The following is a 72,089-nucleotide window of genomic DNA, read 5'->3' on the forward strand; positions in this document are numbered from 1 at the left end:
TAAAGGCAAAAGCAAAAATAGGGTGCATATTTTTGGGAATCATGTGTGGGGTTTAAGCAACATGGTTATATTGGGAGGATTAATATCCGACTTACCCCCCAAAAAAAATGACAGAAAACACGCGCACACAAGACTCTCTAGACATGGTCAAGGTGAAACACATATACAAAGTGTGTGCTTAAGAAAGTGAGTGAAAGTGGCATGCTTTGACACTTGTGTATGACCATGAGACTATGTTCTTAGACTCAATTTAAGGACTAAATAAAGCTTTAATTATTAATAAACTGATTAATTAGACTCGGCGTGAGGACTCAGGCAAAAAACTGAACCGTCGACGAAGCAAAGGAACTGTCGCAAAATGCCAACGGCCATCGCGGCACGATAATGTTATCGCGTCGCAATGGATACTTTTGTGCCGCGCCACAGGTCCAACCTTTGCATCATTACTGATACGTCGTTCAGGGCGTGTTTCCAGCGTTCTACCTTAAAAGGATAAGCCTAAAGCCGTACTAAGTCAGATTTAGTCAATTATTATACTTTAATTAATCATATTAATTAATTAATTAATTAAGCAAAGTCCTATATATCCATTAAATTAGTTTATTAAAAATTATACACAAGTCAAACAAACGGTTAGTGTAAACACATATATGTTATGCACAAGCAAGAATGCATAACTAGTCAAGTAAGCACAATATGATGCAATGAGTTTGCAACCTAACCATGGCTCTAATTCTCTAAAGTTCAAGAATAAAGGTTAGTCAAAGAGGGTCCATGGTTATAAGTCCACATGCATCGCGCGGAACCCTTACCTTTGGAAGGGTTAGCGCGTATGGATGGGACCCCGCAAGTTAAACTTGCTTCCATGATTTAGTGAATTCACAAACTCGGATGTACCCGTTGTTGCAATGAGCGTTTGATTGGGTAGATGGAGCGTGAATTCCCAGAGGATTATGGCCATATGTAGAACACATATAGGTTTAGAAAAGTGATAAAAACTCAACTGAGCAAACAGTACTAGAATCGGTCAAAGCAAGAACGCAGATTTCTAGCTCGGTATTGGAAGAACTCGGCGCGAGACAACAGGGACCATCGCGAGACGATAGCCCTATCGCGCCGCGATATTGCTATCGCACCGTGACAGAGCCATCGCACTGCGATGGGCACTGTTTTCTCAGCGCCAGTTCCTACATGCCTCAGCAGCCCCCTGTGTTCTTAGAAGTTTCCAGTTTTCGCAGTGTTTTTTCGATTCTAGTTGTGAAAGATATTTTCCAAATTTTCTACGTGTAAAAATCCTATGTTTTTGACGCATTACGGATGGTCTATCCAAGGCGGACCTTTTTATGCAAATGCCAATAATGTCAACCAAAATTACGCACACGAATACTTAGAACTTTTTGAGTCTCATCCACTCATTCTAAATTATTGCCAAAATAAATTTTAGGAATTAAAATAAAAATCCTCCCTAGTGGAGTCGCCAAAAAACTGTAGGGATATTTCAAGCATCCCGCACTTGAGCCCCACTATGATCATGCACTTAAGCATGGTGGCGTCCAAAGGGAAAGAAGCTAGAGCAAAAGAGTCGCCAACAAGTTTTAGGAACTTGTAAACCGTTCACAGGGTGAAGATTACACCCCTTCACGATCCATGAGATCGCTAACTCCATTGTGGTCTGGAACCATGACTGGATATTCGGGGATGAAGGTACAAATCCACCTAAAAGAGATTGAACCTGCCCTAAAAATAGGCCTCTACTTTATTCTTCTTGTATTCATGTGCGCTTTCTGACTAACATACAATCAATATATTAATCCTAAACCTGTTTAATCTATGTTGTTAAATATTAATGCACAAACAAATCTATTATTGGCGATCACTTGAATTAAAACCATATTAGCCTAAATAAAATTATTAATTATCTTATTAAGCGTGATTTCAAGTAAAAATTCCCTTTAAACCTGCAAGAGAGGGCGTGATCAAGCAATAACAATAATAACAAGCAACATAATAATAATAATAATCATCATAATAACAATCTCAATAAAGCATAATATTATTAGCAAGATCCTAGGCATGATACTAACAAGATTAATAACAAATCCTAGCATGTCACTAAACATTAAAAATCAAAGCTTTAACCCTAACATGATACTAACATGATAGAAGAAATAGGAAAAAACCTAAGCATGATACTAGAAACTAAAATAATTACATCCTAACATGATACTAGGAATTAAAATAAGATCTAAGCATGCTTTCTAAAGATAAATAGCAATAAAACAATTTACTTTGTTGCCTCGTATCTCTTTCTATCAAAACAATACACACGTTAGTAACTTCAATAAAAATATTAAATCAAACAATTAATTTAAATTATTGAAATAGGGATTTGGGACCAAACCCTGAATAATTTCAACCTTTCACGTCTAGGACAAAGGCAACTTCGAGCTTGGTTATGTGTATCTAAGACTCTTGAATGCGGTATTGTGTTTGTAAAAAGGCTAGGCTAGAAAGCATTGAGGGAGAAAGAATAAGCTATAGCTTAAGAGAGAGAAGAGAAAGATGATTGTTGGTGATTGTTGATGATTTAAAAAATGGGGAATATCGACCTTATTTATAGAGAAAATAGTCCCGAAACGATCTGAAAAGATTGAATTCGATTCGGAGTAAAACTACTTCCATCGTGGCGTGACAGTGTCCATCGCGGCGCGATGGAGCTGTCATGTGGCAATGGTGCTGAAAAGATAAAAACGTTGTACGGAGTCCTTTTCCTAATATAATTAAGTAATTAGACTCCGTATTTATCATAATTAAAATCAAATTTAATCTTTTAAAACACTTATTTTATTCCAAATAAAATTCTTTATTTTCTGAAAAATTTAATTATTAATTCTAATTCCACTAGAATTTAAAAGAACCTTCTAGACTATTCTAGTAGATTAAAGTTAATCCTAATGATATAAGGAATAATAATTAATGGGCTCTCCACTTGATCATTGGGCCGTATGTAAAATTTATTTCGGGCCCAATTTAGTATTTTGGCCATAACTTCCTCATTATTCATCGGAATTGAGCTTATAATATATCGTTGGAAAGCTCTTTTCAAGCCCCATCCAACTACACCATTATTGGACCCTTATCATGGACCAAATTAAATTGGAATGGACATTTTCCATCAATAGAGTACGAAAAGAAATATTTTCGAAAACATAAAGAAATATTTTTATTAAAACGACCGCATCACAAGACTTTTCACATTTCACCTTGTTCGATAATCAATGACGTGAAAGACATTCATCATTGGGTTTGGTTTTTGGGGAGACACAATCAGGTGTCTACAAAAGGATAATTTTAAAAAATTAAAAACCTTTTCCCACTTCCCTGTTCTCTTCCCTTGCCGAACCACCAAACACACAACCCCTGCTCCACCAGCCACCAATTTGCTTCAACAGCCACAACAACACCAATCAACTCACGCATAGCCGCATCCCTACAATCACCTAACACCGCAACCCTAAATCTTCAGCAACCTCCACATTGCCACCACTCGCCACCACAACACAAACCACTGCTCACGTCAACCACCTGACTAGCCCACAACAACAATATCTTCACAACGACCAACCACACCAATCACTCCTCATCACAAAACCACCATTGTTGCCCAAGTGCCCAATAATAGGCAAAAAACAGAGTGATTAGATTAAGTAAGATCAAACGGTAGTGGTTTGATGATGTCGATTTTTTATGATGATGAACGATGTTGATTCAATGATGAAGATTGATTATGGATAATGGTGTTTTAAGTAGGGGATCAAAGCCCAAGTTGGAGCAGCCAATTCAAATTGAAGAAGAAATAGGGGTGGTTTCAAGTTGGATGGGGTGGTCGAGGTTTCAAGTTTGCTAGGGTGGTGGGTTTATCAAGAAATGAATTTAGAGCAAAAAAATGGGAGTTGGGTTACTGTATCTAGCATGAACAGACCATAGATCCCTAATTTGTGATAAAAAAATGGTGGGTATTGCTTAATTTGTGCTGAATTTTGGGTAGAACCCCTTATTCCCTTATTCCCGACATGCTATGGTGCCCCGTGGTGGGTAGGAGCGGGTCGAGTGCGTATCCCTATGGTCTCCAGGGTATGATACCCTATCATATAGTTTGGCCATGGGAACTCTCCATTTAGAAAGAAGGATGGAGGAATAGGATAACCTAAGCCCATAATTTTAACTGTTGGTCAAATATTGAATGAAGGCGAATTCCTCGCCAAAAACTGGGGGGGGGGGGGGGGGGATCCTAGGCGGGGGATCCCCACATCATGATGGACTAATTGTTGGAAAGTCGCCCGACAAACAAATAGGTGGTCTTTACGGAAATGTTAAACAAAAGTTTTTCCCTTGCATCTTGGTCACTTTTTCTTTTTTGTTATTTCGTAATACTTTATTTTCTATTCGTTTAGGTACTTTTCACTCTTTTGAGGATGTCACAAGTCCTTCTTTCCAATCCGCTAGCAGTCCATGTCTAACAGTCTTCGAAGACCTATCAGGGCCAATTCCCTTTCTTTGAGATTAAGACTCGGGTGAGAGGGAAGGAATTAGGTTGCAGGGGAGCCCCATTCGTGGTCGTCTTTGTAGGAGAAGCCCTTGATAAATTTTCCGATTACCTTACCTGCTGCTCGAGGACAATTCCTTTATAAGGGTCAATCTTCTTCTATGACGATGTAGAAATTTGACCAATAATATATTATAATTATCAATAAGTATAAAGTATAACAATTGAATATTAATAATATATTCATTAAACAATTCTAACCATATTGTATACACAAGACTATATTGTTTCATATATATGATCACTATAACAAGTGTTCCTAATCAAGTGGAACTTTTTATCAATTACGAGTACTAAATTACATGCACATTCCAACAATACCATACACACAAGACTATAATGTTTATGTTATTTTCAATAAGTGTTAAGTAATTAACCTAAATCAATTAGGTTATTTTGAGTATTTGTTAATTTTGGGTCAGTTATTTCGGGTATAGTTTGGGTCGCTTTGGATTTCGGGTCTGTTTGGGTCAATCAATTCGGGTCAAGATCGAGTCAGGTCATTTCGGGTATCTGGTCAATTTTGGGTCAGGTCACCTTGGGTTTTGGGTCACTTCGAGTATCTGGTCAATTTTGGGTTGGGTCACTTCGAGTACCTGGTCAATTTTAGGTTGGGTCACTTCGGGTATCTGGTCGATTTCGGGTCAGGTCAATTTGGGTATCGAGTTAACTTCGGGTCGGGTCAATTCGGGTATCAGGTCAACTACACTTCGGGTCGGGTATTGGTCGGATTTGGTCAGTTTCAGGTCAAATTCAGGTCACGGGTCAAGTCAGGATTTTCGAGTCTAGGTGGGGGTGGGGGTTAGGTGGTGATGTGGTTAAGGTGGTTAAGGTGGATAGCCATGGTAGAGTATGCTAAGGTGGGAGACAAGAGATTAGAAAAATATATATATATAAAACCTAACTGTAGTTGTTAAACAGCTATATGTTAAGGCTCATTTTGAGCAGATGGGAGTCAAAGGTGGAATTGTTTCCAGATTTCAAAAAGGTAAGATTATTTTGAGCAGAAAAATAAAAGGTGGAATTATTAGTTTTCATTTTTTTTTAAAAGATGCAACCTATTGTACCTAACTAGGTGCAATCGGTGTTAATCATACTTTTTATACATTTATTTTCCAAATTATTTATTATATTTTTGTGTTTAAATCTATTATTGGGATGTGTGAATCATGATTTGGGAAGAAAATTATTGGGATTTTTAGTTGAAAATGTGAAGTATAAGTTTATATGGATCTTTAAATTATTTGTAGATTAGAGTTGTCATTGTTATTATTATTTTTATTGGGGTGCTGTTGAAGATATTATTTGTCCATTTATGATGGAAGAAGGAGATGAAGATGAGTTTAAAATTTTTGCTCCTTATGTGCAAAAGAGCAACAAATTCACCAATTCCTTACATTTTTTGTATGCTTATCTTACATAATACTGTAACTCATTGTCTCATATGCCCACTGTAAAAAGGAGGAAAAAAAAACAAATTGCAAACTTTAATTAAGTCTTTAAAAAGAGATGAATTCTCCCTTATAGGTCAATACTAATTCAATGGAGGTATGTACGTAGTAAAATTAAAGAAAGGGAGGGTATGCCAATTAACTACTCAATTTGTTTTATAAAACCATATTTGCAACAATTTGATTGACACACTTGTAAACGAATTTGAATATATATATATATATATGCGGAGGTTCAAGTGAGAACCTCTCTTAAAATAAGAACTCAATTTAAAGTAGGAACTTTTAATACTATCCATTAGATTAAAATGTACGGCCCAGATTAAAGGGTTTTCCCCATATAAAAATTTAAAAAAAATCAGCCCCTTCCCCTTCTTCTTTTTCTCTCCTCTTGAGTTCTTCTTCCTGTTCTTTTCTTTTCCTTCTTCTTCTTTCTCTCTCCTCTTGAGCTCTTCTTCCTATTCTTTTCCTTTCCCTCTTAAATTGATGTTATGCGTAATTGTTCTTTTATATCATGTTCAAAAACTTTGTTATTGGTTCAATTTTTCTTTAATATACATGATTATAGATCTTCTACTCCATTTTTCTCATAATATTTTTCTGACCAAACAGCTCGACAACCTTAATTTCGCCCAAAATGTAATCTAATTATAGCGAAATCGAGTTATCTGTATGAATGAAGAGCAGCAAACTTTCAGGTATTTTTAAAGTTTTGATTATCTCAATTAGAATATTATAGTTTTGGATCTTTCAATTTCAATCTTATAATTTGGGGGTTGAATGTATGATATCATCATATCATTTTGTACAACATTGTTTTTACGACAACAATTTAGATGATTTCGTGCACTTTTTGTCATTATTAAAGGAGATTAGTAGAATGAATTCTGAGCTTTTTTGCACTTATTTCACAAACGTCAATTTACCACAAATGAAAATAGCTTACAAATTCAATTTGATTGTATAATATGTATTTCAATCTCTTTAATTTATAGGCTATTAGCTCAAATGGTAGAGCAATGTGTTATTGTACACAAGGTGTGGGTTTAACTCCCACATAGCCTAATATTTGTGGTTATTATTATTGTATCTTGGTTATTTGTTGATGGGTAAAGATAAAATCAGTTTAAAAGAGGTTCAAGTATTACTCAAATGATGTGTAAAAGCATACATTGTCTTCTATGGATTGGTTGTACCTTTGCAACTCAATAGCACTTTCGTATCTCATCCAAAACTCTACTAAACTCAAATGCGGATTTGAGAAATTGCTAAAGAAACTATTTTCGCTTTTGGACCTAGATGTTTTCCTCAAAACAGCTCCTAGAAACAAATCTCTAAAGTACCCTGGAATCCACATATCACGAATGTCATATAATTGTGATAGCCAACTATTATTTTGGAGTTTATATTTTTCAATAATTAATTTCCAAACCTCCTCAAATTCAATTAAAGTCTATGAACTATACACACATGACTTGAATTGAGTATTAAAATCATCATCACTATCTAATGAACATCCCACCTTTTCAGAAAGTTTTCTCATTATATGCCAAATGCAAAATCTATGAATGGATGAGTTAAATACCTGTCCAATTGCAGCCTTCATAGCAGGATCCAGATCAATGATGATAGAAACAGGCTTATGACCTCCCATAGCATCCAAAAACTTTTCAAACAACCATACGAATGACTCGGTTTTTTCATCCGCAAGAAATGCAGCACTGAATGACACACAAAGTCTATGGTTATCCAACTAAGTGAAAGGAGCAAAAATCATCTTGTATCGGTTAGTATCATATGTAGTTCAAATGTCACTACATCTCCATACAAAGCATAATTTTTCCTGTCAATGCCATCGGCCTAGAACACTCTTTTTAAATGCAAATCATCATCAACCTCATATGCAAAATAGAATGATGGATTAATTTTTTTCTTCCTGTTGAAATTTTGAATGAACATGTCTGAGTCTGCATCATTAATACAAACTTTCAGATCTCTTTGAAAATTTTTCAAATCTTGCTTACTACATCCTACATTCCTAAAACTACCTACTTGCCCCTTCATTAGACGATGTGCATTACTAGCTCCAATATTAGCTCGAGTATATGACTTAAACAAGCATCTATGCACACTTGTAACTTCTCTATTTGACTTCAACATTTAACGCTTTCTAAGAGTGGCAAGGACATGGGTGTGACCTTCATAAAATTTATAAATCTCATAGTTTCCTCTAATATTTTTTCTAAATCCCACCCAGGCCTTAGACCCTTCCATGGTCACTTTCTCTTTCTCAATTTTTTCTTCCCGTTCATTGATGGTACTTTGAAACCCACTTTATAGCAAACAAGCTTCTTATATTTGTTCTCACCATTTTCTCCCTTTTTATTAGATGACTTACGGACGCTAAATCCAACATGATGAGCATAGTTTTTATAGAATTTCTCACCTTCCTCTAAACTTTCAAACTCCATGCCTATTCTTGGTTTCATTTCATCCTCACAAATAGGCACCCATTCCTTGACAATTTCCATATGATTTTCTCCTCTGTTAGGTGTGGAATGCTCAATTTCTGTACGCCTACTCCCAGATTCTTCACCATTGGAATAGGAATGGTACATATTAAAATCTGAAAAATGACATGTGCAACATAAGTTCAACTTAAACAATCAAATTAAATAAAAAGACATAATAAAACATTAAAATAAATTAACAATGAGAACTTGTTAATTTATAAAATGACCACTTTACAATTAAAAAATTGTTACAATAGTAGGCAGACCCTACAATTCATGTTTAATTATCTAGTTTCGTCAGTAATAAATTAGTGCCCATCATGTTCTATAACTTGTATTTACCCAAATTCCAAATTCAAACCTGATAGCAAGATATTCAATGGAGTATGGTTGAATTGTTCATCATACGCAGAACATTAATCAACAACGGGAAAAAGAAAAGAACAGGAAGAAGAACTCAAGAGGAGAGAGAAAGAAGAAGGGGAAGGGGCTGATTTTTTTTTTTTAAGTTTTTATATGGGGTAAACCCTTTAATTTGGGCCATACATTTTAATCCAATGGATAGTATTAAAAGTTCCTACTTTAAATTGAGTTCTTATTTTAAGAGAAGTTCTCACTTGAATATATATATATATATATATATATATATATATATATATATATATATATATATATATATATATATATATATATATATATATATATATATATATATATATATACTTCCTTCGTTCTTTTTTTATTGCACCATAAGGGATTTCACGCTTGTCAATGCATTACTTTAGCTATCAATATCTTCAATTATACTTTTGTAAAAATTATAAAAATTTGATATTTGAAAAGTAGAGTTCGATACGAATCTAACTAGATCTCACATGACTATATTTTTCCTAATGTATAGATCACAAATGATGGTCAAAGAAGATTAAGTGAATAGTGTAAAAGTCCTAATGGTGCAATAAAATAAAAACGGAGGAAGTATATGATTTAGGGTCAAATGAGAAATTCCTTAAAATGAGAAGGATGAGAACGATTTATGCGCATAATTTATGTAATGAATATGCATATATTTTGAACTGAATCTGCAAATTTTTTTAGACTCAAATTCGATGTGCATAAATTTAAAACAAAATGTGCATAATTTTAATTCTTAATGTGCATATTGTATACTGTTCTTACTTCCCTGTCTCCCTCCTCCCCTGTGCATATTGTTTACTGTTCTTACTTCCCTGTCTCACTCCTCCCCTATTTACTTTAAGAGTCTGCATGTTGAGGTTACAAACATGTGGAGGCTGCACATTGTTTGTTTGTTCCACTCACTTCATTGTCTCCCTCACTTCAATGTAAGACGGAATACACAACAGTAATCGACGTCGTCGAGGGAGATAGCCAAGTTGATCAATGAGGGATCGAAAATGTTGGAATGAATTGTGGAACAGCGTAGCGAAAAGCGGTGAGCTTTAGAATTAAAATTGATGATCCATAAATAATGAAGATGATCAAATTTTCTGTTGGAGGAATGAAGTTTACATGGAAGAGATGTAATTACGGTTTACGAAGTAGCAATAGTGTCTCGACTTTTCTTTTTGGCGGTGTTCTAGTTTTTAAGACATTATATTTGGTCCGTTGGATTAAATGGTTTGCACGAGATTCCTTCTTTAACATCATTTTTATTGGATCACAACCCTATATATATATATATATATATATATATATATATATATATATATATATATATATATATATATATATATATATGCAATCAAGCAATAGTAAAAACTACTATATAATTGATTGAGACAAATATAACCCTATATTGATTAATGTACTCCCTATAAATTGTTGTATTATCTCATCCGTTTCATATTATTTGCAACAATTTGATATAAAATGTGAGTGAAAAGTGTCTAACCATTGCAAATAATATGAAACAAATATAGTAAATATTCTAAAACGGAGGATGTATGATACTTCTATTAATCATATTCGTAGCAGAGTATAATGTAATTCTTCGACTCTTAGGGCATGTTCTCTTCATTTCAGTTCAGTGTAGCTCCAATCAGTTCAATTCAATTCAATTCAGTTTCAATCAGTTTAGTTCAGCTCAGTTCAGTAAATCAGAACAGGCTCTTAGTTTATTTATTATGTTTTCTATATTGAAAATGAATATGAAAATGATAGAGACAATACCTAATTTTAAGTAGCAAATGTTACAATCATGAAAGTTGCAATAAGTTAATATAAATTAAATCTTTGACATTTCTTAATTTGCCAATTTATTGGCTGGTTAGTGGGGTTCAAGCTACAGCTCACCAACTCATCAGACGTTGTAGTTCATGACATGACACAATTTCACTATGATGATTATGTGCCAATAACGGGACTTAAAATAAACGATGATGAAATTTTACTTGTATTTTATGTAACTTTCATTTTCAGTTCAAAGATTCAAAATTGTTGCGGTAACTGGTAAAGTACAGCTGTGATTAAAAGGTGCAACTAGAATTTGTAGTCAACAACACAATCAATCTTGTTTAATTAGGTCTTTGAAGACAAGGCAGATGAAACATCTTTTCTTATATTATAATGCAATTTTTAGCTACTTGTCTCACAAATCCACCACTATTTTGCTATTTATGGATCTTGAAAGCGGCTACTTGGCACTCGCACCATTTCATAAATTATTTAAAAAAAAAAAAAAATTAATTCGTGGAGTCAAATTTAATCCAAATAACTTTGAGGGGACTTGATTAAGCTCAATCCAATCCATTCAAATTACACCCTATTCAAGGGTGACTTATGACTTATGAGTGTCAAAAAGCAATTTTGTGTGCCACATTTTTAAGAATGAAATGAAGAAAGTTATCAAATTTGATAACAATTCGATCTCATTTTTGCTCAACATATTTGATGGCGATTTTCTTTTGACAGCACACATCACGTTAATTAATTTTACATTTGAGCTATTTTAAAGACATGTTCTACCCAACTAATAGAGATGACAGAAAGATAATATAAATTTACAAAATACATCAAAATCTATTGTATATCTATGACAAAGATTCTTTATCTCTATCCCAATCGAGTTTAGAAGCATAATTGGGAGGCATCACAAATGTTGCTTCAGAGGCTTGTTGTCTTCGTAATCTCATGCTGTACATTGTCCATTTCAATTCGTTGGACTACCATTATTTATGGTGATAATGACAATGTTATATTCTTTCTAGCAACTCGGTTCAACACCATCATACAAAAACATGTGGAGATGGATATTCGTTTCTCTATTCGTTTTATTTGAGAAAAAGTTGCATGAATAGGGTCATATTCGAGTTATGCATGTTCCAACTACATATTAATACGTATGCAGACATTTACACTAAAGGTCTTCCACAAGACTTATTTTTTTTATTAAAGATCCAACCTTAGCGTATGACCTGTTATTCTAATAAGCAATAAAACAGAAATTACTTATCACTTGATGCGTGAACCAAAACTGACAGTAGCCGTGTCGTGGCGAACCACTAACCTAAAAGACGATTCCGCGCTACCTTCCAGTGCAAAAGACAAGAAGCGGTCGCCCTCCAAGATAAGCACGGCACCGGAGCTTATGTGCACTCACAAACCTGACTGGAATTCAGAATATTTGCCCAGAAACTCAAGAACAGTGTTTAGTATTTTAGAGAAGAGATAGAGGTACGAATTGTTGTGTGTTTTGACTGAAGAAAAATCGAGTGTATATAGGTAGGGGTGTGCAGAAATGGACCTGGACCGGAATTGGGCCGGACCGGTTGATTCCGGTCCGGTTTTCGGTCCTCACAAATTGGGGATTCCGGGTTTCCGATCCAGTACGGGCAAAAACCGGAATGGACCGGAAAGTGTATTTTTGTAATTTTTTGGATGAAAATTTTAAATTTTATATTTAAATTTCTAAAAAATTTAGATACAAAACTTGTAATTTATAAATTCTATGTGCAAAATAGGAAAGCACGTAAACAAAAACAAGATGTTAAAAATGTATGTATAAATTTAAGATACTAAAATGAAAAAAAATTAAAAAAATAATGTAACCGGTCTATTCCGGTCCAAAACCGGACCGGACCGAAATAAACAGGTCTGGACCGAAACCCGGACCAGTTGATTACAGTCCGGTCCCCAAAAAAATTCGATTCCGGGTTCCGGTCTCGGTCCGGTCCGATCCGGTTTTGGACCGGTGCACAGCCCTATATATAGGCAGAAAAGGGAAAACGGCTAGCATAAAAGGAGGGACGAACTTAGCCAAAAAGGCGTCCAGATTTACTCGGTCAGTCATGAGCAATATCAAGGGAGTGAAACGGACGGCTATTATCAAGGGATTAATGCTGAATAAACTCTATAACAGTTAGAATCCCAACAGTCAAAAACGGATTTAAAGGCTTAGGAATTTTCTGTCAACAAAGAAAGGAAATAAAATTTCTCCAAAAAAGTAAGAAGGACCCACGCCCGCGCATCGCATTTCCCAATTCCCGAGGCCCAAGCCCAACCCAGCTCGACGCGCACGCGTGTGTGTGGTACAACACCTACCTCCAAGTCACTCAACTAGGTAGTGCTAAGACAATCCAATATTTAAACAAGGCAAAACCTCTCCCCCCAACCAATGTGGGAATTTTTCCTTTCATTTGTTTTTCTCTCTCTTGTTTTTCCCAACTCTCTTGTTTTATATCAAGAACTTCCAACATGACCTCATCTCGCTATGACTTTAGGGGTGTGATAGTGATTATAAATAAATAGTCTTTGTCATAGACATAAGATGTATTTTGTATACTTTATCTTATTAAGTTTCCTAACACAATAGGCCATGTTCAATTCTTTTGAGCTTCTAGACAGAGGTCAGTACTCAGTAGAGCAGAACAGCTCAAAAGAACTTGGCCTTATAATAGTTGTGTAACCCTATATTGCTAATTAATATAATGACATATACACTCTAATTACAAGAATTTTCCCAAAATCTAACACCGACAACAAAAGAACGGAAGTGGAGTTTGATGTAATCTTCTTAGTGAAGTCATTTCAAGAACCTCGAAAGATCTTTAATTGTGTATTTGAATCATTTAGAGTGGTGACAAGCAAAAGCACTTGACGACAGATTTGAGAAATAGGATGTACTCAATAGTCTTACACTCCGTATTTATTTTGCGATCTGAATTCTGAACACATGGCTAACTATATAAGCAAAGTTTACCAAATGTAGATATGGTACCAAACTAGGCATGTGATCCATACACACTTTATTGAGTAAAAGTTTCACTATTATTGCAATCAATTTTGCTTTGCTTGATTAATAAATAGGAAGAAGTGGATTGTGGATTTTTGCATCCAAACTAGAAGTGCTCACTTTAATTGGTAGTATTGGTATTAATTTGCTAATTATTAACACAATAACCATGCTAATTCATAGTAAGCATAGTTTTATGGCATGAGGATAGTCTAATGCTACTTTTAGCTTCTTTTTATTTTTAAATCAAGTTTTATTAGCTTGTTTTTATTCAAGTATTACATCCATTTCTTATTGATCTTAGAATCAATTGTGGTCGTCAAAATTCAATACATATCTCTCTCTTTCACCTCATTCATGCCCAATTCTCATACCTATTTATGCCAATATATACTTTCATTGGCTGTCCAGATCAAAAATATTTTCTTTCTTACACTTGTACTTATACTCTTATGCACTTAAAACACTAAAATGAATTTAAAATAAAAAACACTATCGGCCAGCTATAGCGAGACAAGTGGCGCACCTTAATCTTTTGTCCACCTTTTATTAACCGTCATGGCCATGACCTAGTCATGGCATATCTCTCTCCAAAAATGTTAGTTTTCTTTTAATATTATTTCATCTTCTCTCTCTTCTTAAAACCATTATAAAAAGGGACAATCAATTACCGTGCTCTTAACATGTAAGGTTTGTACAAGTATTGAGAAAATAGGTAAGTACATGGAGTGCAACTAGGCGCATAGCTCCTATTTATTTGGGATGCATGTAGGAGAGCTAACTGATAAATTCACTTAATTTTTGTGATTTTTTTTTTAATTGCTATAGTGGTATTTTTAATGTACTATTATACTTACAGTGGTATTTTTAATGTTCTATTATACATGTATTTTATATTACTAGTGTATAACTTATTTTAGTAGTACTATTTATAACCATTATAGGTAACGGTGTACAATATGTGTACCACTAGAAAGAAAGAAAAAAAAAATTCACCACTCTTTTGTCTTATAGCTGCTATTTACTTGTCATGTAAATAGCAGCTATATATGCGTCAATATTTAACCAAGTGCATGGGTGTTGATTTGATGAGTGGATACAAACAAAGAAAAAAAAAAGTTTGTTAAAGTAATCTGTAGTACTATATAAAGAGAAAGAACTTCTTCGTCGATAAATTTTGTTTTTCCTAAAATACCCTTCTACTTTGTAAAAATTACATCCCGCAATTAAAAATTAATTAAAAAAAAAACTATCCTATCATAACTACCCATAAACATAATCCATTATTTAAATAATAATAATAAAAATAAATAAATAAATAAAAAACACTGTCATATCATAATTACCCACAATATAGTAAAATATATTAATAAAAAAAATTAATGATAACTGCTCATAATTTAAACAACCAATTGACCAGATTAGTAAATAAAAAAGACTCTTAGCGACAAATTGGTAAAAAAAAATAACTCTGGCGACAATTTGGTAAAAAAAAGCTAACCCTAAGCGACAAATTGGTAAAAAAAAAATAATTACGGCGATAATTTGGTAAAAAAAGCTAACCCTAAGCGACAATTTGATAAATAAAATAATCTCAGGCGACAATTAACCTAAAAAATAAAAAATAAATTCGACAAATTACTTGCAAATGCTTAATTTAGTTCGTATTTCGTGTTTTTTTTACCAACCCTTTTTTATGAAAATAACAATTTCAAGAAAAAAAAATGTGAAGTGTCAATTTTCATTTAAGTTTCATACACCTTATTAACGAATTTTTTATAAAAAGGGGTTGAAAATAAATTTGGTATCAAGATTTAGCAAAGGGGATGACTTATTAATTCAAAATTTTAAATAGGTAAGATAAATTTAAAAACACATAAAACAAATTAAATTAGGATTTTTAATAACTTTGTCGAAAAAAAAATTAGATTTTTTGGTCTAATTGTCGCCGGAGTTTATTATTTTTACCAAATTGTCGCATATGGTTAACTTTTTTTACCAAATTGTCGCGGGAGTAAATTTTTTTACCAATTTATCAATAGGGGTCTTTTTTATTTACCAATCTGGTCAATTGGCCTAAGTTAAACCACGTGTGAATTGATTAACTGTACATTTTACAAAAAAAAAATAAGAAAAGCAGTTTCAATCACCAATATTTAACTCTTTTTTAAGTTTTTGTTTTTTAATCACCACGTTTTTTTTTTTTTTTTTTTGTGGGGGGGGGGGGGGACAAGATGGTGAAAACACTCTTGGATATGATAAACTTGCAAGAAATAATACAAGAGTATGGAATATTGGAGTGGAATTCTTAATAGTTGGCTTATTAGTTATTAGCAATATATAACTTGCTTTTTTTCAATAGTATTTGTATCATTATCCATCAATAAAAGATTGATGAAGTTTTCAAATTTTAAAAGAAAAAATAATTGTAGCACAATTTAAATTTGTAAGTAGTTACAAATATCAATCATGTAAATTTAATTTTCTTTTTTAATTGTTGATAAAAAAAATATGCAATCGATTTTTTCTATAAAAATAGTTATAATTATTATTAATCAAATAAAATATTTTCTTATTATTGCACACACATCGCATGTGTCTCTTAGCTTGTATGAATAATGTATTTGAGCCAAAGGTCTAGGCGCTAAAGCTGAAGCAATAGGCTACACTTTCATTATGTGGGAAGCCCTCAATGTGACCTCACGAGTCACAATTAAAGATTTAGGTCATGATTAAAGTTTAGCGTAGTTTAGTAAATTTAAAGGAGGCCGCTCAATGTATGTAATTAATTAAATTAATTACTTCTTTTTTTATGTATTTTGCTAGTACTATGTCTAGGTTTTAATTGTTAATATTATTTGGATGCTTTAATTCCTATTTTTATTATTATTTTACTTCTAATATTTTTGTCGTATTTATTTTATATTTTTTTATCACGTTTCGCATGTTTAATCAAGAATATGTATTTGAAAATCATACCTAACAAGATAATTTGGACAATCAGTTTAGGTTCTTTTTTAATTTTGTGAACTTAATAACTAATAACACTAGCTAGTAGAAAATATCAATAGGGCACCGACTAATGCCGCCCTTTTCTTTCCTTCTCTTTTCCCTTTCCTTCGTCTTTTTCATTTTCTTGCCTTTGAAATTTTCGAGCACTGTTGTAATCCCTCCTTTCCCGAAACCCTCCACCAAGCATATACCGCCGGCCACCCTCCATCATTGCTACAACGCCGGTAATCCTTCCAACAGCAGCGAGCACGAGCTCGTCTCTGAACTCGCCCTCCACCCCCAGGTTCGCCCACTCCCCGAGGTTCTCCCACTCCACAGCTATTGTGCCAAGCCGCTGCGGGAAGCCCCTGGTTCCTCCACCACCAACCGCCGTCCTCTGCCCTCCATCTCTCCTCCCCTTAGCTTCCACCTCTACCTAGGGTTAGTATTAATTTTTTTGGCAATTTTTGTACAATTATTTTCAAATATCTACTTATATTATTTTCTTTTGCATTTTAAACAATTGTTAGGCAAATTAAAGTTAAGCTTTGAATATAATTATACCCTAATTTTTCTGAATTTTAGGTGGTTTTATTGGGAAATTTTGAAAAATTAGAGATTAGCTAGTAACCTTGTTACTTAGTTGAATTTTGGTATGTTTTAAGGGGTAATTTTAGGTTATTTTAATGGGTATTTTGAATAAATTAGAGATTAGTAACCTTATTACTTAATTAGTTGAATTTTGGTATGTTTAAATGGGTAATTTTAGGTTGTTTTAATGGGTAATTTTGAATAAATTAGAGATTAGTGACCTTGTTACTTAGTTGAATTTTGGTATGTTTTAATGAGTAATTTTGAACAAATTAGTGAATAAATAGTTTAGCAATTGTTAGTTTGATGAATGATGTGTTTTAGCTTAGCAATGTATGTAACTACTAATTAATTACTAACTTTTGTGTCTTTTTGTTTTTTTTATAGATTCATATGTGAAGCACGATTTTAGCTTGAAGACTACATATTTAGCTCAAGTGGGAAGCTCAAAAGTTTACATCCATTGTACATGCTATATTGGTATGAGAAAGAAATAAATCATTTGATAAGAAATGCAGGAAATGGGCAAAGTAGAAGTCATATAGGCCATATTTGGGCCATTTTGGATAAAATGCGTCTTAAAACTTAGTAAAATGCTCTTTTGATGTGATTTCAAGCCTTAGACACCTAAGACTAGGTAATATTGACATGTTGTGAGAAAAAAAATAGTTCATTTGATAAGAAATGTAGGAAATGGGCAAACTAGAAGTCATATAAGCCATATTTGAGTCATTTTGGATGAAAAATACTCCAAACTTAATAAAATGCTCTTTTGATGTGATTTCAAGCCTTAGACACCTAACACTAGGTAATATTGACATCCTATGAGAAAGAAATAGTTCATTTGATAAGAAATGTAGGAAATGGGCAAAGTAGAAGTCATATAGGCCATATTTGGGCCATTTTGAGTAAAATACGTCTTAAAACTTAATAAAATGCTCTTTTGATGTGATTTCAAGTTTTAGACACCTAAAACTAGGTAATATTGACATGTTATGAGAAATAAATAGTTCATTTGATAAGAAATGTAGGAATTGGGCAAAGTAGAAGTCATATAGGCCACATTTGGGCCATTTTTTATAAAATGTGTCTTAAAACTTAGTAAAATGCTCTTTTGATGTCATTTAAGCCTTAGACACCTATCACTAGGTTATATTGACACGTTATGAGAAACAAATAGTTCATTTGATAAGAAATCTAGGAAATGGGCAAAGTAGAAGTCATATAGGCCATATTTGGGCCATTTTGGATAAAATGCATCCTAAAACTTAGTAAAATGATTTTTTGATGTCATTTCAAGCCTTAGACACCTAAGACTAGGTAATATTGACAAGTTATGAGAAAAAAATAGTTCATACATAATGTTTAACCTAAATTTTGTTTTATTTTTAGAGATTCATATGTGAAGCACGAATTTCGCTTGAAGACTACATATTTAGCTCAAGTGAGAAGTTCAAAAGTGTACATCCATTGTACTTGATATATTGATATGAATTATAAACTTTACTAAGCTATATTTCTTTCTATTTATCCATATAATAAAAGTTTTTTCATGTTATTACAACTTGTGTATTGTTTAATTGCAAATAAATACAACAATATATAGAATTCTTGTATCATCATATGCCTAGATACCGTTCAAGGCTTTCTCATTAGGAGAAAGTCTTGAATAGTCCCCGGTTGGGACTGTTTTTGAATGTTTACTTTCACTTAGGTGGTGAATGTATGTCTTCTTTTCGATTTTAAAGAACATCTTGGCTTACCATTTCCTCACCATGTTCTCTGGGTACATATGTGGGTAAGTAATTATCTACATCGTGTACTTGGAAAACTAGGGGAAAATGCTGTCGGATTTTCCTTAAAATTGGAAAGTTGACATACATTCACTAGTGAGAGTAGACATTCAAGGATGGGTTAGGTTGGAGTGATAAGGACCCTTTGGAAACATGCATTTTTTCCCTATATGAATGGTATATTCACGATGTGTACTTAAATTTGATTTACATAAAATATGTAGCAATTACACATTATTCATAATATGCTGCTATATATGTTTAGAGACAATTTCGATAAGGATCATGGTGGATGTATGGTAGACATGATACATTGGAATTATTTAATGGGGTTCAAGAGTTTTGCAAGAGGGCTTTATCTTATCAGCGCAAAATGGGTGTCAATTGCCTTTACTGTCCTTGTGTTGATTATAATAATGTGAAGGTGGTCAATAGTGTTGAAATCATTAGAGATCATGTGATATGTCGTGGGTTTAGGCTTAAATACCATGTGTGGATTTGGCACGGTGAAGATGGGGAGTATAGTGGGGATCTTGATGGGAATGATGTGCATGATAGAAGCAATGAGATTCATGTGGACGAGGAATACGAGAATGATGAATATATTATTGATAATGGTGAGGAAGGAGCCGAGGATGATCAGGCGGATGAGGTTGAGGATGAAGAGGTGGATGAGATGATGCATGGTGTTGAAGGTGGCGTGTTTGAGTTATTATCGGAGGCTTCCAAAAAGCCTTTGTATCTTGGGTGCAAAAAATACTCCAAACTATCAGTCGTGCTAACAATTTTCAACATTAAGTCGAAGCATGGGTGGACAAACATTAGATTTACTTCTTTGTTGACCGCATTAAGTGAGATGTTGCCTGATGGGAATAAAATTCCTAAGTCTTACTATTATGCAAAGAAGATCATGTGTCCATTTGGTTTGGAGTATAAGAAGATACATGCATGTCCTAATGATTGTATTCTTTATCGAAATGAGTATGAACAATTGGAGGAGTGTCCAGGATACAAGCAGTCGCGCTATAAGCGCATGAGTTGTAATCCTGGTACAGAGGGACCTCCTGCTAAGGTGTTGTGGTATCTTCCCATTATTCCAAGGTTTAAGCGTCTATTCTCAATACCAAAAGACGCTAAAAACATAAGGTGGCATGCAGAGGGAAGAAAGCAAAAACAGAATGCTGAAGAATCTAGCTGAATCCCCACAGTGGAAGAACATTGATTTGAAGTTTGGGAAATTTGGTGATGAAGTCAGAAATTTAAGGCCTGGGTTGTGCACGGACGGGATAAATCCATTTGGCACTCTTAGTACCCAACACAGCACATGGCCGATACTTTTAGTGATCTATAATTTGCCTCCTTGATTGTGCATGAAACGTAAGTATGTAATGCTTTCACTGCTAATAACTGGGCCTAGGCAATCTGGAAACGACATAGATGTTTACCTTGCGCCACATATTGACGATTTGAGAAAGATGTGGGACAAAGGGGTTTCCGTTTTTTATGCTCATAAGAACGAGATGTTCACATTGCGTGCAGCCCTTATGTGGACCATGAATAACTTCCCTGCATATGGAAACTTGTGTGGGTACAAGGTCAAGGGAAAAAGTCATGCCCAATATGTATTGATGACACATCAAGCATATACCTTAAGAATTCTCGCAAAGATGTCTACTTGCGGACTCGAAGGTTCCTTAGGCGTGATCACCCATACCGTAGTCAGAAAAAGGCTTTTGATGGGACAGTGGAAGAGGAGACTGCGCCTAGACCATTGACCGGTGATGAAGTTTATGCTCGAGTTAAGGGTATACGAACGGTGTTTGGAAAATCTGAAAAAGCTGCGGTCTCAACTACTCTCTTTAAAAAAGAATCAATCTTTTGGAAGCTTCCGTACTGGAAAGAACATGACATTAGGCATTGTCTTGATGTGATGCATATAGAGAAGAATGTGTGTGATGCTCTTTTGGGAACGCTGATGAATATTCAAGGCAAAACAAAGGATGGAAAGGGTGCACGGTTAGATTTGCAAAAGATGGGGATTCGTCCAGAATTGAAGGCTCAAGAAAAGATTAGAAAGGGAAAGGAACCAGGAAAGGAAAATGAAAATGTTTCGAAAAAAGGGAAGGGGAATAGCAAGGGAAAGGGAAAGGCCACGGATACGTCAAAGAAGAAAGATGAGGGTAAAGCCAAGGATGAAAAGACTTATTTACCTCCTATTGAAGAATTTGAAATTTCAGTTGAACTTAATAAAATACTCTTTTGATGTGATTTCAAGCCTTAGACACCTAAGACTAGGTAATATTGACATATTATGAGAAAGAAATAGTTCATTTGATAAGAAATGTAGAAAATGGGCAAAATAGAAGTCATATAGGCCATATTTGGGCCATTTTTGATAAAATGTGTCTTAAAACTTAGTAAAATGCTCTTTTGATGTGATTTCATGCCTTAGACACCTAAGAATAGGTAATATTGACATGTTATGAGAAAAAAAAATAGTTCATTTGATAAGAAATGTAGAAAATGGGCAAAGTAGAAGTCATATAGGCCTTATTTGGGCTATTTTGGATAAAAATGCGTCTTAAAACTTAGTAAAAGGCTCTTTTGATGTGATTTTAAGCCTTAGAAACCTAAAACTAGGTAACATTGACATGTTATGAGAAAGAAATAGTTCATTTCATAAGTAATATAGAAAATGGGCAAAGTAGAAGTCATATAGGCCTTATTTGGGCCATTTTGGATAAAATGCGTTTTAAAACTTAGTAAAATGCTCTTTTGATGTGATTTCAAGCCTTAGACACCTAAAACTAGGTAACATTGACATGTTATGAGAAAGAAATAGTTCATTTCATAAGAAATGTAGAAAATGGGCAAAGTAAAAGTCATATAGGCCGTATTTGGGCCATTTTGGATAAAATGCGTCTTAAAACTTAGTAAAAAGCTCTTTTGATGTGATTTCAAGCCTTAAACACCTAAAACTAGGTAACATTGACATGTTATGAGAAAGAAATAGTTCATTTCATAAGAAATGTAAAAAATGGGCAAAGTAGAAATCATATAGGCCTTATTTGGGCCATTTTTTATAAAATGTGTCTTAAAACTTAGTAAGATGCTTTTTTGATGTCATTTTAAGCCTTAGACTAGGTAATATAGACATGTTATGAGAAACAAATAGTTCATACATAATTTTTAACCTAATTAACTAATTGTAACATAATTTATTATGTATTCCAAGTTCTGCAAGGTACAAAAGGATGGTCCGTTGACAAGCGAGAAACTTAATGAAGTTTAAGACATGTTGACGCCTTTTATCACTTTTAACTTGTAAATGTCACTTCTATTTGAATTTTTTGTTTTGTTAACTTTTTTAACTACATTATTCATTAATTAGTATTGTTTGTATATATATATGACACTTTTTATTTATTGTATTGCATTTGAGATTATTTATATCTATATAAGTATTGTTGTTCTTATTTCAATTTAGAAATTATTCTTATTATAATTATTATTAATTATAATTATTATTAATTTTAATTATTATTGATAATTATTAATGATAATTATAACATTAATTGTAATTATAATTATTTTTATTAATATCAATTATAATGGCAGGAAAAACAGGTTATTACTACAGGAAAAATAGGTTTTTTTTTTATTATTATTGCATGAAAAACAGGAAGGAAAAAATACATGAAATGGCATCGGTTAACTGGTGCCAATAAACTTTAATACCAAAAAAAAAAGAAAAATAACCCGGGAATATTTATGCCACCGGTTAACCGATGCCAAAAATAAATTATAGTACCGGTTAACCGGTGCCAATATTAGGTATTGCCACCGGTTTTGAACCGGTGGCATTTGTTGGATGAATTGGCATCCCTCAAATACTCAACGGTTCAAAACCGGTGACTTAGGGGGGTTTTGAACCAGTGCCAAATTGACTTTTTCTACTAGTGTAAATTATCACAATATTATATTTAGAATTATATGTGCACTAATATTCAACCAAATTAGTAATATTAGTTTATGGAGTGAATTGAATTTTGACTGTATGTTTATCAAATCGCAAATTATTAATATTTGTCGCAATAAGAATCGAGTAGAGGCCAATACGGGCGAATTGTCTCTTTGACTTAATTTTGTACCATCATCCCCAATCCTCCAATTGTGGTTCACTGATAATATTGAGTTAGCAATCTCATGGATTGTAAATGGGTTATAACCTTCCTAGATAAAATTCGTGGTTGCCTTTGACCCTTTTTGCAAAATCCATGAACGGTTTACAAGTTCCTTAAAACTTGTTGGCAGATCCCTACTTTATCCCTTGTCCCTATCTTATATGCCAAATCCGACTTCTTATGATTGTCACGCATATTCACACATGCTAAAGTAGGCTCACTTCGCGCGACACCTATATTGTGAAATTGTTTCGCTGATTAAAAATTGTGTGAGATTGCAAAGGTTATCAAGTTTCGTATGAATTAAATGGAAAACATACTCACGACTTCAAAGGATAGTTATATTGTCTCTCCAACAAGATGTTCTAGCGCAAGATCGATCTACTCGGTGATCCTAGTTTTTATGAAGGACATTTTTTGAACTCCTTTGTAAATCTCTTATGACTTTTTATTAATGAATTAATTTCGCTATTATTAAAACTAAGTTAAGTCTTGTTCAATTCACCTTATTTCAAAACCTTATTACTTAGATCATGTTCTCTCCTTATTCAACCAAAGTTCAACAAAAATAAATTATATTAAACAAAAAAATAAAAGTTAAGTTTAGTAAAATTACATTATTTGAACAATTTTAATCATTAAAGATCAGTAAAGCCCTATTTTCTTCACCCTAATTTTCCTTAATTGAAATTATATTATTATTGCTAAACTTAAATTAATTTTATCGATTTTCTATTATATTTATTCTTTAAAATTAGTCATTTTCATTAAAAATGGATTTATATTTGTTGAACTGAACTTACTTTTACTAAATATTATTTGAATAAGGTCACCGGAACAAGATCTAGCTTTAAATACACTAAATATAATAGTGAATCAGTAAATGAAATTTAAGTTCAGCAAAACACTAAATATAATAGTGAATCAGTAAATGAAATTTAAGTTCAGCAAAAATGTGCTTAATTTATGTTCAGCAAAATTCGAGTTAATAGAAAAGGTATTATAATTATTATTATTATTATTATTATTATTATTATTATTATTATTATTATTATTATTATTACTACTACTACTAATACTATTACTATTACTATTACTATTATCTCAAAAACAAATAAAGTCATACAACATTACAACCTATAGAAAATTAGTAGCCGAGATGGTGAGATACAATCTGGGCCCCTACTCCTCTAGTTATAATAAGATATGAGTAGCAGTACATGCCCCAATGTCCTGAGTCGCGGAGCACTTCTGAACCTTCTTCAGCAATGTAACAACATTATTCTCTAATTTTCCAAGTGAAGAAAAGGAGAAGGAGAGAAAACCATATCCAATTGTCCGACCACCGGATTTGTACTTAACCTGCCTATGATGAGCCGCATCAGCCACAACTCGTCCAGGAACAAAGTTGGATAGTCCAGTCTGTGTCAAAGGATAATTTAGTATTATTATTATTATTTAATTATAATAGTAATTTAATAACAACAACAACAACAATAATAATAATAATAATAATATAAACCATAATATTGTATCTCGGCTTCCCACTAATTTTTTGTAGGTTGTATGACTTCGTCTGTTTTTGAGAAATAATAATAATAATAATAATAATAATAATAATAATAATAATAATAATAATAATGAAGGTAATAATAATAAAATAATGGTGATAATAATATTAATAATATGTTAAGTATGATAATAAGAATAATTATGGTAAAGATAATAATGGTGATGATACTTTGTTGAACATAAATTATTTGTAATATATAGAATTCATTTCTACTGAAATTATATTATTTTTTTCTTAACTTATTTATACCAATAGCATATTTATTTATACTAATAGCATATAATATATGTATTTTGAAGTTATTGAATTTTACGAGCTAAAATTTAACTTTACTAAAGTTAAATTACTACTTTTGTTTATTTTTATTTGTAACAAAATGGTATTTTATGTAGGATCTTGTTAACGAACGCTTTCGAGGCGTTGGATAAGCATTTAAAATACTACCAAAAGTGGTATAAATTTGGAAAAGTATGACAAAATCCCGCGTCAATCAGTGTAATTAATGTTCATTTTAATTTAATCTTTCTAATTTTAGCTAGCTTAATGAGCGCTCCCGGAACGTTCGTTAGCTTTTGCCTTCTGTGTGTGAAATAAAATTTTTTGTTGCAAATTAAAAAATAGAAGGTAATAAAAAAAAATAATAATAATAAACTTAAATTATTTTTATAGAATATAATTTGAATATGGTAAGGACAACCAACAAATGCACAATAGAACCTTAGCTGGTAAAATATAAAAGGTGATATTTGTACCCTTTTTTTTTTTTTGGAAAGGGGATAGTGCATTTATGAGGTGATATTTGCACCTAAACTTGAGATAATAAATAAAATTTAAATAAACCCAAAAATGATAGAAGGTATATGTGTTAGGTAGAAAAGAGCAAAAACAGGGGAACCTCATATAAATACTCTATATCTTCTTCTCAATTTCATTACCACATTAAACAATCTTACAATTTCATTTCTCATTTCTTGTAATTTTTTGGAACTGCTTCTGTTTTTCATTTGATTACAGAAGCAGCTTCCACTTTAATTCATTTTTTTAATATAAAACTCAAGAATAAAACCTCCTTTTCAAACTTTATTTCCCTCTTTTTTCTTGCTTTTCTTTTCATATTTTATCAAATGAGAGATTTCCTTCAATTCAAACTGGAATTTGTGTTAATTTTTCTGTAATTGTACCGACAACCCCATTTCGAATAACAATTGTTTTGCGTGATCCTGAAGAAACAAATCTAGAAAAACAGAGAATTTTTCTTTCTCATCATATTTAAATATCAGCATTTCACCAAAAAAACATCATCCCCTGTTATTATCTTCCTCTGTTTTTTCGGTTCGACGGAAAAATGGAAAGAATATCAAATCAAGAGCTTCTTTTTCCAGAAGGTCTGCTAAAGCAGAGAGATGATGTAACAGGGCAAATTGGGTTAATTTGGGATCAAATTAAAACACCCATTTTTGTGCCAATTCTAAAATTAGCAGTCATTATTTGTTTGGGAATGTCAATAATGTTGTTTATAGAGAGAGTTTATATGGGAATTGTGATAATTTTGGTGAAAATGTTTGGAAAAAAGCCAGAAAAAAAGTATAAATGGGAAACTATTAAAGATGATGTAGAGCTTGGTAGCTCAGCTTATCCTATGGTTCTTGTACAAATCCCAATGTACAATGAAAAGGAGGTAATGTATTAAATTTTCTTTATAGTTTTTTTTTTTTTAATTTTGTAATTTCGTAACATTAGACTTTTCACGATCTTCAAGATGTACCTTTGAGTCCGAGTCTGTAACTTTGATTAATTGTGCAGGTGTATCAGCTCTCCATTGGAGCAGCATGTGGACTTTCATGGCCGTCTGATCGAATTATAATTCAAGTTTTGGATGATTCAACTGACTCAACCATCAAGGTACTATTCCGTGCTGCACAAGTACAGTAGACTAGTGAAGTAGTGAGCTAGTGATGCATTTTTTTCACTTTTATACCATATTATATGAAAATTAAGGGATTAAAAGACTAAAATTTTGTCCAAAACCGACAAAAAAAAAAAAAAAAGAAAAAAAAAAGAGTAATGGTAAAAAGTTTTCAATTTTTTACAGCCGTGGTGAATTTGCACCTCAAAATGTGTAGACTTTGGATTTTTGGCAATCGTGCACCACAGCTTTTATTCATGGAAAATCGATTTTTAGAATTATCTCATCTTCATTTATATGATTATTTTTACATGTGTATTCTTTTTATGTATGGTGAAAAATTTAGAAAATTGCATTTACAATTTACATCATTTAAATAAAGATTTTAAATTTTTAAACTAGAAAGCATTTACCTCAAACATAACTTGTATTTTCAACTATCTATTAAAATTATTGTAGGTGTCAAAATATATTTTTTTTTTTTTTTTTTTTTTTGAACGAGAAGTAATAATATCATTAAATAATAGCCATAAGGCATCTACAATAATAAAGATCTATAAACCACAGATTTAGAGAAAATATCATAACTTTTACATTCAAAATCATAACTAATTGCATATTTGGCATAGCTCATACTCCACCGCTTCAAACTTGACGCGAGCAATGATTAGGGATAATGAGAAGTTGAGACCTCCACAATCTAATATAACTCCGTCATCTCTATTTTAGTATGACGAAGTTGTTTAGGGATAATGAGAACGGTTATTTTAGAATCAAGCAGATTTTATTTTTTTTTATTTTTTATTTATTTTTTTTTTTTGAAACCAATCAAGCAGAAAGTATTATTTTAAAGTATCGTGATTGTTCCCTACTTAATGTCCTTTAAAGTCATGGAGAACCATAATTCTTAAATGCGGAGTATACAAAATTTTGAGAAGAGTTTAGAGAGTGATGATCTGTTGAAGCACTTTAGATGACACTTCTAAGTTGATCTTGCTAAAAATAGTATGTACAAGTTTACCACTTTAAAAAAAAAAAAATACTACTCCGTTCAATGACAATGTTCATAACCTTTTTCTTCTTTTTACTATTTTTATTTTTTATTTTTTATTTTGGAATTTTGTTTATGGGAGAGCAGGAATTAGTCGCAATGGAATGCAAGAAATGGGCGAACAAAGGAATAAACATAAAGTATGAGATTAGGGACAACAGAAAAGGGTACAAAGCAGGAGCTCTTAAAGAAGGAATGAAGCATAACTATGTCAAGAATTGTGATTATGTTGCTATTTTTGATGCCGATTTTCAACCTGAACCTGATTTTCTATGGCTTACAATCCCCTTTTTGATGCATAATCCTCAGCTTGCCCTCATTCAAGCTCGTTGGAAATTTGGTAATTTTGCTTATTCTTAACTTCTTTTTCTATATATAGTATATTCAAACACGGTACGATAATATCTTAAGGCGTTAGAGAGACATAATTAAGTTTTTAAGTCTTCTAAAAAATCCTTGAATTATTGGAGCAGTGATAGTAAAATAATGTGTGCTTTAATGTTCATGTGTGCAAATGTGTACAATAGTCATTGGATTAAGAATTTTGAGAAGAACCAATTGGTTTTAATTTGTAGATGTTGAACTAACATCATTTTACTTTATTTGGAAACTATGAAGTTTACTTAGTTAGGTGTATTTTCTTAAATTTAATTAATTTACTTTTTGATAAAAAAATTTCTTTCTTCAACATAATACGTAGTGTATTAATTGGTATCATAGTATGGGACTATGGGAGTATAGATGAGTGAGGAGTGCAATCAAGGCAATAAGTTAAGAAGCAAGGACATAAGGTGTATGAAAGTGATATTGCGGCTCAAGTTGATAGTCCTTGTTGGCCAATCTCAAGTGTGACATTTGTTGGTAGGAATCTGATTTAAGGTAGCTTTCCACATGCTCATAATTAATAGAGGAGAATTAATGTTGCTTAGAAAGTTTTATTATAAAATAGAAAGGTAATGATATATGCAACTTTAAGGATTACATGTGAGTATCTCAAAGTTATATATTTCCTAATAAATTAACTCTGTATTTTGTATTAATCTAAAAATGCATGATAAAATCACGAGTAAATTATTGGTATAATTAATAGTATTTGATTTAACTTAATGTTTCTATTTTTAGATTCTTATATAGAACCCTTTTCTAAAATTGATAAAACAATTTGTATTCATGAGAGGACTAAGGGCTTGTTCTGATTGACTGAATTGAATTGAACTGAACTGAACTAAACTGAATATTTTATGAGAGAAGGAAATTAAGAACTGAAGTGAAGTGAAGTGAAAATAATCTGAAGCGAATAAACCCTAAGAGCTAACTAAAAGTTAAGAGTGGCAACATTAAAGACGAATTGAACTACATATAGAGTACTATACTACTACTACTAACATTAATCAACTCTTAATTTTGTTTTAAATTTCTATGTTAATACTGAGTTTTTTTTTTTTTTTTTTTTTTTTTTTTTTTTTTTTTTTTTTTTTAACAAGAGTTAATACTAATATAAGTTCTTTGTAAGACATTATATTAAATGTTTATGTTTACTTCTTAGGGATATGTATATCATAAGAGCAAATTGATTCAAAACATAAACAACGGTCTCTAATATTGTAATTGTACTTGTATTAGTTTGTAAGTTAGCAATCTTTTTTTTATTAATGATTAGACATACGATCAATGAGAGACAATAGAAATAACAAAACAGAAGAAGTATTATTGTTTGTGTCATAGGCTCCTATAGATTTAAGACGAACACTACTAGTACTAAACCTACTAATACATTTTACAACCCTTTGAATCTCAACAATACTTTTTCAATGATGGAAGATTTCTAATGAACCACTCCATGATATAGCAAGGTGATACACTAGCCAAGTAACACTTTTCTCTTTTCCAGATTTTTCTAAGCAATTAATAGAAAAGGTTGTAACATGAAATACAATTGTCCTGCTTTAAAGTTATGAAATGGCAATATGAATATAACCCATGAGTAAGACTTACACTTACAGAAGTATAGATTGTTTTAAAAATGGTTCAATTGACCCACATGCTCCCTTTTTCCTTCATTTCTTTTTTACTTAGAACAACAAAAGAAAAAATGAAAATAAAATAAAATAAAACTATGGACCAAAATCAAGTATGAAGGTCAAATCTGTCATTTCAGTTTATCAAATGTTATTAAGTAGTTAAAGTTAGCTCCATGTGCTTGGGAAATTTCTTCTGTGATATTCCAGTGATTAGAGATTACCATTGTCTGGCTCATCCAGGAAAAATTAAAGTCTAGGAATTTATGATAGCTTTAATTTTGGGGTAGTTTATTTTATAATTTTTTTTTAAACAAAAGTAAATTGATAGAGACCTCTCATAGTCCCCATTTATTAAAAAATTGCACTCTATGTTGAAAATTTGTCCTTCTTTTTTCACCTATAATAATTTCCCTTGTCTCCAATTATTTTAACCATTTGTTAAATTTAATAATTTATGTGATTTAAATTTAGGTTATTTTTACTTTTACCACCTCTAAAAAATCACTTATTGGCTTTTACCAATATATATGTATATATATGTGTTTGGGCTAAGTCCATTGTCCTAAGCCCATTGACCTGGAATTACGAAAATACCCCTCCATTATCCAGCCCATCATTAGTCAGCACCAAGTACGAATTTACCCCTAATCCATCCAATTAAGTACAACTTCTGCCACTTGAAAGTACATCTATAAATAGCTCTCCAATCATTAGCAATGGTAACTTTTTCTAATTCTCTACTTTCTCTCTCTACTTTCTCTCTCTAAAGTACGATCGCTGACCTAAGCATCGGAGGGGCTTTCCCGGGTCACACCCCCGGGGTAGTTAACCTTCTCTCTTTTGCAGGCCTAGCTCTCGGACAGCAAGGCATAGCGGAGGGAAATTCGGACATTACTAGGACTTTGCCTTGAGACATCTTGACATTACTACCGTAACTCCCAGGAATACCCTAAGACTCCCAGGAGCAACTCTGTTTTCCAGAAACAGGTGGCGCCGTCTGTGGGGATAAGTAACAAAAAGTCATGGTGAACACTAGGCGTCCCCGTAGTACATACCAAGATGCTACTAGGCGAGCTCCTATTCTCTCGGCTAGGCATGCTCATGTAGTCGAGGAGATAATACCCCAGGCTCGCAGTGACCCCGTCGGGGAAGTGACTAGCCCCCAGGTGGTCACCCGCCGAGACTTGGATCAACTGGCCCTCCAAATCAACAAAAACTTGGAAGAAAGCCTCAGGGCACTTGTCAACCCGGGCGGGGGGCAAGGCGGGTTAGGGAACGCTCAACAGCTTAACCCCCAACCTCATGTCTCCCAGCTCCATCAAGCCTCCTCCCGTCCCAGGCATCAGGAGTCTCACCGCTCTCAGCCAAGACAATCTCCCAACTCCCGGCGGGGGTCAAAGCAACCCACCCAGCCGAGAGATGCTAGAGAAATAATCAATGACCGAAGGCTGAGGGAAGGAACTTTGGATGCCCGTCAGATAATCAACTCGAGGAGAGATAATTCTAAGGAAGAAGAGGATGCACCCCCGAGAGGTCGAACAAGAGTTCACTCTCACCGTGGTTCCACCAGATATCGAGATAATACAGCTAACTCAGCTACTTCAAGGCAAAGAAGGACTTCTCCTAGGCCTACACCTTCACCAAGAAGAAGCCCGGAGCGCTCTCCACTTCCCAGGACAGGAAGACTTGGGATTGTCAAGAATATCACCCCCTTCAGTGAGGAGATCATGAACACACCCATTCCGCCTAAGGTCAAAATCCCCACGTTGGACCCATATGATGGAAAGACAGACCCGAAGGACCATCTGAACGCTTACAAAGCACAGATGGGAGTCCAAACGGGATGTGAGGCCTCGTGGTGTAGATTCTTCCCCACCACACTCAAGGGTATAGCCCAGGCCTGGTTTAATAACCTTACCCCTGGGAGCATTAAAACATTTGACATGCTGGCTACTCAATTCACGAAACACTTTATTGCTGGGAGTAGACAAACGAAGACCAGCGTGCACTTGATGACTGTCAAGCAGGGAGAGAATGAAAGTCTGAAGGATTATATCAAGAGGTTCAACACCGAGTCCCAGCTTATCCCCGACCTCCAAGATAATGTGGCCTTCACAGCCCTTCTCTTTGGGCTCAAGTCCAACAAGCTGAAGTTTGAACTTGTGCATGATAAAGTCAGTACCTTCTCTGAAGCTATGGAAAGAGCTGAAAGGATCATTGAAGCTAGTGAGGTGTGCAAGGCACCCTTGGCTAACAACAAGGGGAAAAGAAAGCAAGAAGACAACTATCATGAGAACAGGAATAGAAGGCCAAAAAGGGCTGAGAGTGATGATGAAGGGCTCAAGTACAAGGCTGATAGGCGTGAGATCTATTTGGACATAAAGAACAAGGCTATCCTCCCCAAGCCTAATCCAATGAATACACCAATGGAGCAAAGGAACAAGAAGCTTTGGTGTGAATACCATAGGGAGTGTGGTCATGTCACCCGGAATTGCAGAGAACTCAAGAAAGCCTTAGATAAGCTAGCAGAAGAAGGGAAGCTTAATCGTTACTTGAAAGACCCTCCGAAAGACAAGCAAAGGAGTAAGGCTTCAAGGGTCGTGAATGAGGCCCACAGCTCAGCCGATACCAACATATCTATCCATGTCATAGCCGGGGGATATGCCTCTGGGGGCTTATCTAATAGAGCACGCAAAGGTCATTTGCGATCTCTAGGGGAAGCTATCTGTTTCTGGAAAACAGAGTTGCTCCTGGGAGTCTTAGGGTATTCCTGGGAGTTACGGTAGTAATGTCAAGATGTCTCAAGGCAAAGTCCTAGTAATGTCCGAATTTCCCTCCGCTATGCCTTGCTGTCCGAGAGCTAGGCCTGCAAAAGAGAGAAGGTTAACTACCCCGGGGGTGTGACCCGGGAAAGCCCCTCCGATGCTTAGGTCAGCGATCGTACTTTAGAGAGAGAAAGTAGAGAGAGAAAGTAGAGAATTAGAAAAGTTCCCATTGCTAATGATTGGAGAGCTATTTATAGATGTACTTTCAGGTGGCAGAAGTTGTACTTAGTTGGATAGATTAGGGGTAAATCCGTACTTGGTGCTGACTAATGATGGGCTGGATAATGGAGGGGTATTTTCGTAATTCTAGGTCAATGGGCTTAGGACAATGGACTTAGCCCAAACATTTAGCCCCACGCGTGATGTGGGAACAAGATCGCATGAAGTTCGGATATCACGCGGAGTAAAGATAAGAGAAGTTGTCTGATATACTGGAGAGAATCCGGATGTATTCCCGGGAGCTAAAATGAGCCCCAAGTGCATCTGAGGGCTAAAAAGAGCCCCAAGAGACTTGCAAGGGTGAAAACCAGCCCCAAGCAATGCATTGATAGTATTTTTATTCTGATGATTTAGCAGTTTGGGGGGCTAAGCTTGATGAGGGCTTAGGCACAACTGATGAGTTTTTCCTTTTTAGAATATTTTTCTTCAGGTTGAGCTCCATGTATTTTGCTGAAGGCATGTCTTGTCTCCTTTTCCCCTACCCTTGGGGGTTTTTGAGATAAGCTGATGATGATTCAATGTCAATTAAGCTTGTATTTAAGCCTTAATCCTTCAATGGTGATATTCTGGGCTCAAGTATTACTTTAGGCCCAACTGAACCAGGGTTTTGATGAGTTGCCATCTCCTTAGCTTGAAACATATGAACTCCCACCGTACTTGCATTTGCCTGGGAATATTGGAATTCGGGTTTGACTTTGATAATTTTTCTGAGTTTTTGAATTTTGAGTGTGAATGCGAATTCCTGCCGGGTGTGTTCGGTTTTGCGGGAATTTTCGATTTTGTGTTTGAATTTCGAATGTTGTAAGTCATGATGCCTGAATCGGACTTTGTATATTTTTTTTTTTTAATTCTCGGGTAGGCTGAGGTGAGGAGAATTGAGGGGGGAGCCAAGTCGAATGCTCGGCTTTTGCTGAAAGGTTGCTCGGTGCTGTCGAGGGGGTTATGATGCGAACGCCGAGAGAGTGAGAGTTGTGAGCGTGAGAGCAGGTGTCTAGGCCGAGGGATGTGCCTAGGCTGAGGGGGTAGCTAGTGCGAACGCCGAGAAAGTGAGTGATATTTTTCGAATTTTCTGGGGGTATTTAGCTAGAGTGTTGAAGGGCTGCTAGGTGTCGCAGGGGTGTGAAAACCCGAGTTGAGGGAGACGCTGAGAGGGTAGCAGCGTATACCGAGGGGGTGAGTGTGCGGAGCAGGCCGAGGGATCCGAGGGGTTTTCCTTGAGTGGCGCACTCGGTCTATTACCCCTAGGAGAGGGTGAGTTATGCATAGCTGAGACTTATGTTTAAAGAGATAGGGCATTTACTTAGAAAAATTTGAGATGAGAGGATAGCTTTGCGGTTGGATAGCTGAGAGGAAAGGCGATGGCCGAAGGCCTTGCTAGTCGAGCCGAGTGTCAGACCGGGGATGCCGAGGGGGTGCCTGGTGGGCCTTGGTGCGCGACAACCCCGAGAGAGATATGAGAGGTTTGAATTTTACCCCCGGGGTGAGGGATCGGTGAGGTGAGAACATTCGGCTTTTACTTAGAATTTTTTGAGGGGAAGAGTGAGGTGCGCTACCCCGGGGTGAGGGAGCCATACCCCGGGGTGAAGGAGTCATACCCCGGGGTGAGGGAGCATTGAGTGAGAGTGAGAAGAGGGCATGCTCTCCGGGGTGAGGGAGCTAACCCCCGGGGTGAGGGAGCTATACCCCGGGTTGAAGGAGTATTGAGTGAGAGTGAGAAGAGGGCATGCTCTCCGGGGTGAGGAAGCTATACCCCAAGGTGAGGGAGCTATACCCCGGGGTGAAGGAGCATTGAGTGAGAGTGAGAAGAGGGCATGCTCTCCGGGGTGTTGGAGCTATACCCCAGGGTGAAGGAGCTATACCCCGGGGTGAGGGAGCTATACCCCAGAGCATTGAGTGAGAGTGAGAAGAGCTATACCCCGGGGTGAGGGAGCTATACCCCGGGGTGAGGGAGTATTGAATGAGAGTGAGAAGAGGACATGCTATCCGGGGTGTTAAGGTAGTTTGAGAAATAAAATCAAGTGACTTATACCTCCGGGCGAAGTTACTTTGAGAAATAAACCAAGTGACTTATACCCCCAGGCGGGAGTACTTTGAGAAATAAATCCGAGAGCTTTATACCCCGGGCCGAGGCACTTTGAGAATAACCCAAGAAGCTTTATAGCTCTAATCAGAGGTACTTGAAAAAAATAAACCAAGTGACTTATACCCCCAGGCGGAGGTACTTTGAGAAATAAACCAAGTGTTTTATACCCCAAGCCGAGGTATCTTGAGAAATAAACCAAGAAGCTTTATACCCCAAGCCGAGGTATCTTGAGAAATAAACCAAGAAGCTTTATACCCCGGGCGGAGGGAGGCTGAGAGAGTGATTGAATAGGCCGAGCGGAGGGAGGCCAAGTTGAGAGAGTGATTGAATAGGCCGAGCGGAGGGAGGCCATGTTGAGAGAGTGATAGAATAGGCCGAGCTGAGAAGGTGATTTAATAGGCCAAGCGGAAGGAATAAAGAGAATACTCTATGCTAAGAGATGCTGATGGGCTTGACTTGTCATGTTGAGGCCTCCTCTAGGCCGAGGGCCTGGCTTCTAGTACCTAGAGCTTGCTCGAGCTGGGTCTATTAGCCAAGAGTTCGGCATGCATTATCTTTGCTAAAAATTACCCAAGGTTGAGGGTTGATATAGATAAGCCGGGAGCTAAGCCTTAAATAGCGACGCTGAGAGCCTGGAGTATGCCTTGTTTTGAGTTTGTCACAAACCCAAGATAATTATTTTTCTCCTAATTGAAGCTTGATGATTATCTCTAACTTTTAAATTTTGTTGATGTTGTAGAGGCTAGTCCCCGGGGTGCGCTTGACTTGTATTGAAGAGATCTTCCGGCCGAAGTAAGCCTCCTAATATAAATAGATGAGAGGTATGCTAATCCTATCATAGGGATAGGTTGGGGGCTAAACGAGCCCTATGTTATTGTTATAAGTGAGGTACGCTCTCCCGAACCTTGAGATAGGCTAGGGGCAAAACGAGAACCTTGTTATAGATGTATGAGAGGTAGTTCATCCCAACTTTTGGGATAGGCTGAGGGGAAGTACGTTATCCCAAATCTTGAGATAGGTTGAGGGCTAAACGAGCCTCTTGTTATATATGTATGAGAGCTAGGCTATCCCAACTTTTAGGATAGGCCGAGGAGAAGTACGTTATCTCAAATCTTAAGATAAGTTGAGGGCTAAACGAGCCCCTTGTTATATATGTATGAAAGGTAGACTATCCCAACTTTTAGGATAGGCCGAGGGCTAAATGAGCCCCAAGTTATAAATATATGAGGGGTACGCTATCCCAACTTTTGGGATAGGCCGAGGGCTAAACGAGCCTTTTGTTATTTTAACGATTCGCCAGGACACTATCTCAAACATTGAGTATAGGCTAGCATTTTGCCCCAAACATTGGAACAAACTTGTTATTGATAACCTTAGTTAGCGACCCAGGGTGTCTTGTACGAAAGAAGGACCGGTGCTTTTTGAGAAGATAATGAATTCCCGAGATTTTAAAGCTTTAGGCAGCTATGTAGATAACCATCCCGAAAAATGAAAATGATGCACTATTAAAAGAAATAACTTCTAGTATAAGTTCTTATTGCCCCTAGGGCATCATTGTCATTTGAGAAGTTGCACAGATACAACGTCTTAAGTCCGCATTCCAAGCATATCGGTTGCAGACTCCACCTTGTAGATATTCATGATAGATGGGGAAGGATAGCTTAGGACCATGCAATTTGGAACTTGTGAGTGGAAGACCCTCGAGTGAATAACCTCCATGATCTAGTAAAGTTCATGTAGAAAAAAAGGGTGCTTTCATCTTAGCATAGCCCTTAGCTAGGCATGCCAAGGGATTGGTAGAAGCATATCCCTCGGCTAGGCATGCCGAGGAGATGATAGATTCATATCCCTCGACTAGGCATGATTTGGGGTTGTTATATGCATATCCCTCGGCTAGGCATGATGAGGATATGATAGAAGCTTGTCAAGGAGATGATAGAAACATAGCCCTCGGCTACGCATGTCGAGGAGATGGTAGAGGCTTAGCTCTCAGCTATGAATGCCGAGACGGTTGATAGAAGCATAGTCCTCGGCCTAGCATGTCGAGGTGTTGATAGAAGCATGGTCCTCGGCTAGGCACGTCAAAGGTTTGATGGAGGCATAGCCCCCGGCTAGGCATGCCGAGGCTGTTAATAGATGCATAGTCCCCGGCTAGGCATGCCGAGGTATTAATAGAAGCTTGGTCCCCAGTTAGGCATGCCGAGGAGATGATAGAGGCATAGCCCTTGGCTAAACATGGCAAGGAGATGACAGAGGCTTAGTTCTCGGCTAGGCATGCCGAGACGATTGATAGAAGCATAGCCCCCGGCTAAGCATGCTGAGGGGGTACCCAGGCAAGCCGAGGGGATATGCTAGCAGACTGAGGGGGTATCCTAGCAGGCCGAGGGGGGGTATGCTGGCAGGCCGAAGGGGTAACCAGGCAGGCCGAGGGGGAATTCTTGACTCTTGCTGGGAGTTAGGAGTTTGATGTGGTTGTGAACGACGGGAGTCTTGGTGTTGAGGCCGAGAGGAGGCTTGATGGAGCTGGGACAAGTGAGGTTGAGGATTAAGCTGTGGAGCGTTCCCCAGCCTACTTGGCTCTCCTCTTGGGTTGACAAGTGCCCTTAGGCGTTCCTCAATGTTTTTGTTGATCTAGGCTGCCAGCTTATCCAAGTCTCGGCGAGTGACTACCTGAGGGTTGTTCACCTCCCCAGCGGGGTCGCTGCGAGCTTGGGGTAATATCTCCTCAACTACATGAGCATGTCTAGTCAAGAAAATCGGAGCTTGTCTAGTAACATCTTGATAGGTGCTGCGGGGACGCCTAGTGTTCACCATGACTTTTTGTTTGTTATCCCCACAGACGGCGCCACCTGTTTCTGGAAAACAGAGTTGCTCCTGGGAGTCTTAGGGTATTCCTGGGAGTTACGGTAGTAATGTCAAGATGTCTCAAGGCAAAGTCCTAGTAATGTCCGAATTTCCCTCCGCTATGCCTTGCTGTCCGAGAGCTAGGCCTGCAAAAGAGAGAAGGTTAACTACCCCGGGGGTGTGACCCGGGAAAGCCCCTCCGATGCTTAGGTCAGCGATCGTACTTTAGAGAGAGAAAGTAGAGAGAGAAAGTAGAGAATTAGAAAAAGTTCCCATTGCTAATGATTGGAGAGCTATTTATAGATGTACTTTCAGGTGGCAGAAGTTGTACTTAGTTGGATAGATTAGGGGTAAATCCGTACTTGGTGCTGACTAATGATGGGCTGGATAATGGAGGGGTATTTTCGTAATTCTAGGTCAATGGGCTTAGGACAATGGACTTAGCCCAAACGCTATCTATGATATTGACACCCCTTCATCTACCCCGAAGGACCCTCTCATGGTCTTCGGGGGGGATTCGGCAAAGAAGATTCAAAGGCCCCATGATGACCCACTGGTGATCAGCATGAAGGTGGCAAATGCCAAGGTCAGGAAAGTGTTGGTGGATAGTGGGAGTTCAGCTGACATAATCACTTGGAATTGCCTCGTGCAAATGCGTTTTGGCAAAGGAGATCTCTCACCCCTTGACAAGCCCTTAGTGGGTTTTGGGGGAAACCATGTCTACCCTTTGGGTACAATCAGGCTCCCAATCCGCCTAGGGGAGAAGAAGAAAGGGAGAAGCTTCGTATTCACATTCTTAGTTGTGGACACCCCTCTGCCATACAACATGATCATAGGCCGACCCCTGCTCAACGAGGTCAAGGCGGCAATCTCAACTTATCACCTACTCCTTCAGTTTGAGACCGATGATGGCTCAGTAGGGAAGATATATGGAGATCAGTTTGAGGGACGAAAATGCTATGTAGATAGCCTGAGGCAGCATGAAGGCTTAGATAATCAAGAAGACAAGGGGGCTAAGCGAAGGGCAATGGATATAGATAACCCTCAGCTCCCCATAATGAACATATACATGGCTGAAAATCCCAAGCTCTATGGTAGGCCTAAACCTATCGAAGAGGATGAAAGCATACCCTTGGGAGATGATCCCGCTCGGACTGTGAGAGTGGGAAAGAACTTAGACCCCCAGCTCAGGGAAAGTATCATTCAAGTACTTAGAGAGTACAAAGACATCTTCGCTTTTACAGCAGATGGAATGCCGGGCATAGATCCCGGGGTAATGACACATGAGTTGAACATAAAGGAGGGCTACAAGCCTATCAAGCAAAAACTCCGGCATGCTGGGCCGGATAGAAACAAAGCTGCAGCTGCTGAGGTCAAGAAGCTTCTCGAAGCGGGTTTCATTCGAGAATGCCAATATACCGAGTGGTTATCTAATGTTGTGCTTGTTAGGAAGCCAAACGGCTCTTGGCGTATGTGTGTGGATTTTACGGATTTGAACAAGGCCTGCCCCAAGGATGATCATCCTTTACCTAAGATTGATAGGTTGGTGGATTCGACCGCTGGTCACGCCCTCCTAAGCTTCATGGATGCCAATGCTGGGTATCATCAGATACCCATGTCTGAAAAAGATCAAGCTCACACGGCCTTCATCACTAGTCAAGGGGTCTATTGTTATAACGTGATGCCTTTCGGTTTGAAGAATGCTGGGGCTACGTATCAGCGCTTAATGAATAAAATCTTCGAAGGACAGCTAGGCCGGAATGTGGAGGCCTATGTTGATGACATGATCGTTAAAAGCAAACAAAGCTCAGACCATATAGCAGACCTAAGGGAAACATTCACTACCCTTAGAAAATACAAGATGAAGCTTAATCCCAACAAGTGTGTCTTCGGGGTACAAGGAGGAAAGTGCCTGGGATTTATGGTAGATCATCGGGGTATTGATGCCAACCCGGAGAAGATTCAAGCAATTCTTGATATGGAATCCCCCCGGAATGTTAAAGAAGTGCAACGCCTTACAGGCTGCCTAGCTGCCCTAGGACGATTCCTATCCCGATCAGCCGATAAGAGTTTATCATTCTTCAAGGCCCTTAAGAGGCCCAAGTTCTTATGGGATGAGGAGGCTGAGAAAGCCTTCTAGCAATTGAAGGAACATCTCACCAACATCCCGAAGCTCGTTAGTCCCTTACCTGGGGAAACATTGTTTGTGTACTTGGCCATATCAGATTATGCCTTGAGTGCGGTTCTTGTTGCTGAGAGAGAAGAAGGCCAAATACCCGTCTATTTTGTCAGCCATGCTCTGAGGGGGGCTGAGTCAAGGTACACCCTTATTGAAAAGGTGGTGTATGCACTAGTAATGGCAAGCAGAAAGCTAAAGCCTTATTTTCAAGCACACCCCATCAAAGTTCTCACCAGTCAGCCCATCAAGAAGGTGCTAGAAAGCAAAAATCACTCATCCCGAATGACTGATTGGTCGGATCAGTTGGCTGATTTTGGGATTGAGTTTGAGCCCCGCAAGGCCATCAAAGCCCAGGCTTTGGCTGACTTCATAGCCGAATGCGCCCATAGGCCAACTCCAACAGACACCTCCGCCCCTTGGGCTCTTTATGTGGATGGGTCGTCTAGTAAGGCTGGAAGTGGAGCTGGGCTAGTTATCATCTCCCCGGAGGGAGAGAAATTTGAATATGCGGTTAAGTTTGCCTTCCATGCATCTAATAACGAAGCTGAGTATGAAGCTCTCATCTTGGGACTAAACCTATGCCAATTCATGAAAATCAAATCAGTTCAAGTATGCTCAGATTCACAACTCATCGTGGGGCAATTAACAAAAGAATTTGAAGTAAAGGAGGAAAACATGAAGGCCTACTTTGAGAAGGCTGAGAGTTTGGCAAAAGCATTTGAAAACTTTGAAATCAGGCACATCCCCCGTTCAGAGAATCAACAAGCAGATGCTCTTGCACGCTTAGCAAGCTCAGCTGAGGGGATAGCTCCCAGGAACATCATGTGGGAAGTGTTGGAGAGGCCAAGTACCCAAAGGCCCATCATCATGGAAATTGATAGGGGGGAGACTTGGATGGACCAGATCATTCTGTGCTTAAAAGGGGAATTGCCTGAGGATACCCCCGACTTCAAGATGATTAAAAAACGGGCTGAATGGTTCGTGCTTCATGAGGGGACACTTTATAAGAAGTCTTTCACTCACCCATTGCTCAAATGCATTACCCCGGAGGATGGGAACTATGTCCTAAGAGAAATTCATGAAGGGGCATGTGGTAGTCATCAAGGTGGGAGGACTATAGCTGGAAAGGCGCTGAGGGCCGGATTCTATTGGCCAACCCTAAGGCATGACGCCATGAAAATTGTTAAGAAGTGTGAGAGATGTCAATTGTTTGCTGATGTGCCTCATATCCCAGCCAACGCACTCACAAGCATTCAATCAGTCTTACCTTTCGACCGATGGGGCATGGATATCCTGGGACCTTTTCCTGTAGCCTCGGGACAAAGGAAGTTTTTGATAGTGGCTGTTGATTATTTCACTAAATGGGTTGAGGCCGAGCCCGTAGCAACAATCACCGACAAGCAAGTCCAAAAATTCATCTGGAGGAATATCATCACCCGCTTCGGGGTACCTCGCATTTTAATCTCTGATAATGGCCGGCAATTCAATAGTGGGCCAACCATAGAGTATTGTGGGCGTTTTGGAATCAAAACAAGGTTTTCGGCTGTGTGCCGACCCCAGACCAATGGCCAAGCCGAGGCAGCCAACAAAACAATTTTGAAGGGGTTAAAAACAATGTTGGAGGGTACGAAAGGCTCTTGGGTGGATGACTTGCCTGGGATTCTGTGGTCCATTCGTACCACCACCAAAGAAGCTACGGGGCAAACTCCTTTTGCCTTAGTATATGGAAGTGATGCTGTACTCCCAGTGGAGGTTGGGATCCCATCTCCCAGGGTAACCTTCTATGACTACACCCAGAATGATCAACTGAAGCCTATGGCCTTAGACTTACTCCCAGAGATAAGAGGAGATGCTTTGCTTCGCTCTATAGCATACAAGCAAAGAATAACTCGTTATTACAACAACAAAGTCAAGGCAAGACCCCTAGCTGAGGGTGATTGGGTACTCCGAAAGTGTGAGGCTGCTGGCAAACCCCCGGCATTGGGAAAGCTAAGCCCAAATTGGGAGGGGCCTTACAAGATTAAGGAGGTGATCCGCCCGGGGACTTTTCGCTTACAAACTCCTAATGGCAAGGACCTCCCCAGGCCATGGAATGCTGATAACCTAAGAAGGTTTTATGTCTGAACTTTTTCTTACAATGATGCCCTAGGGGCAATAAGAGCCGATACGAGGAAATCAAATTTTTTATATAGTGCATCATTGTAATGTCTCTTTGCATCAATGTTAATATAATGAAAAACCCCTCAGCTGGGATGTTTGCCCTTATTTATTTTTGTTTTTACTTGGCCTATTTTTTTTTTTCAATTTTCACATCGCTTGTTAGCATAGCACCATATGCCTAGCATAAGGCATTTTGGTTTCGCTAAAATTTGTTCCAATGTTTGGGGCAAGATGCTAGCCTATACTCAAATATTTGAGATAGAGTCCTGGCCGAAAAATCACTTATAACTTGAGGCTCGTTTAGCCCTCAGCTTACCTCAAAGAGTTGGAATAGCCCAGCTCTCATACACCTCTTAAACTTGGGGCTCGTTTTTTAGCCCCTAGCTCATTTACATTATCTTTACAAATTTTATAACTAAGGGCTCGTTTAGCCCCCGGGTAATCATGCAATTCTTGTAGGAATAACATGAGGCTCGTTTTAGCCTTCAAACAAGCAATAATAGATATGCTAAGGACTCTTCAAACACTAGGGACTTATTTTGGCCCCTAGGGGAAAATGATCAAGCAAGAAACAAATAAATAGAAGGGAGTAGTAAAGAGAAAAGCCTACAAGTTCTACAGCATCATAAAAACAAAGGCAAAACCAAATGTACATCTACAAGTCATCCAAAACGACGGAGTTAATGTTCGAAACTTAAGCAAAGAACCATAAGCATCATACATCCCAGAAGAATCAAGTACATCATAAAAAAATAAATCAAGTCTGAAATAAAGGCTAGAGAAAACTACTCCTGGGCCTCACCCTGCTCGGCCAATAACCTCCTGTGCTCCTCCTCCTCGGCCGCGCGAACAAGGTCCCTAACCTTATCCCGCACCCCGGGATATGAATCCTGGAGACCAAGGGAAGTGAAAGCGGTCTCCATGTGAGTAATGGCGTCGGTGATCCCCGCCTCAAAGGCCTCACTCCCTATCATGGCCTGATAATCAGCACAATCAGGACTCTGCTTCCATTCAGCAATCACCTCCTCCTGGGTCCGCTCCAACTTCTCCCGGGCCTCGGCCAGCTCACTCTTCATCCTCTTCACCTCGGCTTTCTTCTCCTTGAGCTCGGCGGCGATTCTTGCTTTCTCATCCAAGGCCTCCTTCAGCTTGGTCTCTGCGGCGGAGAGGCTAGACTTTCCGGCTTCCTGAGCATCAGAGAGCTCCTTCTTGGCCTTCTTCACCTCCTCCTGGGCCAAGTGAAGCCCCTCCGTGAGATCATGGATCTCGGTTCTTGCCTGCGAAAGCTCCGTCTTGAGGCCTTTGACATCCTTCATGGCCCCCTTCCGGTAGTCCTCCGCAAGAACACTCAGGGTCATGCCCGCCTACACCAACACAAAAGACAAGGACAGGGTTAATACAACCTCAAGGATATAAGAACATAATGATATTATAAGATAAGTATACCTTCATGACACCATCAAAAGCGGAGGTAATGGCCCTGGAGGGTTTTGCCCTCATCACCTCAAAGTCCTTAGCCGTAGGGAAGCGGGACATGGTCTTCTTCATCATCTTCTTCCGACCCCGCTTGGTCAGGCCCAGAATAGACTGAGGAAAGAAGGGAGGAACCTCAGTGTCACCATCCTCCTCCTCATCATCATCTTCACTCGAATCATCAAACCGGGTTTGCTTCCCCCGGTCCGCAAAGCCCTCGGCCTCCAGAGTATCAATGTGCTGAGAGACCGCTGGTGAAGCATGCTGGGATCCCTGGTCATCCACTTCCATTGTCGTAGCCTGGGATGATCCTTCCCCTTTCTCGATGGCCTTCCTCCTGAGCTTGGAGTTCTTTGGGTTCTGAAAAAGCAAATCACAAGTAAAGTTAGCAAAAAACAAAAACATTTGAAGGAATCCACTTTAGAGTAGTAATGTTACCGGGGGAGGAGGAGGGATGCTCATGTTTCCCCTCTTCAAGGAGAGCTTGAGTTTTCCAGCTCGAAAGTTGATCTGAGACATCTTGTTTTGAAGTTTCTCCGATAGCTGGTTGAAAGCAACGCCTGAAATCATCATTCACACAAAATCGTTAGTCAATGGTAAAGCCCAGGAGAAATCACGAAAAATATAAAGCGTACATGAAATAAATATACAAGTCCTACCACAGTCATAGGTGTGGCTCAGGCCCACGACACTCAAGAACCGCTCTTTCTTGAAATGCTTATCCTTCACAATCCACATGGTGGGAAGCTTATCCTTGGACCCTTTTTCCTTATAAGATTGCAACCAAATAGCCGGCACGGCTTCATCCACTCCCATAGCAGGAACATTATAGTTCAAGCCAATCCTAGGTACACCACTATGATCCCGGGGAATCCTCCAACCCCCAGCATGGAAGATGAAAACAAAGGTGTGGCGAAAACCCTTTTGACTCGTGGGTTTTGTGTTGATGGTAAGATAAAACTCCCTATCATGAAAAGCATACCACCCGTGGCTATCTACATTACCTGGGACCTCCTGAAGCCTATGAGTATTCCTAAAGGCGGTGACGGTGCAAGGAGCTCCAAGTAAACTACAAGTGGCTATGTACGCATTTATTGTCAACCAAGAGTTAGGAACAAGTTGGGTTATACTAAGGTTATACTCGATCAACAACTCCTCAATGAAAGGATGAAGCGGAAATCTCAACCCATTATCCAAATCTTGCTTATATACAGCTACACACCCGGGTGGAGGGTTATCTACAGTGCTATCACCCCTAGGGGAAGAAATGAGAAAAGGGTCCCTAATATGGTACTCAGTCTGTAAATGCCTAGTCCCCTCCGACAAAGATCTAAGCCAAGTGGCACATAGAGGGGCTAATCCTCCTCCTACTAGGGGGTTTAAAAGTCACCGGCGCCCCAAGAGAAGTGGAAGTATCATCCTCACTTGACATAGTCACCACACCGTCAACAAGCAATCTGTTCAAAGAACCTCTAGAAGTCGGTTCACGTGCAAGAGAAACTTCCCAAGGGGAAGGAGGTAAAAAATAATCAAAGCCTAAATCATGCTCAGGGGACGGGGATGGCACATAAGGAAAAGGCACACCCAAGGGAATAGATGAATCAATGCTACTACCAATTACATTTGTTACAAGTACTCCCCCCGACCAAATTTCCTTAGACAAGTCATAAGATGAAGGGCCGGGGAGAGAGTCTAGGTAATCTTGAGTCGCTTGGTCGTTCATAATACATACATAGCTCAACTCAAGATTACCCCCAGGAATTTTCAATGTACATGCAAAAATACAACAAGCGTACCTCTAAGCCTAATATCATCACAAGCGCAGCCGAGGAACAAGCAAAGCATACAAGGAAAAATAGCAAACAATTACTAAGCATGGAGGTATAATACTTAGAGCATAAAAAACTAAGTATAGAGTGCTTACCAAGTGGTTAGAGAGGCCGGAGAAGCTACCCTCAAGCTAATCAAGTGCACCCCGGAGAGAAATACTCCTACCAAGCAATAAAAAATTCAAGAAGTCAGAAAAATATCCACGGACAAGCCTAGCTAAGGAGCAATGGTTAGGAAAGTCAAAATCTCGAAATTTTTTCTAAGTAAAAGCCTTTATCCTTCTAAACTTAAAATTCAGCTATACATATCTCACCCTTGCCTGGGGGTAATAAACCCTTTCACACAAAAATCCGAAAGCCTATGACTAGGGGTAAATGCAAACATTTAACAAGAACAATCCGAAAAAACCTCACGCATTGCTCCGCACTCATACCCATGTCGATCTCTCTCTACCCCTTCGGCACTCTCACCTCCCAGGACCTAAAACAACTCCCTCGGCATCTACCCCGAGTAAAGCATCCAACTCCCTCGGCCTCGCACTCTCTCTCCCTCGGCATCATCATCATCATCTCTCGGCCTACCTCATACTCCCTCGGCATCACTCCCTCGGCATGCTCCCCCTATCACTCCCTCAGCCTCACTCTCTCTCTCCAACTCCCTCGGCGTCTCCTCTTCGGCTCTCACCTCCAACCCCTAGAAAATCTCTTGGCATTGGGAGATTCTCACGCATCAACTCCCTCGGCTGGGTCGTGACCTCCCTCGGCATCTACCAACACCCACATCTCTCTCTTCACTCGCATTTCTCCCACGCACTCTCACTCCCTCGGCCACGCACTCGTACTCCCTCGGGGTGCGCTACTTCTCCTCTCACTGCTGCTGGCCGAGGGAGGTTTCTCTCAACTCACTCCCTCGGCTCCCCCTCACTCCCTCGGCGCACACTCACAAAAATCATACACAAACCCCAAAAAATTCGAGGTACTGGGATGGACAAATTCATTCTAACTTTCACCCAAGCCAAATTCAAAAATTAAAAACAAAAATTCAGAAAAAACCAAGCACAATTTCATACATATGCGAGCCGAAATTCGAAAATTCTTAAAACCCCAGGTCTCAGCTTGTAAACCCCCGAACAATCCCAGGTTTCAGCTTTGTATACCCTCAAACATTCGGAAATAACGCATCATAGCCCTCAATTTCGGCTAGGCATAGTCGACTCTACCCCAGGTTAAGTCAATTCAAGAAATTCGAAGTTTTTACTCTACCTCAAATTCGAAGTTCAGACATGTATGCCCCGGAAACAAAATTAGAAATTCAGATTTTTCGGGTATAAACACCCAGCACACATTCGGATCTATGAAAAACGGATCAAAAGCTAGGAAAATTCACATACCTTTTGAAGATCAAGATGAACTTGGATGAACACCGGTTGACGTGACTTGAACTTTCAAACTCTCAAGAACTCTTGGGAAAAATTGGGGAGGATTTTCTGAATTTTCTCTAAGGCAAGTGGTGAGTGAAAAGCAAATGAAGGTACAAGTGGGAACTCATATGTCCCAAAAAAAGGAGATGGCAACTCCTCAAAACCCTGGTTCAGTTGGGCCTTGAAGAATGCTTGAGCCCAGAAAATCACCATTGAAGGATTAAAGCTTAAGTACAAGCTTAATCAGCATTGAAACTTGATCAGCTTGTCTCTAAAAGCCCTAAGGGTAGGGAAGAAGGAGATAAAACATGCCCTCAGCAAAATACATGGAGCTGAGGAAAAATTCTAAAAAGGGAAAAATTATCAGTTGAGCCTAAGCCCTCATCAGACTTAGCCCTCCAAACTGCTCAGTCATCCGAGTTAAAGCACTCTTAATGCATTGCTTGGGGCTGGTTTTCACCCTTGCAAGTCGCTTGGGGCTCATTTTAGCCCTCGGGTATACCTCGGGATTCTCTCCGGTATATCAGACAGTCTTTCTTATTTTTTCCGCATGATATCCGAACTTCATGAGATCTCGTTCCCACATCACGCGTGGGGCTAAATGTTTGGGCTAAGTCCATTGTCCTAAGCCCATTGACCTGGAATTACGAAAATACCCCTCCATTATCCAGCCCATCATTAGTCAGCACCAAGTACGAATTTACCCCTAATCCATCCAATTAAGTACAACTTCTGCCACTTGAAAGTACATCTATAAATAGCTCTCCAATCATTAGCAATGGTAACTTTTTCTAATTCTCTACTTTCTCTCTCTACTTTCTCTCTCTAAAGTACGATCGCTGACCTAAGCATCGGAGGGGCTTTCCCGGGTCACACCCCCGGGGTAGTTAACCTTCTCTCTTTTGCAGGCCTAGCTCTCGGACAGCAAGGCATAGCGGAGGGAAATTCGGACATTACTAGGACTTTGCCTTGAGACATCTTGACATTACTACCGTAACTCCCAGGAATACCCTAAGACTCCCAGGAGCAACTCTGTTTTCCAGAAACAATATGGATCTTGCTAACGAACGCCCCCGGGACGTTGGATAAGCATTTAAAATATCACCTAAAGTGGTATTAAATTGGGAAACCATGACAAAATTACACGTTGATCGCTATAATTAATGTTAATTTTTAATTTAATGTTTCTACTTTTAGCTAGCTTATCCAACGCCCCGGGAGCGTTCGTTAGCTTTTGCCTATATATATATATATATATATATATATATATATATATATATATATATATATAATACCACCAATAAAATTTCCGAAAATTGGACTTTACCAGCAACTAACGGATTCCGTCCATTAATCCGTTAGTAGGCCCACCTTTTTGACGTTTCCTATTCATCTCCCCCGATCTTCCATGTCAACCAGCCGGTGACGAAATCAACTCACCTTGGTTGGTCGGAATTTCGGGTGGGTCTAGGGAGGGATCGAAATTTGGTGTTGGCTAATAAGGGGGTCGGAATTCGGTGGTGGCTAGGATTTTAAAAGTGCGGAATGTGGTGGTGGCCAGGGTTTTAGGAGTGGTCGGAATTTGGTAGGAGGGGCTTTATGGGTGGTCGGAATTCGGTGGCTAGGATGTTGAGGTCGGAAATTGGTGGAAAGGGGATCGAAATCCGGTAGTGGTGGCTGGTGCATTGCGGTGGCTGTGGCTATGCAGGGTTGTTGTGTGGCGAATTGGTGGTAGGGTTGGTTCCTGTTTGGTGGTGGGGCTGGTAGCCGGTCCAGCGGCGGGGCTGGTAGTTGGCCTGGTGGATGGGAGTTGGTTGATGGCTGGTTTTTTTTATTAAAAAAAAATGTTTTTTCTTTAAAAAAAAAAATTACCAATAATGTGGTGACACGTGTACATGGTAGGCCTTACTAACGCTTTTATGGACGGAATCCGTTAGTTGGAGGTGATTGGTGGTAAAAGCAACTTTCATTTTTTTATGTGGTGGTAAAATAAAACCTTTTTTTTTTATCTAGGTGATAAAAGCCAATAAATGGTTTTTTGGAGGTAGTAAAATTCAAAATTCCTTAAATTTATTTTCACTTCTATAACTTGCTTTTCAGTATTATATCAAGTTTTGTTAATCTCTTATTTGTACATATGAATTCTTATTCCGAACAATGATTTATTTGTTGAAGAATTAATGTAAACATATTTTGCAAGTTTAACAATAATATGAAACTACGGAGTAACAGAAGTTGTTATATACACCCAGGTGCACAATAGATATACTAAAAATATTTTTTTGCTCATTTTGATGATTAAAGGACGATTATTGCTCTTTTAATAATCAAATGAGGAAAATTTAAATTTGGGTGCATCTTATACCCGAATGTATATAATACTTGTATAAATTATGAACTTTATTAAAATAGTTTTATAACTTACCATTTCACATTATTTTTTTTTTTGGGCAGTAAATTCTGACGAGTGTTTGATGACAAGAATGCAAGAAATGTCATTGGACTATCATTTTACAGTGGAACAAGAAGTTGGATCTTCTACCTATGCTTTCTTTGGCTTTAATGGTAACCTCATTTTACTCTTTTCAAGATAAATTCTATGACTACTAAACCTTAACCAATGTATTTTCACACAGTTCCCAAATCAGATAGCATTTTTGGGTTCATGATTTAATTTACCGACCTTTACTTGCCAATTTTAAAATTGGTCTACTTAATGAGTGTTCATGAGAACTTAATAACCTTCAAATATTTTTAATTTTTTTGACGGCTTTGGTGCCAAAATTAAATAAATACACTATAAGAAAGTGAAATTTTGATATGTTTAGAGAGAAGAGAGAAAGAGAGGTGGTACCAATGCTTGAACCCTGGACCTAGACTTCAGAGGTTTCATTCTCTTACCACTAGTCCACAAGGGAAGTGAAATTTTGATATGTTGAAATGGTTCTTATACTTATTTATCATATCATGAGTCATGACTTATCTCCTCTTAACATAGAACATGAATAGGTAAAGAACTATGAGTACCCAAGTAAACATCTTACTATGGCATATACTGGTCGACTTCAGAACAAAATCTTAGCTATATGAACTAACATTTGTTTCACAAAGTAGCAAAGGTTGAATTTTAATTAAACGTTCAATAGTTGATCAAGTTACCACGCTCATAGCCGCGAGGAATTGCAGGCACAGCTGGTGTATGGAGAATCTCAGCTATCAATGAAGCCGGGGGATGGAAAGATCGGACAACAGTCGAGGACATGGATCTTGCTGTTCGAGCTAGTCTCAAGGGGTGGAAGTTTTTATACCTTGGTGATCTCCAGGTATCTTTTTAAGACATAATGAATCAATGCTACTTAATTTGCTTATCCCTTATGAATTAGGTTCTGAATTGTGAACTGTTAGATGAAAACTAGGGGACTAAGATTAAGGTAAAGCCGTGTAAATGAGCCCAGTAGACTCGTAAGCCTAGTTCATCAGAAAGTATTGCATTCAGGTTTGCAGCTCAATAGATTTCAACAAAAAAAGTTCTGTGAGAAAACTAATGCAATGACGTTGATACAGGTGAAAAATGAACTGCCAAGTACCTTCAAAGCATACCGATTCCAGCAACATCGATGGTCCTGCGGCCCTGCTAACTTGTTTAGAAAAATGGCATTGGAGATCATAAGAAACGAGGTAGGTATCTTCTTCCCGATATATACTTGTCAAAAAAGTAAACATTCTTTCTGGAAAGAAAAAGACTTAGCGTTCAATATTTAGCAGAAAGTTTCGTTGTGGAAGAAGGTACATGTGATATACAGCTTCTTCGTAGTCAGGAAGGTCATAGCCCATGTAGTCACCTTTGCTTTCTACTGCATCGTCCTTCCTGCCACTGTATTAATACCCGAAGTTGAAGTGCCAAGGTGGGGAGCCGTTTACATCCCTACCATTATTACCTTCCTCAATGCAGTTGGGACGCCAAGGTTTACTTCAATCCTCCTCTCATTCTTTTTCTATCTTGTTTCGTTTCACTAAAACTCCCAAACTTATGTCCTGATGCGTATCTCTTACTGCAGATCACTTCATCTGCTAGTTTTCTGGATTCTTTTTGAAAATGTTATGTCATTGCACCGCACCAAAGCTACCTTTATTGGTTTGATGGAGGGTGTGCGAGTGAATGAGTGGGTCGTTACTGAGAAACTTGGTGATGCTCTCAAGTTCAAATCGGTGATTAAAGGATACAGGAAACCTCGTTTTAGGTTTGGAGACGGGTATAACCTCACTAAAAAAAACTTTATGCTATCATTGCCTAGCTATTTCTAATGGACTACCCACCCAATGCACAAACTGATTTCACTCTCATTTTCACTCATTTGAACAGGCTGCATATACTAGAACTCGGCGTTGGAGCTTACCTCCTCTTCTGTGGCTGCTACGACCTACTATATGGAAAGAACCACTTCTTCCTCTACCTTTTCTTTCAAGCCTTCGCCTTTTTCGTGGCAGGATTTGGATATGTGGGTACCTTTGTTCCAGGCTCCTAACTCTGATATAAAAAGTTCTTTTTCACTTGGCTGGAACTAGCTTGCAAGACCCAGTTCTATCCTCCTTAGCAGCATAAGGGAATGGTGCCTTTAGTGGCAACCCCCTCGAATACATGAGTATCAATTTTGTAAAGTCAATGACACAGATAAAACCAGAGTTTGGGAGATGTAGTTTACATTTGTGTAAAGTTTGGAGAACCTTCAGGACCATAGTTTGGTCAGAAGATTTGTTGTAGTCTTATAGATATGGTTACACAAAAACGTGCAAGCTGTAAGAAATATAATTCCAACAGTTCAAGGGGCTACTTCTTTCCCTTCACAAACTCTATCTTATCTTTGCTCAAATTTTGTAGTCAGTATGCGTATGTTCTCTCTATGCCGCTTTCACCAAATAGAGTGTACCATATAAAGGTATTACTAAGTGTAACCTTTGTTACGCTGTCAAGCATTCCAAGTCAAATGCTCTAGAAATCATAACCGTCATGAACAAAAAAAACTGTAATCGAATCCATCCAAGAGTCCAGCAAATGCCAAACCAAAAAGAAGAGTTTTAAATAACAGTGGCTGTTTGTTCAAAATCACCCCCAAATGTTCTCCCTCTCTGTCGCCGAATGGAAGGTATAACAGGCTGTATGATTGAAGTATTGATCTCATAGCAAATGCAGGACATGTACTCTGCTACATTTACTTTGGGGCAGAGAAAGTAATGTGCTGAAGGGCACACTGTGACTTTAAGACATAAATCATGCAAGCCATAAATGTCCTGTTGTCACATCACGCGTAATCAGGCCATCCGACATTGCTTAAAAGCAGCAATTTAATTGCCATATACCAGGCGGAGAAACACACATCTAGTATCCACACACACACAAATTTCAGCCACTGAGCAAGCAGGCAGATTTGGTTCACAAGATTATTATAAGCTTCAAAGACTTTGAAGATTTCTAATTCTGATGCATCAATTAATCCCTAGTAGAATACAAGGACACTTATTCTTCATACATAATAGCAAACCATCTCAATAATGAATTATGTGAGATGGTTTAATCAGATACACCGGCATTTCAGAAGATTAAACAACAGAAAATCAACAAAACCTCAAGCAAGCAAAGGCATAGATGAACCGAACCACCACTTTACTTATACAACCCACCAATGAGTCAATGTTCACACATTGGCGTCATCAAATAAAAGGCCAAATATCAATAGGAATAGGCTTCATTATCCATCCAAAAGTACTAAAGAAGAAATCTTAAAAGAAAAAGGAAAAATTAAAAAGAATAATCCCACCTTTGCTCAATCTGCTAAAAACAAGCCAAGCTTTGGAAATTCTGGGAACAAGCCAACCTTTGCCCCCTATTTTCTCAAAATAGTCCTTTTACCGGTTTTTAAAATTATTAATTGGTTGTATAAGGTGACTTGGCACATGTCACCTTCTAATTGGTTTTTATCTTAAATTAATTATTTTGGAAAAAAATAAAAAATAATAATAATAAAAAAAAACCAGCCCTCTGCTCCCTTTTCTTATTCCCATTTCTTGCGCTTCTTCTCACCGCCGCTGCGCCGCCACTTTCTCCTCTCTCTTGCAAATTTTTTTAAATCTGGTTGTTTGGGTTGTTTTTGGTGATTGTTGGGGTTGATTTTCGTATGGTAAAGGTTGTTTATGGGGATGAATAAAGAGGTTTTGGGGGTGGATGAAGATTTCAAGCTTTCATTGCTTTCTTATTCTTTTAAATCATATTTCGTAGGGATTTCAATTAATTGAACTGCACTAGCATGAAAAATTGAATGATTTTGGTGCCTGAGGTTGGATTTTTTAATCAGATTTTTGGGTTGTTTTTGTTTTCATTCTTTAGACCGTGTTTTTGGGTGGGTTTCAATTGGGTGGGTTCGGTAGTGGGGTTTTGGGTTTTACGGTGGTTTCGAAGGTTGGGGTTTTGGGTTTTAGGGAAGTTTCGAGTTGGGGGAGTAGGAAAAGAGTGGTTTTCTGGGGTGGGGGAAGTGAAGGGTGATGGTTTCGGGTCGAGCGTGGGTGGTTTCGGGTTGGGCGTGGGTCAGTTTGATTCTTGGGTAGTGCTGGTGGTGTTTTCCAAGGTGGTTTCCATGGAGGAGGGTGGTGAGTGGAAGGAGAAAGATTAAAGGAAATTAAAAAAAAAAAAAAAAAAAAAAATTAACCTGTTAAATAGGTAGTGGTAAAAATAGAGCTGTTAAAAGCTGACCCGACCCAAAATACCGACTCGAACCCAATTATTAACCGACTCATCTGAACCCGAAAAAATGGTGACCCAAACCCGACCTAACCCGACCTGAAACCAACCCTAGACCCGAGTTGACCAGAGTATGTGAGATCCGAACCCGAACATGAACCGACCTAGAGATGACCCAACCCAAATGTAAGCCGTAAATTATTGACTTGAACCGAACCCGACTTGAACCGAAATTGACCCAAACCCGTTTTAACCCGTCAAAACTCGAATTTAACCCGACTTGTTACTAACCCAACCTGAATTCAACCTGACCCGTTCCTAACCCGACCAGAATTTAACCTGACCTGTTACAAACCCGACCCGAAATCAACCCGACTTGTTATTGACCTGACCCAAATTCAACCCGACTTGTTATTGATCCGACCAGAATTTTACCCGACCAATTACTAACCCGACCCAAAAATTCAACCCGATTTGTTACTAACCCGACTCAAAATCAACACGATTTGTTGATGATCCGACCTAAATTCAACCCAAATTGTTCGTGATCCGATTTCAAATCACCTTAATTCAATTTAGACCACCTTATTATTGTTGATCAAAGCATTTTGTCTAGGGAGACCAAGTCGGTCCAGGCTAGCAAAAGAAAGGAGCATATATATATTTGTTGTATGGTCAAACGAGATAATTATCTTCCTAAATTATAGACTAAAGTCCCCTATTATGTGTGCCATATATATTATAGTCAAAAGAAATAATTAGCTTGATAAAAATGATAATTATCTATTTATAGTTAGTTGACCCGAATATGACCCGACTTGGAAATGACCCGACCTGATTGTAACCTGCAAATTATTGACTTAAACATAACCCAACTTGAACCCGAGAATTATCCGACTTGAAAATGACCCAACCTGATTATAACCCACAAATTATTGACTTGAATCAAACCCGACTTGAACCCGAGAATGACCCGACCTGATTATAACCCGCAAATTTTTGACTTGAACCAAACCCGACCCAAACCCGAGAATGACCCGACCTGATTCTAATCCGCAAATTATTGACTTGAACCGAACCCGACTCAAACCCGAGAATTACCCTAAATCGTTTTAACCTGTGAAAACCCGACCTATTGTTCACCCGACCCAAATGTAACCCGACCTGTTATTAATCCGACCTAAACCTGATCCAAACCCGATAAGATGTATGACCCGACATGACTCGACTCAAGCGTGACCCAACCCAAACCCGACCCGCATAGGTTACAGCATTAACCCGAATTGACCCGACCCGACCCACTCTTACCCGACTCAAATCCAACTCGTTAACCCAAATTGATAGCTATAGGTAAAAAGGCTTGTTTTGAGAAAATAAAAGGTCAAGGTTGGCTTGTTTCCAGAATTTCCAAAACTTGGCTTGTTTTGAACATGTTGAGCAAAGGTGGGATTATTCTTTTCAATTTTTCCAAAGAAAAAAGGGCACAAATTCCACATAGCAAAGCACTCATCACAAAGCAACGGCAACATAAATACACAAGTCTCCATCAAATGTCACGCAAAAATCTAATAACAGCACGTCTCCCAAGGAATCAGATCCTCTCCAAGTCCAGAACCTTTATGTAGGGACGAATTTGAAGATGGGAACTAGACGAGAAGAACAAGAGAGGATCCTAATTCATCCCCAAAAAGAAATCAATGAGAACATAAACCAGTCCACGAGGAAATTTTCAATACCAATACTTATGTTGAACATCAATTACTCGTCTTAATTTACCCAATCATGCCACTCCTAACTCCTAATCATCCAAAAGAGCACCAACATCAAGTAAACAACACAAATACAGTACAGGCTCATTTCCAATCATGTTTAGCTTATATTATAAGAACAAAGATCAAGTTTTCTATTACGCCGATAAAAGTCAAAACAAGTACGATTCAACCTAATCAATCCAATTACTAAAAATCAACAACAAGTTTGGCAACTCAACTTCCATCAATCCCAAAATTCGAATCAATTTCGATAAATCAATAGTTCGAGGGTTCTACTCCAACTCAATCTATCATTCCAAGTTTCCAACAATCATTATAATCAAGTAAAGAACAGATAACACTACAAGTATAAACTTCAACAAACCAATTACATTAATCTAAAACAAGGGTTTGCTCAATACAACATTATTCAAACAAAGAAAGAAAAAAAAAAACTCACATTTGAAACTCGAGAAAAAAAAAAACCCTAATTCCCAAAATTAGAGAACCTTGAGCATATCCTCAGCGCCGCTAAAAGTAAAAGCGCCGCCATCTTCCATATTAAGCACCTTAACAACACCATCTTCAACCAACATAGCATACCTCTTCGATCGAACACCTAATCCAATCGGCTTATCACTCAAATCAAGCTCAGCACCAATAGCCCTCGTAAAATCGCCATTACCGTCGCTTAACATCATGACTTCATCACCAACATTCAAACTCTCTTTCCACGCTTTCATCACAAAAGCGTCGTTAACAGAAATGCAGGCAATAATATCGACGCCTTTAGATTTCAGCTCAGAAGCTTTAGCGACGAAACCAGGGACATGTTTCTGGGAGCAAGTGGGGGTGAAAGCGCCGGGAACAGCGAAGAGGATGGCTTTCTTGGAGGTAGTGAGAGCGGAGATAGTGACTGTTTGGACTTCATCGGAAGCGTCGAGAAAGGAGAGGGTAGCGTCGGGAAGCTTGGAACCGACGGAAATGGCGGCGTTGATAGTGGGTTTGGTGGAGTAATTGAGGGGTTTAAGGTGAAGGGGTTTGAGGTTGAGGGAGAATGAAGGGGTGAGAGTGGAGTGAAGGAGGTTGTTGTTGCGACGGAAGAGGGTGGGTTTTGGGGTGGAGAGTGAGAAGAGTCTGGTTGCTGCTGTTGCGGCGGTGGTGGTTGCGGTGAATGCAGCCATTGTTGTCGAGGAGAGAGAAAGTAAGTGTGAGAATGAGAGAGAGTGGGTGAGAAGTGTGAGATTGAGAAATTTTATGAGGAAATAGTGTTGGTTTTGTTGGAGGAAAGACAATAAATAGGGTTGAATTTAACGCAATTGTGACACCTATTACCTAATTTAACTCTTTCAATTGAAAGAAGTTGTGTGATTTGTCCTTGTTTCATTAGTGATTTAGGGCCTGTTCTGATTGACTGAAGTGAACTGAACTGAATTGAGCTGAGCTGAAATAAACTGAACTGAACTGAACTGAACTTATTAATTAGTGATTTTTAACTACAGATTAGTGGTCTTTGATTATATATTACTATACCTATGTGTATATACAAATGTACTATTTCATATGACATAATTATAAAATTTATAATATAATTATAAATTTATGGAAAATATATTAAAAACTTGAAACCTCTAAATATTTTAAACACATATACTATTTAATTTTAAAATAAAATAGTATTATGACAAAAGAACACAAAACACTTACATGTAGCAGAAAAGCAGCTATGGATATTGTCCGACAAGAAATAACTGATCAGATATGGGAGTCAGTTCAGAGAAATGCCGAGGTAATGGAGGAGCTTGGTGGACAAGAAGAAGACGAAGAACTAACTGACTATGAAAATTAGTTTAAGTTGTGTAGTACTCTAATTTTCTCAATAAGATTAACAATAGAAATGTGTATCAAAAAAATAGAACCATTTGAACAATGAATTGTATCGATATTATTATTATTATTATTATTATTATTATTTTTATTATTATTATTATTATTATTATTAATTATTGTTATTATTATTATTATTATAATTAATTATTGATTATTATTATTAGTATTATTGTTATTATTATTATTATTATTATTATTTATTCATGATTATTATTATTATTTATTGATAATAATAATAATAATAATAATAATAATAATAATAATTATTATTATTATTATTATTATTATTATTATCATTATTATTTGTTGCGTCGTTGTAATAAGAGCTTAAAAGAATGAAATTTGGCTTTATATCATTAGCAATATCATTAGACATAAGAGCTGAACTGAACTGAACTGAACTGAACTGAACTGAGCTGAACTGAACTGAACTGAACTGAACTGAACTGAATTTCAACGGAAGAGAACAGGCCCTTAGTGCCTTTCATTTCGGGTAGTTAGCACTGTCAAAACGGTTTGACAGTACGGTTTCGGTTCGGTTTGAAATCGGTTCGGTATTTAATCGGGTCGGTTTGGAATCGGTTTAATTGTCTCACGGGTCGGTTTTGGTTCGGTTTAAATAGTTATCGGTTCGATTCGGTTTCTGTTTATTCTTAAGCGGTTTTAAATCGGTTCGGGTTGTAAACAGTCCGGATAAAAAACGGTTCGGTGCAGACGGGTTGCGGTTTGTTAACGGTGCGGTGTAAACGGTTTTTATCCCGGTTCAAACAGTTTCGGGTTGGAAACGGTTTCGGGTTAGAAACAGTTTGGTTCTTTTTTGGTTCAGATTATAACTAGTTCGGTTCTTTTTCAGTTCAACTTTTACCTGGTTCGGTTCTTTTTCGGTTCAGTTTATAACTGGTTCGATTCTTCGATGGTTTAACCACTTTAACGTTATTCATATCGGTTCCATTTCAAGTTTACTAAATTACGGTTCGGGTCGGTTTTCGGTTTCAAAAAATAAATTGTTTATCGAGTTGTTTGGATTCGGGCAGTTAAATGGTTTTATTGGTTTGAAATTTGATAGTACTTGCTAACCTTTTGCGTTCACAAGTTTTATATAAAGTCGCGAATCATTTCATATTTAGGCATCATATTATAAACAAATTCTCATTGATTTTATAAATACATATTATGTTCTGTTTCAAGTTTAGTCATACTGATCTTACTAGTTATATTCCCGTCAAAAAAAAAGTTTGTAAACGGTTCGATTTAATTATATTCCCGTCAAAAAAAAAAATCCATTTAATTATATAAAAAAGTTTGTAAACGGTTCGATTTAGAAGCGGTTTGGTTCATAAACGGTTCGGTTTATAACCAGTTCGGTTTACAATCAGTTCGGTTTTTAAATGGTTCGGTGCAAACGGGTAGCAGTTTGCTAACAGTTCGGTGTAAGCGGTTTTTTTGCCAGTTTAAACGGTTTCGGGTTGAAACCGGTTTCGAGTTAGATACGGTTCGGTTCTTTTTCAGTTCGGTTTTCTTTCAGTTCGGTTTATATTTGGTTCGGTTTGTTAACGGGTTCGGTTCTTATACAGTTTAACATTATTCGGGTCGATTCGGTTTCGGGTTCACTAAAATACGGTTCGGGTCGGTTTTCGGTTTCAAAAAAATCGGTTTTTAATCGGTTCGGTTCTCATTTGGGTCGGTCGGTTTCGGACAGTTAAACGGTTTCGGTTTGAAATTTGACAGCACTACGGGTAGTCTATAAAAAATTTGTTTGATAAGGATTAGGAAGAGAAAAGCTATTGAAGTCCATGAAGGAAGGTTAACCTAAAGCGTCGTTATGGATGAGTGGATGACCGAATCTGAAGCAGTATGTTGAAAGGATGATGAACATTGAAGGAGATCCCATTAATAAGATTGATTTATAAAATACGTAAATCGTTCAATTTGTTTAGAGCAAGTCTCAGTTTCTCAATTGAGAAACATAGGATGTTTATCAAATGTCGTTCATTCACCTCTCTTCCTCCTTCCTTCTTGCTTTCTTAATGTAACAACATTAGTTATTTCACCAAAATCTCAAACAAAAACCCAACAACTACATATAGCAACAAGAAAATTCAAATTTCTCAACATGAGAAACACCTCATCTTTCTCAAAGGGAGAAAGGGACAAAAAAAAGTACCAAAAAAACATTAAAAAAATTATGCAATTCCTCTTATTTACAAAAATATCATTTTGAGAAACACCCTATGTTTTTCATGTTGATAAAGTGGGGCTCCCTCATATAGCAACACCAACCCCAACCAACCATTTTTTGGCGGAGAAGCCACTGGATTTTGAAAATAAAGATTCGATTATTAACTTAGAAGTTGCTTCAATGATGGTGGAAAGAACACTCAAAGGCTGCTTCAATGTGCATCACAAGTATGATTCTTGTAATGGTATTAATCGAGCTTGATTCATTGAAGTGAATGCCTTAAGATTGTAAAAAAATAAAAATAAATAAATAAATAAATTGTTTCCTTCAACAATCATTTTTTTTTCTAACAATTAGGCCTTTTTGAAACCTTGTACAAAACCTATGGACTTCAATTTAATTAAAGAATGGGATAGCTATTGTTTTGGGGTTTTTTGGTCCCTCGGGAGAGTTACATCACTAAACTTGGTCCCACGCGGTCTAAACCTGCAAAAATACGGAGACTCCGGGTGGTTGAAGCTCCGCCTCCGACGATCAAGTTAGACCGTGTACGGAGAAAAGTGAAAAGTGCGGAAAGGTAAAAGTGAGATTTTCTCGGATTATGAGATCAGGTGTTTTCTCTGATATGATAATGTAATAAATGAGTGTGCCCCAAAAATGGGGAAATCTCCTTATTTATAGGGTCGTTGGAAAAGGTGTCCTCTCTTAGGTCACTCTGACCTAGATTTGGTAGGCTTCACCGTTTTTCGGCTTTCTTAGGGATTGGGCCCTGAAGGCCACAATTTCCTATTGATATCTGAGGGTGACACGTGTCAACTGGTAAGTGGTCCATGTTGGACCTATTCAGGGAGGACACGTGTTCCTCTCTAATTGGGCCACGTGTCTAGGGTATTTTTACCTAAAATATTTTCCCCTCACAAGGGTGACGTGGCGTGCCACGGGGCGCCTGTGACACTCGTCACTATAAGATTGGCGAACGGTTAATACTGTTGCTCCTTTAGAGGGAGTTACGGGGGTGCCCCCGTTTTACCCTTCTATAAATAGTTTTTACCCCCCTTCACTCTCTCATCTTTGACATTTTCATAAGTGTAGAGAGAGAAAGGGAGAATTTTCTAGAGATAGAGAGACTCTGATCACCGCCTGTAAGAGCTGCTGAGAATTTTCCGCCTGACTTTACGTTGACAGAACCAGTCTCTGCTTAAGACATTTTTCAGAAAATCTCATAAAGGTAACCGTCTCTCCTCTTCTCTGCTCTTTCAAACTTTTTCCGTTTGTGTATATAGGTTTGTCAATAAATGGATTCACCATCAACACACACGGCACGGCGTAGGACAGTAGTCAGCCGGTCTCCTAGTACAATTGAGTCTAGGATTGGGGGTGTCGTCTCTGGATGGATGGAACTGATTTGCTCATCCCCGAATCCCACCGTCTCTGTATCTGTGCATGACAGGATGGCAAGAATAAAACAGACGGCCAGAAGGCCAAGAAGGAGAGGCGACTATCATCTAGGAGGATAACCTTGATCATGCCGACAATTACTTCGGCTGTTATGAGGCGGCAATAAAAGTCGGCCTCCACTTCCCCCTTCACAAAGGAATAAGGGATATTTTGAAGGGATACCACTTAGGCGTCTGGCAGCTCACACCCAACTCGTGGGTCAACATGCTGTGCTACATTGCCGCCTACGAGATGCAGAGTGTGACGCCTAGCTTTGAGGCGTTTGCTCATATGCATTACATGAGTTGTGTCCCATGCGGTTGGAGAGCATGGTATACTCTAAACTACATATCTGGAGTATATGATGATGCTTGACAAAGTGTTGAAGTGGTCAAACTGGAAGGACAAGTTTTACTTGATCTCTTCCTCGTTTGTGAGACACAATCACGTCCTCCGCCGGTTTAATAAGGATCCGGCTTTGCTGGGAATGAAGTGTGCTTGCCCACACATCCTCGAAAAGGCATGGGATGAGATAATGGAGTCGGAGCTTTTTAAGACAACGACTATGCCCCTGGACGATGGCACTGAAATAATCGTTCCCAAACACTGGATACCTCATCCGGATTTGCTTAAGGACGAGGCGTTCCTCTCCGCCTGCGGCCTTAACACCATGTTTACAGGAAGTACTCTTGGCCTCTTAACCAGCCATATGTAATCATGTTAACTTAATGTTGATTTCTAATTGTCCTTTGCTCTTGCAGCGGAAGCCTTGAAGATGGTTGACGAGATCAAAACGCCTGTCAAGTCAGCCGCTCAAACCTGAAGGGATTTGTTGGAACAAAAGAAGGCTCAGCTAGATGCCAAAAATAATGGGGTAAGCTCCACCTGACTTTCTCAATTGTGAATCTATGTTTCCAAGCGGTGTTTAACCGACTATGCCCCTTTTGTTGCATTTCAGAGTGGGAGTAAGGTTGTCCCTAGATCCATCTCCAAGATGCTCAAACGGGGCAGGGTGGAGGAACCTGACAAGCCTCCTAAGGTCAGCAGGACCAAGATAACCCAGACGGCCTTAACTGTGCCGACTGGCCAAAAAAGACCAACTACCAAGGGTAAAAGCCCGGCTGCCATGAAAGCTCTCAGCGAGAACGCTGAGATTGGTGGGAATGAGCCGGACGTCAATAAGGCGTCAAAGAGTGGCGAGCCACTCAATGCTGCATCCGGTTCTGCAACGGCTGGGGGGGAAGAGATCCCTCAGTCTAGAGCCCAAGGTATGAACGTTTGCTTCGAACTCCCACAGCCACTTGAGTATATGAGAGTTAAATCTCATATTACCCAATCGGGGGATTCATCAGGCAGCTAGCACAATATAGGTGCCGCCTATACTGCTATCTCACTGTACACTTCTTCTGGTGCAGATTTCTCCCAAATGCGTCCGAACATCCAACAGTATTCAAATCGAATGCTTCGAACCATCACCCGGTCTAAAAAGGAGAAGATACCGGCTCTACATACGGTCAATCTAGAACGTATCTGTTCCCTATTGGCTGAGGTAACTTGAACTTTTTATCTTGCTTAATCAAGTTTTGTTGGTGTATGAATTAATTTATTATTTTGTCGGTTGTGCTCTACAGGCAATGCTGAGAGTGGACGGACTTAATGCTCCGTTTAGGAGGAAACATGTGGAGGTAACTAACGCTAACCAGAGGGCCCTGAATGCTCTCAACTTTGCTCAATATCAAAATACTATGAGTGAACTTGAAATTAAAGCTGCGGAGTTGAAACAGGAGGAGTTGGTCAAGACCTTGACAGCTGCAGTTAAGGAAGCTAACAAAAGGCTGATGACCTTGGAGGGGGATGACACTGAGAACACCAAGCTTCGGGCAGATGTCGGCTGGCTCAAGGATGAGATGGTCCAAATGCGAAATGAGCACAAGGACACAATTACCAAAGAGTAGGCCCGGCTGATTGTTGAGAATGAAAAAGACTGCGAAGAACGCATGAAATTAGCGTGGCAGGTCATTTACCCGAAGACCGACTGGGAGTTCTTCAAGCTGAGGTATGATTATGCCTTAGAAGTGTTTGATGCTCAAGTTCTGAACCTGGCTGCTCCAGCTCCCTTTAAAGAATGGGCCAACATTGCCTCAGACAATGAAGAAGAGGAGGACGGAGACGAGGATGGTGACGGAGAAGAGGAGGATGTGGAAATAGGTGATCAGTAGGACAACCAGACTCCGGATGTGACTGTCCAAGACTCAACTCCGGCTGACCCCATTCCACCTCCGGCTGGTCAGACCCAAAGAGAGCCTTCCTCTAGCCAAGTCAGACAGTGCCTCCATCTCAGCAAACTCAAGAGTCTTAATTTTCAGATGGCTGTTAGCCGCTTGCATTTCGGGTCTGCGTGCCGAGTACTTTGTATTTTTACCGACTGGGGAGTCGGGTAACTTAACATTTTTTTTTTTTGCGCCTGGATAGATATCCGGTTGACATTATCTCCGGGCAATTTGGTCAGGCTAATCTTATGAAAAACATCAACTGAGTCGGTTTTGTTTAACTTGCTTCAGATTCCTTAATTTTTGCATTTTGAATTTTTGATTTATATGTTTGTATCTTATTAATGTATTTTTGCCAACTTAATAATATCATGCGGCAAATAATAAACCAGCTGTCCTTTGCCCCTAGGCGGCTGTGTGGTTGGTTTCAAACCTTGATTGATTGACTTGGGAACTTTGATACTTTAAAGAGTATGATATGTTCATGAGTTAATCAATCACAGTAGTGATTGCCCTAAACCAAGTACACAGCCGTCCAACCGCACAGGCGGATAAGTCGTTAGCCCAAATGATTTTAGGAGTTATCGAACTGTTTTTCCACTGTCTGGGGTGTTTGCAATCCAATTATACATTCGATGTCCTTTTTCCCCATTGGAAGGACTTTTAAAAAGCGCATAATTTCAGAAAATAATCTAAGTTATAACTACGCTCGGTCGTCGGCTCATATCTGGAGACACGATTCTCCCAGACTCGGTTGTGTTCTTTTTAGATTACTTAGGTCAGACGGCTATGAGTTGACCAATTAGGTCGTTCAATCTTGGTCGTCTCTATGCATTTATAGAGCAATGTGCCACCCAAATGGGAGATGCTCTCTGCGACGAATTCACCCGGATGGGTGTCACCGGACGCCAAACTCATGTTGGAGAAGACGGATTTATAAATTTGAATATCATCCAGCCATTAGCCTCATGTTGTCTTTTTAAGACGATTGTTTAGTGTAGACACCCAAATGTGTCTCCCCAAAACCAAAGCCAGTGATGAATACCTTTCATGTCATTTGATTATCGAACGAGGTAAAAGTGTGAAAATTCTAGTAATGCGGTTGTTTTTTGACATAAAGCATAATAATTTCCCTGTTTTCAAGCATCTACAATTCACAACCATCCCTCTCTATTCTCTCTCTAAAAGCTAGAAGCTTTCTCTCTCTCTCTTCTTTTTCTAAACCTTCCCTCTTACAAAATTCCACATACATTAGTTCTAGACACACCTATCCAAGTTCGAAGTTGCCTTCGCCTTAGACGTGAAAAGTTGATAATTTCTGAGGGTTTGGTCCCAAATCTCTATTTCAATTATTTAATTGTTTGATTTATTATTTTCCTTGAAGTTACTAACGCGTGTATTTTGTTATTATAAAGAGATACAAGGCATCCAAATAGGTAATTTCATTGTCATTATTTTGATATAGAAATCATGCTTTGATTATTTTTTATTCCTAGTATCATGTTAGGATGTTCTATTGCTTCTTAGTATCATATTTAGGGTAATAACTAATGTTTTTCTAATATCATGCATGTTTCTATGATGCTTCCTATTCTTTCCTTCTATCATGTTAGTATCATATTAGGGATAAAGCTTTGATCTTTATTGCTTAGTGACATGCTAGGATTTGTTATTAATCTTGTTAGTATCATGCCTAGGATCTTGCTATTATTATGCTTTATTGATATTATTATTATTATGATGATGATTGTTGTCATTATTATGTTGCTTGATATATATATTATTGTTATTGCTTGATCACGCCTTTTATGAATGTTTAAAGGGAATTTGTACTTGTAATCACGCTTAATAAGATAATTAATAATCTTGTTTAGGCTAATATGATTATAATTCAAGTGATCGCCAATAATATATTTGTTTGTGCATTAACCAACATAGATTAAACAGGTTTAGGGTTAATATATTGATTATATGTTAGTCAGAAAGCGCATATGAATATGAGAAGAATAAAGTAGAGGCCTATGTTTAGGGCAGGTTCAATCTCTTTTAGGTTGGATTTGTACCTTCATCCCCGAATATCCAGTCATGGTTCCAGACCACTATGGAGTTAGCGATCTCATGGATCGTGAAGGGGTGTAACCTTCCCCCTGTGAACGGTTTACAAGTTCCTAAAACTTGTTGGCGACTCTTTTACTCTAACTTCCTTTCCTTTGGACGCCACCATGCTTAAGTGTATGATCACAGTGGGGCTCAAGTGTGGGATGCTTGAAACATTCCCAACATTTAGCTACTAAGTTTTTAGACTTAGCTTATATTTGATATAAGAATAGGCCGTTTGCACATTGCATAGGCAGCGCTTGAGACATAATATGCATGTATATAAAGCAATAAATAACCAAATTAAAAATAAAAAGCAACTTTTCATTGATAGGTTTTTCATTTACAAAAATTTACAAATCTTAGAAGTAGTACTTTTTGAGGTTGTCTACATTCCAAAGTTTTGGGCAGCCGCCTTCCGTCTGGAGTTTCCAGGCGGTAGGTGCCGCCTCTTACTTCTTCATAGTTTTGGTAGGGGCCTTTCCAATTAGTGGTCAGCTTGCCTTGTTCATTGGTCCTACCGGTTGCCTCCATTTTCCGTACAACAAAGTCCCCAACTTTTAAGGGTTGTTTGTGTACTTTCTTGTTGTAGGCTCTTGTCATTCTCAGACGGTAAATCTCATGACACAAGGCGACATTGCCCCTGCGCTTCGAGAATGTGTCCAATGCTAGCCGCATGGCCTCCCAGTTTGCCTCTTCATCGTATAGCATGACTCGGAGAGTCGACTGATAATGCTCAATATGAAAGACAGCTTCGGCACCGTATACCATGAGAAACGGGGTTTCACCGGTTTCCCCCTTTTCAGTTCTTCGGATGGCCCATAGGACATGAATTAATTCCTCTGCCCATAAGCCACCAGCCCTTTTTATTTTCTTTTTTTATGCTGTCTGAGATGAGTTTATTAAAGGATTCAACTTGGCCGTTTGCTTGGGTTCGACCGACTGATGCAAAACAATTTGATATCCCTTGATCTCCCGACCAATTCTTGAGCTGAGACGTCTCAAACTGAGTGTCATTGTCAAAAACCATAGACATAGGTACTCCGAATCGGGTAATGATATTCTTCTAAATGAAAGAGATGACATCCTTTCTCTTAATGTTTCTGACCGCCTCTGCCTATACCCACTTGGTGAAGTAATCCACAGCCACGAGGATGTACCGCTTCCCACCTGGTGTAGGCGTATATGGATCTAGAATGTCCATGCCCCATTTTGCAACCGGAATCGAGCTATGGATTGCCTTCAAGTCAGTGGCCGGGCAATGAATTAGTTTGTCAAACCTTTGGCACTTGTCACATTTTTTGACCATCTCCATGGTGTCTGACTTAAGAGTGGGCTAGAAATACCCCTGCCGCCTGGCCCTAATTGTGAGGGATCTGCCGCCTATATGGGAGGCGCAGTATCCCACATGCAATTCTTCGAGAACTTCTTACCCCTTCTCTAGGATAACACACTTCAATAAAGACTTTAAGAAACATGTCTTGAAGAGTTCTCCATTTCTAATCTCGAAGTTTGCACCACGTTTTTTCATGATAGCCGCTTCTTGGGGTGATTCAGGCAGCGTGCTGTCTTGCAAATATGCCCGGATGCCATCCATCCAGGTAGAGCTTTGGTCAAGTACTCCAATGGGATTTTCTTCAATAATACTTCATTTTTCTATTACTTCCCAGAAGACCGACCGAGACATATCAAAGAAGGCAGATGATGCCAATTTGGACAAGGCATCCGCCTGATTGTTTTCAAACCTGAGCACTTGACTCAAATGAAATTCTTCAAGTGTCCCAGCTTCAGTTTTGACCGCATGAAGGTATTTGATCATAGCCGGATGGGTGGCCTCATAGTCACCATGGTACTGGCTCACGATCAACTGTGAATCAGAGCAGGCGTCAATTTTTGTTGCCCCTGCTGCCTTACACATGCGGATGCCGGCTAGCAAGGCTTCGTACTCTGCCTCCTTATTTGAGGCCTGGAACTTAAACTGTAGTGCATATTCATACTTGCCCCCCTTCAGGAGACTGACATATAATCCCTGCACCACAGCCGTTCATGGTTGAGCTCCCGTCTACATACACTTTCCACACCTGATCAGTATTCTCCAATGCAACCAGCCTTGTCATTTCGACAATGAAGTCGGTGAACGTCTGACCCTTCACTGCCTTTCTTGGTTCGAAAGTGATTTCAAGATTTTGCATTTCAATAGCCCATTTGAGCATTCTACTGGATGACTCCAAGGTTGTCATTGGACACTTGAGAGTAGGACTGGCCATTTCGGATTCCCGATCCGATCCGAAATGTCGGATATCCGAAAATTTCGGATCGGTAAACAACTGATCCGGATCTGATCCGAAAAAACCGAATATCCGACTTTTCGGATATTCGAAATTTTCAGATCGGATCATTGAATATCCGATCCGAAATACTATTTTCTGGAAAGAACTTTAAAATTAGTAAAACTTGTATTATACACCAAATAAATACCTAGCTTTTGCTACAAACTTGCACATTACCCAAAAAAACAGAGCCACAACTAATCCATCTTATAATAATCGAAATTCTGGTAATAATTTTTTGAACAACATAAACTTACCCAGAGAAACACAGAAGAAAGAACAATATACAACTTTATCAAATTCCTAAAAAAAAATTAAATCATCATTGAACATAACTTATTGTTACTGTGTGACGAGTAGATCGAACTGCTAATTTCGTGATGAGTAACGAGTGAGACCGTTTGTACTTGTGGCTCGATGAGGACAGTCACTCTGGTGAGATTATCAGAGGGGGGTGGGTGAGTTGTGGTTGCGCGAGAGGGAGGGTGGGTGGGTTGTGGGTTGTGGCTGCGTGAGAAGGGGGTGAGGGAGGGTGGGTGGCGTCACTGGCTTGTGGGTTATAGCTGCGAGAGTCGAGAGGGAGACGAAGGCTACCAGTGAGGGTGGTGCGGCTGTGAGTGGCTTCTAGAGTTTTAGGAGTTTAGGGTTTGGACATACGAAAGATTGAATAATTGCTCAAGTTTTTTTTTAAAATACTAAAAAAAACGTAAAAACCGGATTGGATCGGATATCCGATTTTTTAAGATTCGTGATCCGAATCCGATCCGATGTATTCGAAATTTAAAAAACCGAATTGGATATCCGAAATTTCGGATCGGATCAGCCGGATCGTGGATCGGATCAATCAGATTGGATTTTTTGCCCACCCCTACTTGAGAGGTTAGTTTGTGTAGACTGCAACCGGATGTGCCCGGAAGTAAGGTTTCAACTTCTTGACAGCCATGTAAATAGTAAGGCCAAATTTTTCAACCATGGGGTACCGTAGTTCAACATTTCTGAGTACATAGCTAATGAAATAGACCAGGAGCTGAATGTCATCTATCTCAGCAAGGAGAATAGCACTGAGGGCATGATCTGAAACGGCTAAGTACATGTAAAGCGTTTCTCTGGGCAGAGGGCTAACAAGCCTTGGCAAAGAGTGTAGATGTTCTTTCAACTTCTGAAAAGCCGCCTCAGCATCATCCCCCCATTCAAACCTTGTCTTCTTTCTGATTGCTTGGAAGAAATAGAGGCACTTGTCACCTGACCGGCTGAGAAATATCCCCAATGCCGGCAATCGATAAGTTTCTACACTTCCTTGACAGTACGAGGTGACTTTATGTCAATTACCACCTGTATCGTCTATAGGTTGGCCTCTATCCCCCTTTGATCAATTAAAAATCCGAGAAAATTCCCAGACTAAACACCAAATACACACTTCTTGGGATTGAGCATGACCTTGTGCTGCCTGAGTGTGGTGAAGGTTTCTCGGAGATCAGCAAGATGATCCGTCTATTGCTTGGATTTGACTATCATGACATCGATGTACGCCTCTACATTCCTCCCAATTTGATTAATGAAGACAGTATTAATCATTCGTTGGAAAGTAGCAAGCGCATTCTTCAAGCTAAACGACATCACATTATAATAGAATAACCCCTGATCAGTGACGAATGTCGTCTTCTCTTGATCTTTTTTCCACAGGGAAATCTGATGAAAGCCTGAGTAGGCATCCATGAAACTCATCAAGGCATGCCCGGCTGTAGAGTCGACCAGGCTGTCGATCTTTGGAAGCAAGTAACTGTCCTTTGGACATGCCTTGTTCAAGTTAGTGTAATATACACACATGCGTCACGTACCATTTGGCTTCTTTACAAGCACAACGTTTGCAACCCAATCAGGGAAGTTACATGGCCGGATGAACCTAACGTCTAACAGCTTTTTAACCTCGGCAGCTGCCGCCTGACTTCTCTCCTCATCGTGATTTCTTTTCTTTTGCCTGATACGCTTCTTTTTTGGATCCACGGCGAGTTTGTGGACAGCGAGATCCAAGCTGATGCCTGGCATCTCTTCCACTTCAAAGGAAAATATGTCTTTGAATTCTTTCAGCAGAAGGTGCAAGTCTACACCCAACTTTGTAAAAGAAACCATCCTCACCTTAACAGTTTGCTCCAGACGGCTATCGTCCAAAGGAATATCAATGTGATCACTAGCCGGCTGGGGACGGAGTTCATCTGACCGTTCCCCGGTCAGTGATTATTATTGCTTCTCCTTCTTCAACACCACTAGCTGATCAGGTTTTCTTTTCTTGGCGGCTGGTGGAGTTGGATCGGGATCCTTGACATTGTCAAGGTCTATTGGCTCCTTCTCCTTCCCGGCTGCTGTAGTAGTGGGTTTGACGTCTGAGAGGTAACACTCCCTAGCCGTCTTCTGATCCCCGTTCAGGGAGCCAACAGATCCATCATTCCTTTCATACTTGAGTAGCATGGCTCGGATGATGACGACCTTGCACTCGTTCAAAGTGGGACAACCCAGAATAAGGTTATAGGTGATCAGCTCTTCAACCACCAAAATCGGACGACCATGTGGCGCCCTTAACCCTTCTATCCCAACTGGATAGGTAGATTTACTTGCCCGACTGGGTGCACAACTCCCTCTCCAAAACCAACAAGAGGGTGGGAGACGCTGCGCATGCTGTCGGCTTTGTATTTTAGCCTAGACAAGCATTTGTAGCTAATGATGTCAAAGGAGCTATGTAACACCCTAGAAATTCCTTTCTCTTAAAATACCTGTTTTGCCCTGTTTAAAACTTTAAATAGGAAAATCTAAGACATTACCGCCACCGTTAAAACGGTTAAGGCAACTATTAAAGACACACAGGGGAAGACTCTCTTTAAAAATATTTAAAACGACTCAACTTAAAAAGTCAACCAACAAAAGTAAAGTCAACCAAAGTCAAACCTACAACTTAGAACCATTGTAGGCCCTTAACAAAACCAAATCAATTTCAAATTCTTTACGTTAGTCTCGCAACAATAATATCATAATATAATTAAAACATTAACACATCATAAACTTATGGAAACTAGCATGATTCGCTCTTCACTCATGCCCATCATGAATATGTTTCATCACCTGAAAAGCTTCTCTCTACTTGTTTCCACTACTCTCCATTAAAAATAGGTCATCATAGGGCCAAGGTAAAGACAAGGCCAACAAACACACAATCAGCAAAGTTGAGTACATAAGCGTAGTTAAACATACTAACATGCTTTTACCTATCAATACACAACTTACCTCTTTGCACCTGTTTTCAAGCACACAACATACAACAAAACTTCTCAACTAAATAACAAAATAATTTATTTAGTTTTGATTACACATCGAACGGGTTTCCCCCCTAACCTGCCCCAATAAAGGGGTACTAACACGGGACCTAACCATGTCAGTATAAAAGAACCACTCGTAAGTGGCGGAATTCCTGCGCAAAATAATAATAGGAAAATACAGCGTCATGTACTCCCATTAGAAGTTATGGTTAAATATGTAATACCCCGTATTTTTGAAACGTATTTTCTAATTAATTAATTAATTAGTATTTTCTAAAAAGGGTATTTTAGTAAATTTAATATTTGGAGCCAAAATAATATTTGAATTTTGGCGCCAAAAGTATTTTGAAAACTAGTCATTATTTTGGATAAGATTTATTATCCATTTATCTTATTTTAAAAATCGGATTATTTACATTTTTTGGATATTTTAATTAAAGCAAAATAACATTTTATAATTATTTAATATGGCCGAAAATTCCTAATAATGAGTTAAGGAATTTCGGATTTTCCATGAATGGAAAATCTGATTTTTCTTGGTTAGTTATTGGTAAATTAATTAATTAATTATTCCTTATTATTTATACAATTATTTTATTCCTTAAAAACCGAGCAAAATCTTCCTAAATATATCTAGAGGAATCCGAAAATTTGAGCTATGGTAAGCTCAATATTTTCGGTCCTTTTGAATTATTTTGGGGGAATTTATTTGGTAAAATTGTATTTTAAATTATCTCCCAAAATCTCTTATTTTCCTTAATTCTATTTCTCCATCTTTTTAATATCTAATCATCATATTTTCTTGCCATTCATTCTTCTTAATTATTCCCCAAGTAATTCCAATGTCCTCATTATTTTTCATGACATACATACATTTCATATTCAATTATACACAATCACCTTAATATCCAAACTTTCCTTAATTCTTGTACTCACTTCTCCAAATAATCTCTTAAACCCTATTTGCCATAATTCTTCCCACATTCTCTTGCCATAATTCTTGCATGAGCTAGCCAACAAATACCCCTTCATACCTCTCATATTCTTCACACCAAAAACCCAATTCTCTTATTCTTCTTTTCCCTAAACCTTTTCATACTTTTCTTCTCCTCTTTTCATACAGATATTAT

General features: G+C 38.3%; 2 protein-coding genes across 3 annotated transcripts; one reads left to right on the forward strand and one right to left on the reverse strand.

Annotated features, from left to right (window-relative positions):
• Window positions 1-25,803: 25,803 nt before the first annotated feature.
• On the forward strand, window positions 25,804-51,799 carry LOC145572488 (glucomannan 4-beta-mannosyltransferase 9-like). 2 transcript variants are annotated; one of them, XM_081631461.1, is made up of 9 exons: window positions 25,804-26,631; window positions 26,757-26,855; window positions 27,998-28,250; window positions 49,419-49,529; window positions 50,151-50,287; window positions 50,529-50,642; window positions 50,727-50,929; window positions 51,023-51,217; window positions 51,328-51,799. In XM_081631461.1, the coding sequence occupies exons 1-9, from the start codon at window positions 26,299-26,301 to the stop codon at window positions 51,488-51,490; spliced, it is 1,608 nt and encodes a 535-aa protein (XP_081487587.1). In that variant the 5' UTR covers window positions 25,804-26,298; the 3' UTR covers window positions 51,491-51,799. The 2 variants fall into 2 exon arrangements, with proteins under 2 accessions (XP_081487587.1, XP_081487588.1); XM_081631462.1 differs by having other exon boundaries at window positions 50,730-50,929.
• A 4,019-nt stretch (window positions 51,800-55,818) lies between these two features.
• Window positions 55,819-56,725, reverse strand: LOC145572489 (peroxiredoxin-2B-like). The gene has a single exon (XM_081631463.1). The coding sequence runs from the start codon at window positions 56,630-56,632 to the stop codon at window positions 55,949-55,951; it is 684 nt and encodes a 227-aa protein (XP_081487589.1). The 5' UTR covers window positions 56,633-56,725; the 3' UTR covers window positions 55,819-55,948.
• Window positions 56,726-72,089: the final 15,364 nt, after the last annotated feature.

This window comes from Chenopodium album, chromosome 12 (assembly GCF_948465745.1).
Source record: "Chenopodium album chromosome 12, dcCheAlbu1.1, whole genome shotgun sequence".
Taxonomy (NCBI): Eukaryota; Viridiplantae; Streptophyta; class Magnoliopsida; order Caryophyllales; family Amaranthaceae; genus Chenopodium; species Chenopodium album.

What these genes read in the sequence shown, in the direction of transcription:
- LOC145572488 (XM_081631461.1), top strand. Translation starts at nt 26,299, where the DNA reads ATGGAAAGAATATCAAATCAAGAGCTTCTTTTTCCAGAAGGTCTGCTA. An exon ending in CAACTGACTCAACCATCAAG is followed by an intron (nt 26,856 to 27,997) that starts GTACTATTCCGT and finishes ATGGGAGAGCAG; the next exon opens with GAATTAGTCGCAATGGAATG. An exon ending in TATACCTTGGTGATCTCCAG is followed by an intron (nt 50,288 to 50,528) that starts GTATCTTTTTAA and finishes ACGTTGATACAG; the next exon opens with GTGAAAAATGAACTGCCAAG.
- LOC145572489 (XM_081631463.1), bottom strand. Translation starts at nt 56,632, where the DNA reads ATGGCTGCATTCACCGCAACCACCACCGCCGCAACAGCAGCAACCAGA.